Here is a 72,089-nt window from a genome sequence, read left to right as displayed (position 1 = left end):
CTGGCGGGAGGCGCGGCCCCGAGCCAGCAGCCGGAGGGACGCGGCGAGGCCAGGGCAGGGCGGCGGCGGCGGGGGAGACGCGGGCAGCGGGAAGGCGGCGGTGGCGGCGGCGGCGTGGAGGGGGATCGGACCCCCCCGCGGTCGCCGCCGCTCCCTGTCTCCTCCAGCCCACCGCCCACCCAGCGGGCAACCCTCACGCGCACGACGGCCACACGCCGCCCACCCGCCCGGCGCACACAGGGCCCGGGCCCGGGTCCGAGGGCGCGTCGCCAGGGGACACCACCGGCCGGGGAGGCCCGGTGGCGACGCCCAACGCGGCGAGGCCGGTTCGCGGTCCCAGACCGGGGACGGCGTGTGCGCGGGCCGGCCGGGCGGGGCGGGGTCGATCGACGTCGGCGAGGGAGGCGCTGCGGGGGCGGCCCCCGGCACGCCCATCCCCCCGGCCCAGGGGCACATCGCCGGGAAAGCTCCCGGGTGAGGAGGTGGGCCCGCACACCCGCGCACCGCTGGCGGCACGGGACGGGTGCGGGCGGGAGGCGGCACACAACGGCGCGGGGGCCGTCCGCCGGACGGACCCCCGGCCCCACCGCACCAGGCGCGCGACGGGAGGGCCGCACACTCACACGCACACACGGACGCGCGCGACCCCGGCGCCAGACGGCTGGCCCGGCGAAGGCCCTCCCCCGACTCGCAGGGGGGAGGCGCGGGCCGCGGCAGGCGAAGGGCGGCGCGCGGCCCCACCGCGGGGCCGGCGGACCTCTCCCTCCACACCGGGCGGGAAGGAGAGGGGGCTCTGCCTGCGAGCCACGGTCGGTGGCTTGCGCGCAAGGCGAGGGGCAGCGGCTGGGGGATCCGGCACCCCCAAGGCACCCTCGGAGATGACTAGAGAAGACTTTCTTCACCGAAGACGGGCCGTCCCCACCCATCGCCCCCCACGTTGGGCCCCCGCCAGGCGCCCGAGGGCGCCCCGGGGATGGGCGGGGGGGGCCTGCGGTATTGGTAAGCACCAGCGGGGGGGTTAAGGCACAGTGGGCCTCTGCGGCCGGGAACGGAGCCTGCCGCCTCGTGCTCACGGCGGCTCTGCCTCACCCGGGGACGGCGCGTGCTCCCGGCTCCGTGCTGCGTCCACCCTCCACTCGGGCGAGGAGGGAACGGGTGGGGCACCGCAGCGGCGACCGAGGGCCTCGGAAAGTCACGCCTTTTGAGTCGTCCGTTTTTTTTTTTTTCCGTTTCTCTTTTAAAGCTTCTCCGCCTCATCCCGCCTCACCGGAGCCAGGCTCCGGCGAGCGCGCGGGGCCTCGCGGGTACGCGCCGCGCACACCCGAGGCTTGCCTGGGCACCTAAAAGCCCAACACACCCCCCGGTCTCCCTCTGTAGAGGGGTCCGCGCTCTAGGGCGGCCCGCGGGGGGGAGGAGGTACGACAGAGCCTAACAACGGACCGCCGGGGCCCAGCCGCGGCTACGCAGCCTGGGCCCCCACCTCGCAAGGGCGACTTCCCTCGGCACCGGCGGAAGCAACACGCGGGCCCTCCTCCTTCCGCTCTCGCTTGCCTCACGCGGGTCTCGGCAGGCACCGGGGCGGGCACGCACGCGCGCACCCCTCTCTCACCCCCGCCTTCTCGGGATCAGGCACGGCACCCTCCCGCGAGGCGTGCGTGCTCTAAAGGTCTTACCCCGCTCGACCCCCCTTCTTTTTTTTTTTTTTTTCCTCCACATCCTTTCTCTCCCTCTCGGCCGCACTCCTGTTTTTTATTTCTCTCGGCTCGAGGGGCGCACGCCCACACGCGTGAGCGGTGACCGGAAGGGTGGGCTGGGAACGGGGAAACGGCACCGCCACCCGGCCTCAGGCACCTGAGGGACGGCCTGGAGCGTTCCAGGGGCACCGCCAAAGGGCCACTCGAGGCGCACCGGCACCACCTGGGTGGGGCGCGCGGGTGCGCCTGACCAGAGAGCCCCCCCGCCGCGGGGGGCGGGGGAGGGCCCGACGCGAGGCAGAACACCAGGGCCACGAGCAGAGGCTGTCCTGCTCGGTCTCAGGACCCCGCCACCGCCGACGCTGGCCGCGAGGCCGCGAACGAGGGCAGATGAGCGAGGTCGGGCCGGATCCCGTGCCCCTGCCCCTCTGCGCACCACCGGCGGGCGGGGAGGAGGAGCGAGGGGCCCGCGCGCTGAGCGAGAAGAGCGGTCCCATTCGCCACGAATGTCCGTCCCTCGTCTTGGCGCGGCTCGGACCCGGCCCGGGAGAGCACGACAACACCACATCGATCGGGTCAGCCCAGGCACAAGCGAGGAGGAGAAGACCCCCCCGCCAGGGCTGCCAGGAGGCGGGCGAGGACAGCCCCGGAGAGGACCCGCTTTCTGCCTCGCCCGCCCCGGCTGCGGAAAGGTGGCCGCGAGGACCCCTGCACACGGAGAACGCCTGACACGCGAGGCACGTGGGCCTGGGGGAGGGGGGGAGCGGGGCACACTCTGGCGAGCACCGCGGCCACCGCGGGTGCCTGCGACAAGGGGCACGCGGGTCAGAGGGCCCGCGGCGCCCGTGCCACGCCGCCCTCGGGCACTGGAGACCGGGGGGAGGCACCGCGGCTGGACATCTGGACGCGCGAGAGCCGGCGCACGGGCCCCAGGCGGGCGGCTCAAGCGGGGAGGAGCGGGGGAGGGCGTGGGCCGTCGGTGGACCGGCGTCTACGGACCCGTCCAGGTTTCCCATCTGCTCAGCGGGAGTCACCCAGCGAGGAGAGCGTGTCAGCACCAATCTGGTGGCCCAAATCGCCCGTTTTGGGCGAGAGAAAAGCCACGCCCCGCGGCGGGAGGGGCCCGCTCCCCACGGCGAGCCCCCGGAACTGCGGCCCGGCCATCGGTCCGTAGCGCGACCCCATGGCCCCCAGCGCCCCGCCCCCCCCCCCCCCGGAGCTCCCGGGATCCTCTGGTCGACCCGCGGGACGGGGTGACGGAGCTGGCCGGGGCCGCGCGGGCGCCCAGAGCCAGCCGCCTGCGCTGCGGCCAACGCGGGCCGGTCGGGGAACCCTCGGAGGGGGGACTTGGAAAAAATTCTCGGGCGGCGGGGCCCCTCCGAAGGTCCGGGCCCCGCGCGGGTCCGTGGCCGGGCCGGGGCGGGCCGGGGGCGGCAACCTCGGCCCGGGGACCCCCGGAGCGGGACTTTGAAAAAATTCTCCGACGGTCCGGACCCCACGCGGGACCGCGCCCGGGCCCGGGGCGCCCTCCGCGGGCCACCCCGGACCTACGCCGGAGGCCCCGGTGACGACCGGGCCGCGCGAAGGAAGGCGCGCGAACGGCCGGGGCGTGCCTTGTCCCGTTCTTCTGCCTGCGCCGTCTCGGTGCGGCCCGGTTCGGTCCAGCGCCGTCTAAAACACGGCACCCGGGAGCGCGGCGGCGGCGGCGGCGGCGGCGGCGGCGGCGGCGACGGCCACCGCCTCGGCCACATGAAGCTGCGGGCCCAATTCCGGAACGTGGCTCTGGCGCCGGCGCCCCACCGTGGCCGGGACGATCCCGCCGACGCCGCCGGCGTCCCGAGACGTCGCCTCGGCCAGCGCGGCCACAGCGCCTCCCATGTCGCCGGCGCCGGAGCTCCGGAGGAAAACGATGTCAAAGCGGCCGCCAGGTGGCGGCCGACAACCGGCGCGGGCGACAGCGGGACGGATCCGGATCGGCGGCCGGCGAGGGCGCGTCGCCGGGCGGCCGGACACCCGGTCCCGTCCCGGCTCCCCCCCCGCCCCCCTCCCCCGCCTCCCAGCGCCGCCGCCGAACACGTTTCTCGGCGCGGGGCGGCCGGAAGGCGTTGGGGCCGGCCACGGCGCGGGGTCGGTTGGGCCAAGGGGATCCACCCGGCCGGGCCCTTTCCCGCCTCGGCCAGGACGATCCTGCCGACGCCGCCGCCGGCGTCCGGGAACGTCGCCTCGGCCAGCGCGGCCACATCGCCTCCCGCGCGTGTCGCCGGCGCCGGAGCTCCGGGGGAAGACGATATCAAAGCGGCCGCCAGGTGGCGGCCGACAACCGGCGCGGAGTGCAGCGGGACGGATCCGGATCGGCGGCCGGCGAGGGCGCGTCGCCGGGCGGCCGGACGCCCGGCCCCGTCCCGGCTCCCCCCCCGCCCCCCTCCCCCGCCTCCCAGCGCCGCCGCCGAACACGTTTCTCGGCGCGGGGCGGCCGGAAGACGGTGGGGCCGGCCACAGCGCGGGGTCGGTTGGGCCAAGGGGATCCGCCCGGCCGGGCCCTCCTCAGGTTCCGGAGGTGTGAGCAGGCTGTGTGGCTGGCTGCTTCTCCCTGACGGAACAGCAGTGGAACGACGGTACCAGCCCACTGCAGCAGCCGCTCTGGGAATGGTGCCTGAGGGCTCCCCGCGGGGCAGGGCCGGTAAACCCTCTCTGCCCCTGAAAGGTCTCTTCCTGCCGCTGCCCCTCAGTGCGTCGTCTAAGCCCGCCTTCGACGGTCAGGACTCCCCGCTCGTCGCAGACATACTCGTTCGCTTGTGTTTCCGGGTCTTTGTCGTCAAGAGAGCTAGGCGGAAGCGTCAGCCTATTCCACCACCTTGGCCCCATCTCCCAAAGTTCCGATCCAAGGGGGTCCGGCCCAGCCGGGCCATTTCGCCCCTCAGCCAGGAAGATCCCGTCTACCCCGCTGGAGCCCTGGAGCACCATGCCGGCCAGCCGGCGTGTCCCACTCGGGGGGGGCCCTGGGAGGGAGGGAGGGAGGGAGGGAGGGAGGGAGGGAGGACCCCGGGAGGACGCCGGGAGCCAGGCCGGGCTCGAGGAGACGGAGCGAAGGCCCCGGGCCGCCGTGGCCAGCGCGCGCCCGCCGGGACCGCTTCCCATCCCGTCGGCGCCGCAGAGCTCCGGAGGGGGAGACAGAGGCAGAGACAGAGACACAGAGGCAGAGACAGACAGGCAGAGACAGAGGCAGAGACCAGAGAGGCAGAGACAGAGGCAGAGGCAGGCAGAGACAGAAGCAGAGGCAGAGACAGAGGTAGAGACAGAGGCGGAGACAGAGACAGAGACAGACAGACGCAGAGGAAGAGACAGACAGAGGCAGAGACAGAGACAGGCAGAGACAGAGGCAGAGGCAGAGGCAGAGGCAGAGGCAGAGGCAGAGGCAGAGGCAGAGGCAGAGGCAGAGGCAGAGGCAGAGGCAGAGGCAGAGGCAGGCAGAGACAGAAGCAGAGACAGAGGTAGAGACAGGCGGAGACAGAGACAGAGGCAGAGTCAGAGACAGACGCAGAGGCAGAGACAGAGGCAGAGGCAGAGGCAGAGACAGAGACAGGCAGAGACAGAAGCAGAGACAGAGGTAGAGACAGGACGGTGACCGCGACGCCCCCACGCCCGCCTGCCCCCGCGCTCCCGCCCGCACGCAAGCGACCCGGAGGACGCGTCGCACGCGAGACACGGGGGCGCGTGCCCGAACTACATAGGGTCGACCGCACGACTCGCTCCCACCGGCCACGCGCCCGCGCGGCATTCCGATGTGGGCCCACTACGCTCTTACGCGGGAGCGCGACGCGCCGGCGCGCCACCACGCTCACAGTACGCGCGGCTCGCAGGGGCGGGCGATCGCCCCCGCCGGAAGGAGGGAATCCGCACCGCAGCATCCTTCTCTTTCGGTGTCAGGCGGGCCGCTGTCCCGCTAGCTAGATTGGTGGCGGTGGCGGCAGGGTGTCCTGGGAGGGAGGGAGGGAGGGTTAGGGAGGAGGACAGAGAGACGGGGATAGGGGAAGGGGGGAGGGAAAGAGACACCAAGACAGGAGATGGGGAGGGGGAGACATAGAGGGCCTGGTCGACCTGGAGTCCGGGGAGAGGAGGGAGGGTTACCGGGCTGCGGGGGCCGAGAGGTGGGAAGAAAGCAAGAAAAAGGAGTGGGGGGGAGGAAATCCAAAGCCCCCCTGCAGCCGTGCCCTCTCGCCCGTTTCCGCGGCCGTGGGGCGTTGCCTTTGCTCTTCTTCCACTTGCCTCCTAGTTGTCCCCTTAAGCCATGGTCCTCCAGCCCACCTTCCCTGATACGCAGGCCTGCGGAGCATTTGGTTTATTGAGGAGAGACATTTCAAGACTGACCTTTCCTTTATCGTGTGTTGTATTCCCTTTAAAATAGTCTTTTCTACTATCTAGCGAAAACTCCTCTCCCTTTCTTCCTCCCCACTCTAAACCCTCAAAAAATAGTCTGTTTAGGCTATTTCTGAAGTTCTTATAATACTGGTTTCATAACCTCTTCGCCCCTTTACAAATTTACTCAGCATGCCATCCAGATTCCTCAATGTTATGAAATGTCTCACAGATTCGTCATTGATATTTATCAATATTTCCCCTTCTGTGAATGTATACCATAATTTACGCATTCACCCCTTTATGGGCATGTTGGTTTCTTCCATGTTTTTGCTTTTGTAAACACTGCTGCACTGGACAGGGGTGTCCACATCTGTTTGTATAAAGGCTCTTATTTCTCTACGATATATTTCAAGGAGTGGGAGTGCTGCATCTTATGGTTTCTATTTTTACCTTTTTAAAAAAGTGCCCACCGATTTCCCAAGCGGTTGTACCATTTTATATTCCAGAAGTAGTATATAAGTTCCGGATTTTAGGGATCAGATGCTCATCCGAAACGTCATAGCTAAAACTTTTTTCCCAGTTTGCAAAGATTGGTTCATCACGCCAAGTCTTTTTTTGTTGAGAGTTTTTAATTACGTGTTCACTCTCTAATGTAAATACTGTGTTCCTAGAAATTCATCCCTCCAAGTTTTCAAATGTATGATTTCTTTTAATTTCAGTTGGGTCCCTTGTGATATAAAAGCCTATCTCATTTCTTATTCAAGTTACTTGCTTCTTCACAGTTTGGACAACGGTTTATCAATTTGGTTTTTTTGAAAGAGCAACTTTTGGTCTTAACTCTCCCTTGATTTTCTGTTCTCTACTCCATGTAATTCTGCCCTAATACCTGATTTGTTCAGGAGCCTGAGGGTTTCTTCTCTTGCTAAGCTGTACAGAAAATTCTATGATTTTGGCCCTTTTTGTATGTTCACATTTATTGATATAAATTGACTTCAAACACTGCTTTCTGGGTGTTCTGTCCACTGGAAGTTCTGTTGAAATCTAGTATAATTGTGCAGCTTAGTTTCATCGCTAGTACTTTGTTTTACGCGCATCTTTCACCCCGGTCATTGGGTACATAAATGTTAAATATGGTTACGTCCTGGTGTATTGTCCCTTTAATCACTATACACTTTCGTTTCCCTTTGTGGTGGATTTAACTTTAAATCCTATTTTGTCAGAAACTATTTTCTCCCATCCTTTGAGTTTTTGTCTCTAAGGTGTTCGTTACAGGCAGCATATAGATGGATCATATTTCCATATCCATTGCCACCACCTATATTTAGTCCATTTACATTCAGTGTATATTCCTTTCCTCATAGTCGTGGTTGATTCTGTTCCTGGTGCTTTTTTGTATTTATAGTGCTTCATTACCTAAATAGTTACCCGTTTTTTAAAGTTTAAACCTGTTTTTCGCCTTGTCTTCCTCTCCATAGGAAAGATCTGTGACTACATTGCTTAGTCCCTCTTGATTTTAATGTGTTTGTTTTACATAATGACATCACTGCCCATCTTCAGCATTTTTTAATCGGGTTTTTCCTCATTTCCCCATCTGGGTTGACATTTGGTTGTCCTCTGCTCTAGTCTTGGTTCGATTCCTGAAATTCATTTTCTACCCAGAGGCCTCCCTTTAAATATTTCTTGCAGTTTTGGTTTTTACAAACTCCCTAAAATTTACCCTAATACAATTCTAATTTTTCCTTCATATTTGCAGGACAGTTGTGCTGCATATGATTGTTGGGTGGCAATTTTTTTCCTTCAAGTCTTTGTACAAGTCATCCATTCCCTTCTTGCCTGCATGGCTTCTCCTGAGTAGTCCAAGCTTATTTTATTCACCCTCCTTTGTAGGTGACCTTTCACTTATCCCTGTTGTTGTTAGGTGCCATCAAGTCGGTTCTGACTCATAGGGACCCAATGTCCAACAGAACGAAACGCTGCCCCATCCTGGTCCATCCTCACAATCATTACACTTGAGTTGCCTGTTGCAGCCACTCTGTCAACACACCACATTGAGGGTGGTCTTTTCCACTGACCCTGTACTGTACCAAACATGTCCTCCCAGGACTGATCCCTCGTGACAACACATCCAAAGTGCATAAGACAGAGTCTCACTGTCCTTGCTTGTAAGGAGCATTGTGGTTATACTTCTTCCCATACAGATTTAGTTCATTGTTTTTGGCACCCCACCGTATAGTGCGCTCACCAGCACAATTCAAAGGTGTCACACTTCTTTAGTTTTCTTTATTCTCTTACTGTCCAGCTTTCACCTGGATATGATGGGATTGCAAATACCATGGCTTGTGTAAGGGGCACCTCTCGACAATGCAGGAGGGTTGACAGCCCTGCCCCCCGTTTTTGTGAGCAAAGCACATCCCTTGTAAGACTCATGTCCCTATTCCCTAGAGCTCAGGGGTGGGTTCTGTATATAGACCATAGGCACCCAACAGTTTTGGTTGTAAGGACTGGGAGGTGCACGTAATTCCTGGACCCCTGTCGCTCGTGGGAGGGGGACATGCTGGGGCACCAGTTCTTAAGCCCCTCTCGTGTGCAGGTGAGGACGCTGTTTAGTAAGGCAAAGTCACATAGAACATCAAACGCCCACCTCTCCACCACAAAGCTGAAATAGTTGCAGTGTGCCAGGAAAGGCCTATTCTCCTGACATACACCCACGTAAGTCCCAGAAGAGTGATGAAAGTATCCAGGATCCATTTATGCCTGGATAGGAGCCATTTCTGTACTAAGCTCCCTCACTGAGTGGGGCTTTCAAGTTATCTTTACTCCCAAATGGTGAAATTATTTCCTCCCAGGCTGGGAGGATCTCTTTATGTGCTGAGGACGGCCTGAGGCACAGGAATATTGACAGCCTCTACAGGCAACCTTGAGGAAGAGAGGCACAGTAAAAAAAGTACTCCCCTTTTGCCATAAGCCCAGTTTTCTAGTTCCAGAGGTGCAAGTTGGCTGGTGTGGGTGGTTGCTTCTCCCTGAAGAAATGGGGGCAGAACACCCATACCAGCCTGCTGCCACCTCCAAGTCCAGGCATGGAACCTCAGGGCCTTCCAGGATTCAGGCCTGGCGCCTCCTCTCTGTTTCTGAACTGGCTCCATTCCTCTGCCGCTCAGTCTGGTTTCTAACTCTGGCTTTGACGTTCAGGGCTCCTTGCTTGTCATAAATACAATCCTGTCTGTTGTTCCTGGCTCTTGTTCTAAGACAGAACACTGGAAGCTTCTACTAGGCCCTCTTAGCCCTGCGGCTTATCGTTCTGTGACAGTCTTTGTGACTGACATTTCACTCAGTATGTAATGCCTAAAGCTCCACCCCTCTTGTAGCATGTATCAAAGACTACATTCCTACTAGCTCATTAGTACTCCAGTGTAATATGTACATTTCGTTTATCCATTCACTCGTTTGAACATTCGGAGCTACTGGGAATAGCGGTGCGTTGATCATTGGTGGGCAACTATCTCTATCCCTGCTTTCCTAACTTTAGGTTACAAGCATAGGGAGGGAATGTTCGTAGGATAAGTTCCATTTTTATTAGTTCTTTGGAGAACCGCTTTTTCTTTTTCACGACTCAAACATTTCACATTTCCACCTGCAAAGGGTAAGAGTTTCGGTCTCCCCACACACCACTAACTAATTTTCTGCATCATTTTTGGCGAGCTGAAATAGCACCACTGTGGTTTTTGTCCATCTCCTCCTCCTGTCTAATACCCAAAGCCATCTTTACATGTGCTTGTGGGCCAGGGCCACTTAAATATCAGTGGTGTTACCGCCCTTCACGTTTTAGTTTTGTATGGCTTCTCTCAAGTTGAAGTTTTACTTCGTAGTTCCAAAAGTAGACAATTCGTCCCCACGTGTTCGCTCAACATTTTTCACTGTTCCGTAGCTTTTTGGTGAGTGTATTCAATTTCTAGGCAGTTCCAGTTGCTAACCCCATTCTCCTGCATCTGCAGTCCTGGTTTGGTAACCTGCTGAAAATAAGATCAGGTCCCCTAATTATGTCCTGGTTCTTTTTCAGAAATCTTATACCTGGGCTTCAAAAACCTGTCTTTGGACACATTTTCCATTTTTTCTTTACGGTGTTACATACGGATCCTGTTACATTTTTCTACAAGTATCATTTGCCAATACCATTCACCCAAGCCTGCCCGATTCTTCCCATTCGAGCGGACTTCTGCCAGTTTTCAAAAACCAGTCCATGAACGAATGCATTTATTTCCCGTGTTAACCTTGGTCTATGTGTCTGTCATTATAGTTACACCAGACTGTTGATTACAACGGCTTCTGTCAACCACTATCCTGGAGGACAGTTCACTTCCTTAAAAAATCATCTGTGCTCCTCACACACAACCCTTTTCCCTCGCCCTGGCGAACAGTAATCATGTTACTAGTTTTACCCGTCATACCCTGCCTCATACAGTATGAGCATTTCCAGATGTGCGTCACTAACCGTGCATTTATAAGGCTCCTCTCGGTGGCCTTCGAAGTATATACATCATCGCTGAATATCCTTTACATGGATATACGGCACACCACAACATGTAGGACACAGCACACCACACATGACATACGACACGACAGAAAGGAGGGCTTCGTAACAACCGACTTAATGACAAAATTCATTGAAGTTGAGATTTTGCTGGGGTACATGGGACCTAGACTTAAAAGACACGTATCTTGTCTCTCTAGACCCTCGGGGAGGAGAAAAAAACTCATTGCTGTGCTGCACAATCCCAGTCAAAGGCAGCAATTGGGGGAAATAAATGGGTGCACCACCCATAATCCGGGACAGGCACTGGGCCAAAGGTCGGCCCACGAGGCTCCCTGGAGCATTGCTGACTTAACGAAACTTAGCGAAGGCACAGTTCACGCCAACGCCCACCCAGTAACTCAGGTATATCAGCATTAGCGCTTCGTTCCCGTGTTCCCAACAGACTGAGGAAAAGGGCGCCACAGGAGCCATCCCACTCATCACGAAATCCACAACTCCCACATGCGTAGTAGCGTCTGTACACGTTGGGGGTGGAATGCAAAATGAAAGTATCGTGCAAGCTGGGGCTAAGGTAAGGTGCTGAGGGGCGCAAAGACTTGGCCTGACAGGGAACAAGACTACGGAGGGCGGCAGAGGTGCAAAGGAAACACGGGAACGTGGGGGATTCAGAAACCGCCAACCCACACTACAAGGCATGTAAGATCAGGGACATCTCTAGCCTACCTTGAGCGACCCTCGCACGTTTAACGGCCACCCACCGCCCAACAGTCCATAGCACAACCCAGTCCTGGCCCAAAAGCGCAACACCAAGGAGCAAGTCCAATCTCCCTGGGGCACACCCAACGTGTCGAGTGGTTTGGGATGCACGCATACAGTAGTAAGTAAACACAGGGGAAGTTTGGGGCTAGGGAAGCGCTGGGAGAGCACATGCACAGATCCACTCAACTGACCCATAAGCACGTCACCAAGAACACGCCCAAAGTAGGCATCCCGCGCCCGCACACTGCTAGCACGGGTGGCACCAGAAGGGTGTGGGCAGAGAGGTGCAAGACAGCGTGAGGGACTCTTGGACGGGCCACCAGCCACAAACACTGATGAGAAAACTGCACACGCAAGCACATGGACCCACTATCTGACGCCGGCTGCCTGGCCCGGCAAGTTTAGCCCTGAACTCAAAGAATGAGGGACAAGCTCGTACAGAAGTGCGCCACGTGGCGCTAGCACTGAAGCAGCTCCCTTTTCCCAGAGATTAGCTTGGCCTATAACACACAGCCAGCGCCTATGCACAATATGTTTCAGGTGATAGTACACAGGGGTAAAACATTTTCAAAGATACCTAAAACAGCCTTCTCATTGAGGGCGCGTTGCTCTCCCCCACCTCCCACCACATCATACACCACAAGGCGCTCAAGGGCGCCAAACGCAGTAGGGGATTCTGCTGCAGTGATAAGCACGACGTAAGAAAGCCACTCCAAGCGCTCACTGCTATGAACGCAGCCTACAGCCTCACGCACAACAGCCTGCCTGAACAACACTTGCGTGCTCCCCGTTTTCATGCTTGTCCACCCTCAACTTTCGCGAATACCAGATCCCCGCACCTGTAACAATAAATGTAAAAGACACGTTCTTGTCATAGACATGACCATCGTCTGGCTGTTTCGTCTGGCGCGCCTTATGGCCCTACGGGACAGCACAATGACACCTCAACAATGAAATAACGATCGAGCCAATAAGAAAGATACCAAGCAATAAATGCTGGGTATTGGCAAAAAAAGCGCTCGAGAAGGACCGCTTTCAACTCCAGTAGCGAAAACGTCTGCTATAAAAACGGAACAGAAAAAAAAAAAACACATCACACGAAACACTGTGGCCACTTTAGTTAACCACAGAAAAACGCAAGAACTAGACGGCACACGAGGCCCGCATGCCAATATCTTCGCGAATAGATCGTAAAACAGCACCTAGTCATGCAAAAACCAGTGCAACAACATGAAGCCGGTGCTTCAACAAGAACCCAAGGACTGTGTAATCTCGATTGCTTACAACCTTGGAAACGTCTAAACTCGGCAACTTTTTACAGAAACCACTGCGCTGTTGAAGCATACCACCTATAGTTGTGTGATCTAAAACGCTTACTTTTCGTCGTAAGAAACGCCGCGACTCGCAGCAGAAGAAGCCCGCCAACCGCAGCGATCTCCTGGAACTGCGGCATATCCATCGCTGTATAACACGACCCCATCGCCGCCAGCTCCCGAGTTCCCGGGATTCTCTGGGCGACCTGCAGAACAGGGTTACTGAAGTAGCCAAAGCCGCACAGGCGCTGGAGTCGCTGCGTTATGGCCGCCATCGGCCGGCCGCGCTAACGGGAGACAATCCGTGAACCTCTGTAGCGGACTTGGAAAAAATTCTCGGGAGGCTCTCCTCCAGCGGTCCGGGCCCCGGGCACTCTACCCGTATCACCACGGACCTACGCCGGAGGCCCCAGTGACGACCAGGACACATGAAAAGAGGCGCGCGACAGGCTGTGGTATGTGTTGGCCGTTTGTCCGCCTGTGCCCTCTCCATCCCGCCCGTCCCAGTCCGCGCGAACCCGTGGCGGTGGTGAACCAGCACGCACTGGTCGACCCGCCCGAGCGGCAAACTCCAACCTCACCACGACGGCACCAGCGGCCGCCTCCGCAAGGTCCTGCAGGCCCAATCCCGGGACACGGCTCTGGCGCGGGCGCCCCACAGTGGCCGGGACGATCCTGCTGACTCCGCCGGCGCCCTGGAACGTCGTCTCGGCCACCGCGGCCGCATCGCTTCCCATCTATTCGGCGCCGGAGCTCCGGAGCAAAACGATGTAAAAGCGGCGGCCGCCAGGCGGCGGCCGACAACCGGCGCGGGCGGCAGCGGGACGGATCCGGATCGGCGGCCGGCGAGGGAGCATCGCCAGGCGCCCGGACGCCCGTCCTCGTCCCGGCTCCCCCCGCCCCCAGCACCCCCGCCGGACACGTTTCTCGGCGCCGGGCTGTCGGAAAACGGTGTGGCTGGCCACGGCATGGGGTCGTTTCGGCCAAGGGAGTCCGCCCGGCCGGACCCTTTCCCGCCCCGTCCGGGACGCTCCTGCAGACGCCGCATGCGTCCTGGAGCGCTGTGCCGGCCAGCCGGAGCGGCCAGATAGGAATCCCATCTCATTGACTGGCAGCCGGCCGGGGACGCCCTCCCTCCCCAAGCAGGTACGAATCGGCTCCGGGCCTCCCGGGCAGACTTGGAAACCACACAGGGGGCTCTGGAAGAAGGGTCCCGGGAGCCAGGCCGGACTCAGGGAAATTGAACGGAGGCTCTGGTCCGTCGCGGGCAGCTCACGTCCTTCGGGATCTCTTCCCATCTCGGCGCCCCAGAGCTCCGGAGGGGAACGATATGGAAGCGGCCGCCAGGTGACGGCCGACAACCGGAGCGAAGGGCATTGGGGCGGAACCGGGTCCACCTGAGACCCTGCCGGGGCTTGGGGGTGGGGGAGGGACAGACTCCCCTGGGCCGCCGGGAAACCTCTCGGGAGCCTCATGGGGGGTGCGCGCGCGCCCCCGAAAGGGCCGAACGGGTAGGCGCCCAAGGGGATGAGCGTCCACGGGTGGGGGAGGGAGAGCACGTCCCAAGCGTTGAACGGGCAGATGTTCTGTATTCTTTTGACGAACGCAACAAACGAAACGGGATGAGACCACCCCCCCCCCGACGTTTTCTTTTTCATTTTTTTAATTCTTGTGTGGCACAGGCAGACTCGGAAAACGTTTTTCACGGTCGTCCCTGTCACAGCACCAACAGTACACGTAAAACACTTTTAACAGGCAAATTGTGTCCCGAGGGAGGGAGCCGTGTGTTTGCCGGCATCCGTGTTGCAAAAGAAAACCACGACCGCCACCGAGAGCGTTCTTCCTCATTGCTTTTCATCCTCCTACGACGCAGGCGGGCAAACGGGGGCGGGCCGGTCGGGAACGCCTTCCCAAAGCTGGTACGGACCGGCTCCGGGCCTTCTGGTCCCACGGCGAAAACATCTCACCACGGCCCGCGAGGCTCTTGGGAGCGAAGCCGGACTTAGTGATGTCTAGCGGAGGCGCGGCGGCCCGGCCGCGAACGCCCACCCAGAGGCTCTGAAGAGGGTCTGCGTGAGCGCTTGGTTTCCGGGCTCGCGGGCGGACTCGGGAAAACGGCGCCTGGGGCGGGGTGAGGGAGTGGTGTGCCCCGGCTCCGCGAGCATCGCGAGATCTCCGGCAACTCCCGCCTGCGTATGTACATGCGTATGTCACGGAGAGCGGAATGCGGCGGGGGGGGGGCCGGGGGCGGCCGGGGCGGGCCGGAGGCGGAGGTCGTGGGGAACCGCGCGCGTTGGCCCAGGGGATGGGGTGCTGAAGGAGGGCGAGGAGTTGGCAAACTTTCCAGGTGCCCGGTGTGTGTGTGTATGTGCGCTTAGACGGACAGCAAGCCCCCGTCGTCACTCTGTCAAGCGAACAGTCGCCCCTTTGGCCAGATGGAGAAGCTTTTTTCGGCGCCCAAGAGGAGAATCATAACAGAAACCGCAAGGGCACACGCTGGCTGCGCTAGCGCCACCTGCCGACGAGGACCACGTCCGCCGCTCCGCCCCCACCCCCCACCCCCGACTGCCACCCCCACCTCAGCCCGTGGTGAGGTGGGGGTGAGGTGCGTATATATTCAAGCTGGGGGAGAACGGTAAGGTAGAGAGGGCAGTGTTGCCGCTCCCGCGTTGCACGTGTTACCATGCCCCCAAGAGTTTTCTCGAAGGTTAGAAAAGGAAGGTGTACGAAGCTCATGCCGTGTACAGACCTCACTGAAGTATTCCAGGAAACTGACTGTCGTCGTAGAAAGCTTCCAACAGACTGGGTATCTGATAAACCCCTCTCTTTTCAAGATCCATTCTGAAATACTCAGGAAGGGAAGAGTACTATATGCTTGTTTGGCTCGAAAACATCCCAGCAAAGTGTCCACGGGAAGAAGAAACTAGGAAGGCACCAGTTTTAAATCGGAAGATGACTAAAGCTTAGGCGACGGGTACTCGGACTCCTCCGTCTTTGTATATGTTCGCGATTCTCTATGGGGAAAATGTCAAAAAGCAGGTGACAGACGCTTGTGCAGTTATCCCGTGAAGACGTACTAGGAAGAGACTCTAAACGCAGGCTGTCCTTGAGAACAGTTTGTTCGTTTAAAAAAAGTAGAATAAAAAAAAAAGCACGAAAATGGAAACACCCAAGTTTTAACAGTGCTGGGGTGGGGAGTAGGGCATGGTGTTTTTTTTTTTTTTTAATCTTTGCACTGTTGTCGTCGTGTGCCATCCAGTGGGTTGGGACTCGTAGTGACCCTACGGGACAGAGTTGAACTGCCCCATAGGGTTCCTAAAGAGCAGCCTGTGGATTCGAACTGCTGTCGTTTTGGTCAGCAGCTGAGCTCTGAACCGCTGAGCCACCAGGGCTCCATCTTCGCACTAACTCTCCAGTATGAGGTAAGTTAACTTCGCAATACAAGCAGAATGGCTTTTGAAAAGAAAAACCCAGTTTAAAAAATAGACGTATCTTGATTTCAACCCACTCTGATGACAGTAACAAAAAGACATACACGTGTGTGGATATAGATACAGACATACAGATACGCATGTCCGTATGCGGGTTTATACGTGTGTACGCACGTATGCGCATGTGTGCGTACTCCTACGACACCCATATACAGGTATGTATGTCTGCCTCTGTATATATGCATATGTATACATACGTATGTATACGTATACGCAGATACGTACTCACGCATGCAGATACGTATGTGCACATATACACGTGTGCACGTATATCTACATCTGTGTATGTACGTGCGGGTGCATGTATGTGTATATGTGTACGTACACGTAAGCATATATATGTGTATATACATATACATATGTATATAAGCATACCCGTATGTGTACGTGTGTATACATGTACATGTGTACGTGCATGCTTACCTATATATGTATGCATTATATACCTAAGTGTGTACGTGGGTACATATACGTGTATGTATGCACATACATATAGACACATAGATGCATACATAAGTTTACGGACGTATATATGCGTTTACGTACACACACGCATGTGTATATATACGCACACCCACACCTCTACATGTAATCAGTAAAAACTAAAGCAGTGTTGCCACCATGTTTTTAATGATCCTTTGACTCGTGTGCCCGCCTACCCCCTTCTGGCTACCTTACAAGGGAAATTCCAACTTTCAAAACTTGAGGCATGTCATTAACGGATGGGCTGAATGAATATTCATCCAACTTTCCCTTTTTGAAATAGAAGCAGTCTAAACGCAGGCCATCCTTGAGGAAATTGAATGAGATGACGAGAGAGTGCGTCGAAAAGAGGGCGTTGAAAATTCCAGCCACAGGTATTTTCCTTCCACAAGCTGTAAAAAGCATCGCACTGCACGCACCCAACGTTAGGAAGCTGCCTCAAGGGCTGCAATTTCTTACTTCTTTTAGTTGAGACGGGACATCTCCAAGTGTGTTCACAACCCAAAGGTCGTCATAAGAGAATGACAGCACCCTCAGTCCATCAAACACACGCCCCCTTGGAGGGGAGAGGAAACTCTCTTCGATGTCACGAAGACAGTCACGACAGAAACCGGAAGGGCACATACCAGCAGCGCTAGCCAAAGGTAGTAATAAATATTAGGGGAGAAAAGGGATTCATAATGAGGTCAGAGAAGCAATGGGTTGAACAAAGGTAATTTTTTTGTTGTTGTTCTCAGAATCTGTTACTAGGCAGAGGTATTATCACTGCCTTAGTTTTTAGTAGTCCATTATAATCTACAATCATTTCATTATTTAAATTTTCCTTAAATTTGGAGTTTGGCCACAATGTTAATCTCTGAATCATGAATGACAGAGCAGTTATGGCAAATTGTCCACTCTGAGCAAGACGTACCTCAGAGATGAAGATTGCGTGACTCCAGTGGCATTACAGTGATTACACTGATTATTCACTGATTTCTAGTGGCTCTCAGTCATCTACCTACCTAGTTTTTAAAATGGCTAATGATCATAGTTTTGCTGTATATAAATATATATTAGTATTTTTTAAAGTGGGAATCATGATCATTAAGTTGTGAAGACAATTTTGTAAGCTACAATGTTTATAATAGAAAACAGCAAAGTGCACTGCAATTAGAATAGGTAAGTATTGTTTGAGGGAACTTTTGTTTGTTATTTTATCAAAGGCTTTGGATGCGGTTCATAGTCACCCAATTTTAGAGTCTTGAGTTCTGAGAATACTATCCACCAAATCCTGGGAATCAGACATGGAAAAATCTCAATCATTTACTGCCTCAACACCTTCTCCAGTTCATTCTCACTCACCGAACACCAACCAGAGCCACCATCACTCCTCTGACCATCCAACTGCATTCAACGACGCTTTGTCAGGATTCCACTACTTAAAAGTTGCTTTTATTTTGCCAAGTGTTATTTGTATTTATTATGCATCTAACATGTTTCACTGTTTACTGTCATTTTAGTATCTGTTACCTGAAGTGTAGGAAAACTTAATTCATATTTCATATTGTTCAATATCACTGCATAAAGCCCAGAAAAGTATCGACTAATTCACTAATTGTTGGGGTTTGAAATATTTTACATTATTCAGAAATACTTCACAGAAGTCATGTAGGTGGTTTAAGTTGAATTTGAATTATATTTTGAGAAATTGGTTAGGGGTTTTTAATGGCGTGGGAACACATTTTCTCCATTTAAAACAATGGCGATATGTTGTTTTGTTCGCTGCTGCCGTGTCACTTCCAACTCATAGCGACCCTGTGTACAACAGAAGGAAACACTGCTCAGTCCTGCACCATCTTCACAACCTTTACTATGTTTGAACCCACCACTGCAGCCACTAGGTCAATCCATCTCACTGAGGGTCTTCCTCTTTTTCCATGACCCTCTACCTTACCAAGCATGATGTCTTCCTCCAGGGACTGGTCCCTCCTGGTAACGATGTCCAAAGTACGTGACATGAAGTCTTGCCATCTGCACTTCCAAGGTGCACTCTGGATGCACTTCCTCCAAGACAGGCTTGTTTGTTCTCTTGGCAGTCCATAGTATATTCAATATTCTTTGCTAACACCATCATTCAAAGGTATCAATTCTTCAGTCTTGCTTATTCATTGTCCAGCTTTCACATACATATGAGGTGACTGAAAATATCATGGCTTCTGTCAGATGCACCTTAGTCCTCAAAATGACATCTCTGCTTTTCAACACTTTCAAGACGTCTTTTGCAGCAGATTTGCCCAATGGAATATGTTGTTTGATTCCCTGACTGCTGCTTCCGTGGGAGTTGTCAATCCAAGTAAAATGGAGTATAGGATTGAAAATGCAGACATCTGAAAATCCCCTATTCAGCATATTTTCAGGAATGGCATAGGTTCAGATTATGAGGAGTACACGTGCCTGATAAATTTGGTGTTGATTGCTTATTGAAGACAGCAATAATTTCTACCCTTTTAAAAACCAACCCACTGCCGTCGAGTCTTTTAAGTGGTGCTATTTTGGTTCTCATTTTGATAATTTTTTTCCTTTAAATATTAATCAGAAAATACGAATTACATGACTGATTTCTGGTTTTGGAATTTGTTGTACAAAAATCACCTCTCCTTGATTTTATTAAAAACTCAACAATAAAGTAGTTTCTCCCAGAGAAGATCCTGTAAAGTATATTTTTTCTGGTGCCGCAAAATTTATCAACTCTGAATGAAGGCCTTTGTTAACTTTATTACAATCTAAAGGTTTTTATTACAAGATGAATTAACTAGCTTTTGAAAAAGGGAGATGGTAACAAGATGCTTACATCTTTCTACAGCATTCATACAATATTCCTACCATTTAACTTCTCTAATAGCAGGTAATGATGGCAGTAGTGATAATTAAAATGGATAGATACTGTCCAAATGGTGTTCTATGCATTACTTCATTTAATCATGACAATAGCGTAGTGGAATTTTACAGATAAAGAAAAGGAAACACAAAGAGGACAAGTAATTAATCCAGTTTTGCAGTTATAAAGGTGACAGGGAGATAATGCTCAATAAAGGCCATGCCTCACCATTACATTCCAGGCTCATGAAGATTTTTCAAGAACGTTCAAGGGTTCCAGAAGTCATTTCTACATTCATTAATATGTCCCCCCCCAAAAAAAACCACGATGCTGTCGAGTGGATGCTGACTCATACTGATCCTATAGGACAGAGTACAACCTCCCCAAAGGGCTTCCAAGGCTGTAACCTTTATGGAAGCAGACTGCCACATTTTTCTCCTGTGGAGCAGCCAATGGGTCAAAACGTCAACCTTTTGGTTGGCAGCTGGGCACTCAGAGTGCTTAACCACTGCACCACCAGGGCTCCCAGAAGTTACTATAGGCTTTCCAAAAAGAGGCAGATTCCGAGGTGAAGCAAAAGAATGTCCTACATTCATTACTATCACAATATGGGTTCTCTTAATACACCAGAGCAACTGAAGACAGGTGAAGCCTTAGAATAAATCCCATTCAGTGGCTTTCTTAATTATGAAGCCTCAGATGTTTGGTAAGTTGTGAATGACGTATAAAGTCTTTGCCACATTCAACACATGCATAGGGTTTCTCTCCAGTATGGATCCTTTGATGTAGAGTAAGTTCCGATCCCCGACTGAAGGCCTTCCCACATTCCTTACATTCATAGGGCTTCTCCCCGGTATGAGTCTTCTGATGTTCAGTAAGGTGTGAAGCACGAATAAAGGCCTTCCCACACTGCTTACACTCATAGGATTTTTCACCTCTGTGAAGTCTTTGGTGTTCACTAAGTTGGGAGCCATAAGTAAAGGCCTTGTCACATTCTTTACATTGGTAAGGTTTTTCACCTGTATGAATTCTCTGATGATAAAAGTTGTGTGACACGAATAAAGGCCTTCCCACAGACCTGACATTCGTAATGTTTCTCACCATGAATCTTCTGATGTTGAGTAAGATATGCACCAAGAATAAAGGCCTTTCCACATTCCTTACATTCAAAGGGTTTCTCACCCGTATGAATTCTCTGGTGTTCACTAAGTTGTTTGCAACTATTAAAGGCCTTTCCACATCCTTTACATTTGTATGGTTTTTCATTACTATGGATCCTCTGGTGTTGAGTGAGATTAGAATTACAGATGAAGGCTTTTCCACATTCTTTACATTTATAGGGTTTCTCACCTGTATGAACTCTCAGATGGTAAGTTGTAAGCCACGAATAAAGGCCTTGCCACACTCCTTACATTCATAGGGTTTCTCACCTGTATGAATCCTCTGATGCTCATTAAGTTGGGACGCGCATAAAAAAGCCTTCCCACATTCTTTACATCTATAAGGCTTTTCACCAGTATAAACTCTCTGATGATAAGTTAAGTGTGAACCAAGAATAAAGGCCTTTCCGCATTCCTTACACTTGAAGGGTTTTTCGCCACTATGAATTCTCTGAAGGTAAGTAAGTTGAGAGGTAAGAATAAAGGCCTTTCCACAGTCTTTACATTCATAGGGTTTTTCACCACTATGAATTCTCTGATGAAGCGTATACTGTGAACTATAACTAAAGGCTTTTCGACATTTCTTACATTCATAGGGTTTCTCTCCCGTATGAACTCTCTGGTGTTCCATGAGCTGTGAGCCACGAATAAAGGCTTTCCCACATGCTTTACACTGATACGGTTTTTCATTAGTATGAATTTTCTGAGGCTGAATCAGATCAGAACTACGACCGAAGGCCTTTCCACATTCCATACTCTCATATGGTTTCTCGCCAGTCTGAAACCTCTGATGTTGACCACAGCTGGGCTGTTTGCTGAAGGTCTTCCTACACGTCTTCATTTCAGCATGTTTTCCATTATGAGTTTTGTCATGCTGCATAAGGCATGACGGGTAGCCGAAGGCTTGTCTACACTGCTTACATTTGTACATTTTTTCCTCTGTAGAGGATGTGGAATGACTTCGAATGGTCTTTTCTTCACAGGTTTTCACATGCATGAAAAGTGCCCCCTGGTTTCTCTGTTGTCTCTCAAATTGGCCTTTGTACTCCATAATGCCTCCAGGACGATGACACTCAAGGTCAAGACCCAGAGGTTTTCCCACTGTCTCCCACTGGCATGATTCCATTTTATGAGTACTCTTTTCTGGAGATGACTTCTTGGTCTCACAGCTGGATTCAAAGTCTGTAAGATAACAAGAAAATAAATTCCTGTTGTTTCTGTTTTCCAGAAGAAATAGAACTTTTAAGGTAAAACTGGTAGGTGAAATGAAAATAATTTTCGTATGAATAGGATGGCTTAAACAGCTCCTAATTATTTTGTACAAATAGAAAAAAAAAGTCACAAGGAAAGAACAAACAGTGAGAAGAGCTTATAGGGAAGAAAATAATTACAAAATAAATCAGTGTTTTTCAAACTTTGGATGAGAACAAGGAAGCTTGTAAAGCAACAGTTAACACCCAAGAAACAAACAGATGTCTGGCTGGGCATCCAGTCTATCAGCAAATCCTATTAGCTGTACAGTCAAAATTTATCAAAAATCAAACCACCTTGACTACTACCATCCAAGGCCAAGCCACCATGTCTCACTGCAACAGCCTCCTACCTGGCCCAGCTTCGTCTTTGTCCGACAAGCTAGTCACACAGCACCAGAGAAATGCTTTCAAAACCTAATTCGTATCATATTATTCCCCTGCTAAAAATTCGAGAGTTTACCTCATTAGAATAAAATAAAAAATCCTTACTATGGTCCATAAGAACCTACAGAAGCCTGCCTTCAGCCACTCCTCTGACATCACCTGCAACCACTGTCTTACTTCTTCATTTTGCTCCAGTCACAATGGCCTCTGCTGTTCGAACATGCCAAGGATATGCCCCTGTACTTATGGTTCCCTCTTTTTTGGAATGCTCTCCCCCCGGATACCTCCATGGCTTGTTTCCTCACTTCATTTTAGTTTTCTGCTCAAATGTCACATTATCAAAACATGCAATATATTGTATTTGGAGCCCTGGTGGTGGAGTGGTTAACAGCTCAGCTGCTAACCAAAAAGTCAGCAGTGTGAATCCACCAGGCACTCCCTGGAAACTCTACAGGGCAGTTCTACTCTGTCCTATAGGGTTGCTATCAGTAAGAATCAATTCAATAGCAACGGGTTTGGTTTTTTTGGTATATATGGGATCAAACCGAAAACAGCATTTCCATAGATAGGAAACTTAGGAGCCAGTGAGTTTATGTTAATGGGGAATGAAGAGCTTGGAAAAGGAGGTTGAGAACGGCTGCACGACTTGAAGAATGTAATCTGTTATTGAACTGTACATGTAGAAACTGCTGAATTGGTGTATGTTCTGCTGTGTATGTTCTCAACAATAAAAATAAGATATGAAAAACTAATAATTAAAAACAAGTCTAAGACATTTTAAAATTCTACTGATACCTTTGAGAGCTCCTCAAACAGGCTTTCAACACTGGTAAAATTCACTATCCCACTCTAGTTTTTATCACTGGTGTATTTCTTTCTCATTCTAAGTCTCTATAATCAGGTTTTTATCTCACTTACTTCCAAGCCTACTTTGCCAGGGTCACCAATACCCTTTGTCCTAGCACATCCAATAGCCAATTCTTAGCCTTCATCTTTCTTGACCTCTTAGCGGGATCTTTCAGTTGACCACTCCCGCTTTAACTCTATCGCTTGGCTCCCAATACACTGCATTCCCAGTTACTTCCCAGATGGCAGCTTACTCCTTAATTTCCTTTCCTGCAACAGTTTCTCAACTAAATGTTAGAATAGCCCACATTTACTCCTTGTATTTTACTTCTCCATCTAAACCAACTCATTCCATGACCTCATCCAGTCTCATGATACAGAGATTCACCCCATGTCTATCTCTTCAGTCCTGATACCAACCCCACCCCTGTCGGGCTTCCAAACGCTTATATAACGTCTCCACGTGGATATCTGATGCCCATCTCAGATGCGTAACTCTTGATTTATTCTGCAAGCTTCCAAACTCTCACACCTCTATTTCCAGTCTATCAGATGTTATTGCTACTTTTTGACAAGTCACCTCCGATTCATGGCAACCTTATATACACTAAAAAGAAACGTTGCCTGGTCCTGCACCATCTTCACAGTCAGTGGTGTATCTGGGTCCATTGTTGTGACTATGATGTCGATGTATCTCATTTAGGGTTTCCCTCACTTTCACTGGCCCTCTGCTTTACCAAGCATGATATCCTTTTCTAGAGATTGGTCTTTCCTGATGATATATCCAAACTAAGCAAGTGGAAGTCTCACTAACCTTGCTTCTAAGGAACATTCTGGCTGTATTTCTTCTAACACTGATTTGTTTCTCCTTTTGGCAGTCCACAGTATATTCAACATTCTTCGCCAATGCCACAGTTTGAATGCATCAATTCTCCTTCTGTCTTCCTTTTCACCATCCAACTTTTGCATGCGTATGAGGCATTCTCTTATGAAGCACGGGGTTTTCATTGGTTAATTTTTGGAAGTAGACTGCCAAGTCTTTCTTCCTAGTCTTAGTCTGGAAGTTCCACTGAAACATGTCCACCATAGGTGACTCTGCTGGTATCTGAAATACCAATGGCATAGCCTCCACAGTACGACAAACTCACAGATAGGTAGTGGCAATTTATCAGCTTGTCATTGTTAGTTGCCATCAAGTCAGCTCAAACTCATGGCGACCTTACATATAAGAGGATGAAACACACTGTCCTGCACCATCTTTGTGATCGCTGGTATGTTTGAGTCCTAGTGGACTATCCACAAATTCCATTAATTCTACTTTCAAAATAGAACCAGAAACTAATCACTTCTCATTATCTCCCCAAAGAACTAGTCCTCTGACTAGTCTTCCTGGTGCCGTTCTGTAACATGGTGGCATCAGAAGCCACCAAACTTGAGGAGGCGGGGTGAGAATCAAGATCAGCATTAAACTCATTTCTACGAGGTGGAGGTCAGACACAACTCCTCTCTCCAATCGTCTTACCAATTCTGACACCAGCTGGCCCTCCCAAGGCACTCTCTACTTCTCTGCTGGGTTCGCTGATTTGTTACAATGGCTGCACAGAACTCATAGACCATACTCATGATTATGGGGTTTATTTGGGGAGTAACAGGTTACAATTCAGGATCAGAATCAACTTAGAAGTAACAGAAACATGGCAGGAGACAGGATACAGTTTGTCAGTCAGGACAGCTTCCAACCAAGACACCAATCAGCTCCTTCTCAGCCATGCCCACAGGCAGGCTGTGCTTGGGCTTCTGCCACTGGGCCCCACTTGGGCAAGTATTACGACTCTTTCCGCTCCGACATCAAGTGCCCAGAGGCACCCCACTCTGCCAGCAAGCCTCCTGCCTGAAGGTGTTCAGCTCTCTCACGCATGGGTCGGCAAGTCCACTGCGGCTGTCTCACACTGGTCTCCTGGTTCCTGCTGCGAGTGCCATTTTGTGCCGTCTACCGCTGTCTCTATCTCCTGGGTCTAGAAGGTTCTCAGTGCAGGGACCCTGGGTCCAAAGGACACGCTCTGCTCCTTGGCTCTTCTTCTTGATGGTAGTTAGGTCCCCCCTAACCTCTGTAGGATTGGTCGTTTTAAGCCTAAGAGAATGGCAAAACTGACCAAACCCCTAGGTAGGCAACAGTCACCTAGTCTGCACAGTAATCGACCAATACCTGCAAAGGTTTTACACACCTTATTTCCATAGCAAACTGTCCAATATCTTTGCAAATCATCTTGGCAGAACTAAAAACCCAGGGCCAGAAAGGCCATATATAAAGAGAAATCTGTTGCCCTAGACATTCCTGTCCCCATTCTCCACATAGCACCCGGAGTGATCTTTAACCAAAGACCCTTACTCACGTGCACAAACCCCGCCCAGGGCTTCCTCTCATACTGAGAATAAAACCTCACTCTTTGCAATAGCGTACAAGGACTTAAATCATCTGATCTCTGCGTGCTTCTCTAACATCATTTTTACAATTCTCCCTTAGAGAAATCGTGCGCTATACAGACATCACACTCTCGCCACACTGACCTTCTTTCTGATTCTCTAGTAAACAAAGTTCAGCCTTCCCTCAGGGTCTTTGCACTTTTCTTCCCTCTTCCTTAACACACATTCTATTGATTTTTACATGGCTACTTCATCCAAAGCCCACAGCCTTCAGTACGGATTACAGCTCAATATAAAGAAAACAAAAATCCTCACAACTGGACAAATAGCATCAACATGATAAACAGGGAGAAGACTGAAGTTGTCAAGGATTTCATTTCACTTGGATCCACAATCCACAGCTATGGAAGGAGCAGTCAAGAAATCAAAGGATTCATTGCATTGGGCAAATCTGATGCAAAAGAACTCTTTAGAGTGTTAGAAAGCAAAGAGGTCACTTTGAGAACTAAGTGTGCCTGATCCAAGCCCTGGTATTTTCAATTGCTTCATATGCATGTGAAAGCTAAAAAAGAAACCATTGCTCTCGAGGCCATTCTGACTCATAGCGACCCTGTAGGACAGAGTAGAACTGCCCAATAGAGTTTCCAAGGAGCACCTGGTGGATCTGAACTACCGACCTTTGGGTTAGCAGCTGTAGCTCTTAACCACTACGCCACCAGAGTTTCCCATGTGAAAGCCAGACAACGAATAAGAAAAACTCAAAAACTGATGCCTTCGAATTATGGTGTTTGCAAGGAATGTCGAATATACCATGGACTGTAAGAAGAATGAGCAAATCTGTCTTGGAAGAAGTACAGCCAGAATGCTCCTCAGAAACGAGGATGGTGAGACTTCATCTCACATACTTTGGACATGTTATCAGCAGGAACCAATCCCTGGAGAAGGAACTCATGCTTGGTAAAGTAGATGGCCAGTGAAAAAGAGGAAGACCCTCAATGAGATGGTTTGACACAGTGGCCGTAACAATGGGCTCAAACAGAGTAACAACTGTGAGGATGGCACAGGACCAGGCACTGTTTCATTCTGTTGTACGCAGGGTTGCTATGAGTGGGAGCCGACTCAACGGCTCCTAACAACACACAACAACTTCATTCAGGTCTCAGCTCAAATGTTCCTCCCTAAAAACAATCCCTGACTGTCCTAGATAAGAAAACTGTAAGGTTTCAACAAACATTTGCTGGCTGGAGATACATATCCAAGTTTAAATGCAAAAGAGCAATTGGGGAAAAAAATTCAATTCAAAGAAAAGACTGTCTTTGGGGACCAAAGGTTAGTTCCATCATTAAAATAAAAGAGGAATGTAAAAGACAGGAGGAGTGGCTGACGGGAGTTGAGAGGGAGTGTCCTTTGGGATACAGTCTTCCTGCTCTCCTTAGATCTCAGGCCTTGTTTCTTTGTGTGAGGGGAGAGTCACACAAACATCTGAAAAGTGCTACCACCTCACAGACAATCTCTGTTATTACTGGTAGAAGCTCCCCAGTGTGACCAGCCCTTATTCACCTGAGCTTCACCTTCTTGTCATGGCTATCACCACCATCCAGGGATCCTTTCCTTGCTCCAATAAGGAGTATGCATCTGGCTTAGGGGCTGAACATCCAGCTTAAAAAAAAGGAAATGGAACATAGCCATGTTATGGGAGTACCAGATTTAAATCCAGTACACTGGTCAACAGGGAAGAGAGACATTGATAACAAATGATAGAGGAAGGTGTTCAAGTCTGAAGGACGGGGCATACAAAGGTACACAGCAGAGCCGTCCATTTCTACCTATACAACACACACACCTTTCCTGAGGGAACAGAAGTCAGAAATTCACAATGAACGAGGCAGAGAGAATGGGGGACACTCTGAATATTGTGTAAGATGACCTTACCCAGTGACAACAAGTTGCTATAGTTCTCCTGCATCACATCCCTGTACAATTCCCTCTGAGCAGGGCTGAGGTATTCCCACTCCTCCTCAGAGAACTCTATGGCCACATCCCTGAAAGTCACCAACCACTGAAACAACAAATCCATTGATTATTGTCAAAATGTGGTAATGATTTTGAGGTAAAAGGAGAAAAGAAGGAGGGCACTGAAGGAGGGCATGACATAATTCTATTATCTGGAAAGGTCCAGTAATAAAAAGGTCAGATGAGTGCAGTTTTCCATTTAAATGAAATACTGCTAAAACCATGCAGCGCATTAAAGTTTCAAATTCTCAGTAGATATGACTTCTTCCCTTCTCCCTCTAATGAAAAAGAAAACGGATGGAAATTTCACATAATTTTTACTGCACCTCTAGGCTACAAAATAGAATTTGGATATAACGAGATTACTCTGAATGCTCAGATTCATCATTAAATCACAGTATTACATCACTGAATGTTTTTCCTGGCCATTACAAAGTCTGTAATGCACATACGATATTCCCATTTGATGGATGTGATGATCTGCTTGTAAGGATGGCGTAGGGCTGGGCAGTGTTTCCTTCTGTAGTACACAGGGTCACTATGAGTCGGAACAAACTCAACAGCACCTAACCACAACAATAATCTGCTTATTGACAAATTTTTTAATGTCTTTGAGCTCCGAGAGTCTGAAATTCTCAAAAAAGTATGCATCTGGCAGTATGCATCCCACTTTCCATGTGCACAGAGTACGGTAAGCTGATGGGACAGCTTCCTGTGAAGGTGTGCACACACGTCACACAGGACTGGCACATCCTGGCCAACTCCGAGGCGAACCTGACCGCTGGCCATCCTCCCTCATTAGTCCTGCACAAGAGGGGCGTGAAGTCAGAGTAACGGTCCTCCATGGTGTCCAGGTTCGAGCCCCCAGAACCTGTGGCTGTGTTACCTTACATGGCAAAAACAGACCGCAGATGTGATTAAGGGTCTTGAGATGGGGAGGTGGTCCTGGATTATCCAGGTGAGCCCTGAATGTAATCACAGAGGTCATCATAAGTGACAGAGGTAGGCAGGAGACTCAAAGAAGTTGAGGTGATGACGGAATGTCACTGCTGACTTTGAAAATGGACAGGGGGCCACAAGCCAAGTAATGTGGGCAGCTTCTAGGGGCTGGAAAAGGCAAGAAAATAGATTCTCCTCTAGGGCTTCCAGGAGGAATGCGGCCCCACCAACACCTTGATTTTCGCCCTTCAAGATCAATTTCAGACTTCTGACCTCCAGAAGTGTGACATAATACATTTGTGTTGTTTTAAGCCACTAAATTCACGGTCTTTGTTACAGCAGCAACAGGAAGCTAATCCAAGGGGCAAGATCCCTTCCTTCTCAGCATTCAGCACAGGCAATCCTGGGGCTGTGAACATCCGCCTCGTGTCAGACTTAAGTACAATACGTGGTTAGGAGCTAAGCCCCATAAAGTCTATTATATTAAAATTCAAGATGCATACGATGGTTCACAATAACAAACAGGTGCTACTTTCCGACACGCATCAAAACATTATTATTATTATTACTGTATTACGTTACAGATATTTTAGTATATCTAGAAGTGTTTCTTTACTGTTTTCTATGTGTGGCAAGGTACACTATTGTCATGGATTATGTCCCCCAAAAGAAGTATGTATCAACTGGGTTAGGCCATGATTCCCTGTATTCTGTAGTTGTCCTCCATTTTGTGATTGTAATTTTATGCTAAAATTTTATGTTAAAGAGGATTTTTGTTGTTGTTAGGTGCTGTCCAGTCGGTTCCGACTCATAGCGACCCTATGCACAACAGAACGAAACACTGCCTGGTCCTGCGCCATCCTTACAATCGTTGTTATGCTTGAGCTCATTGTTGCGGCCACTGTGTCAATCCACCTTGTTGAGGGTCTTCTTCTTTTCCGCTGACCCTGTATTCTGCCAAGCATGATGTCCTTCTCCACGGACTGATCCCTCCTGACAACATGTCCAAAGTATGTAAGACGCAGTCTCGCCATCCTTGCCTCTAAGGAGCATTCTGGCTGTACTTCTTCCAAGACAGATTTGTTCATTCTTTTGCCAGTCCATGGTATAGTCTATATTCTTCGCCAACACCACAATTCAAAGGCACCAATTCTTCTTTGGTCTTCCTTATTCATTGTCCAGCTTTCACATGCATATGATGTGATTAAAAATACCGTGGCTTGGGTCAGGCGCACCTTAATCTTCAGGGTGACATCCTTGCTCTTCAACACTGAAGAGACCCTTTGCAGCAGATTTACCCAATGCAGTGCGTCTTTTGATTTCTTGACTGCTGCTTCCATGGCTGTTGATTGTGGATCCAAGTCAAATGAAATCCTTGACAGCTTCAATCTTTCTCTGTTTATCATGATGTTGCTCACTGGTCCAGTTGTGAGGATTTTTGTTTTCTTTATGTTGAGGTGTACTCCGTACTGAAGGCTGTGGTCTTTGATCTTCATTAGTAAGTGCTTCAACTCCTCTTCACTTTCAGCAAGCAAGGTTGTGTCATCTGCATAACACAGGTTGTTAATGAGTCTTCCTCTAATCCTGATGCCCCATTCTTCTTCATATAGTCCAGCTTCTCGGATTATTAGTTCAGCATACAGATTAATAAAGAGGATTAGGGTACTGTAATGGATTAACAATGTTTCGCTGCTATTCATAAGGTTCTCGATGGCTAATGCTTTTCAGAAGCAGACTGCTGGGTCCTTCTTCCTAGTCTGTCTTAGTCTGGAAGCTCAGCTGAAACCTGTCCTCCATGGGTAACAATGCTGGTATCTGAATACCGGTGACAGAGCTTCCAGCATCACAGCAACACGCAAGCCCCACAGTATGACAAACAGACAGACATGTGGAGGTGCTGCAACAATGAGCTCAAGCATAACAACGACTGTAAGGATGGCTCAGGACCGGGCAGTGTTTCGTTCTGTTGTGCACAGGGTCGCTATGAGTCGTAACCGACTGGACGGCACCTGACAACAACAACGGATTAAACTGCGTCCCCCCAAAATATGTGTCAGCTTGGTTAGGCCATGTGTGGTTGTCCTCCATTTTGTGATTTTCCTACATGTTATAAATTATAATCTCTACATGTAGTTAAAAGGATTAGGGTGGGATTGTAACACCATCCTTACTCAGGTCATTTCCCTGATCCAACGTAAAGGCAGTTTCCCTGCGGTATGGCCTGCACCACCTTTTATGGGAAGCTAGCATAGAGGGGGTACCTCGTATCACAAAGAAATCAGTGCTGGGAGCAGAGCGTGTCCTTTGGACCCAAGGTCCTTGCACGGAGAAGCTCCTAGTCTGGGGGAAGACTGATGAGAAGGCCGGCAGAGAGAAAGCCTTGCCCTGAAGCTGATGCCCTGAATTTGGACTTCAAGCCTAATACACTGTGAGAGAATAAATTTCTCTTTGTTAAAGCCATCCACTTGTAATATTTCTGTTATAGCAGCACTAGATGACTAAGACAGCTATATACTATATACTAGAAAACACATTTGACTAATTGATATTAGATACAAACCATTCCTAAACTTTACGGCTTATGTACAAATTTGACTTAAAGACAGGTTTAGGAACAGAACTCGTTCATAATCCGGGGAATGTCTCTACTACTTTTCCATGTGATCTTAACAGCCTCATAGAAAATCTTGCCACACTGAGACTGGAAATAGCCGCCGGAAACGCTGTCACTTCCCAGTGGAAAACCCAGGTTTGTAGAGAATAAAGTTTGCCATGTGTCTCATTTAACCACTCATCTCTACCTCAGCAAACCACAGTGCTAACAATCTACACTGGTGTCCAGGAGAAGTGTCTCTGCTCCCTCAGGGGTTCCTGGGAGAATACTGTACATGGAGGAAATATACACTGATTGGCTGAATGAACATCTCAACACTAGGGAGGGAAGAGGTATTTAAAAAAGAAGGGGGTTCTTTCCTACTGTCACTCAAAGTTCTCTTATGAGGGAAAGTTCTCCTAGGAGGCTGAGCAAGGCAGAAAATTCTGGAATAAATTTATCTGGTGTTCACGTCACACAAAATGACTGTACTTCAAGAAGGAGAGAAGAAACAGCAACTCACTTGGGGCATGGTTTTTAGAACTGTCAGAACTGATCAATTTTCCAGGTTCCTCTCCTGGAGACGTGCAGAGTCCAGGGAAGCCAGAGCTGGGGAAGGAAAAAGAACCTATGATATGAGGCTTATCTTAAAGCCCACAAAATGAACAACTCAGAACTACCTTTACTTACCCTCTTTGAGTTTTTTCTTTCATTTTTTAAATTATTTTATTGTGTTTTCAGTGAAAGTTTACATAATTAGGTTTCCACTTAACGATTCCTATATAAATTGTTCAGTGACTTTAGTTACATTTTTCAGAATGAGTCAACATTCTCTTTCACTGCTTTCTGTTTCGTTTCCAGTACTCTAGTTTCCCTGTTCCCTTATCTTCTCATCTTTGCTTTAGAGTAATTGTTGACCTTTTGATCTCCTATGCATTTTTTTTAATTTTAAATTTAGCACCATACTCATGGATAATATCCTTTATATTGTGTGCCACTCTGTTCTTTTGCTAAAATGTGGCCTCAGGGGATAGTTTTAGTTGAAGGTTTCAAGAGTATCTCAAGGAAATAGTCTCAGGGAGTCCTCTGGTCTCAACTGGTCCATCAAGTCTGGACCTTTTTTGTGTGTGATTTAGGTGAAAATTTACAGAGTAAATTAGTTTCTCATTACACAATTAATACACAAATCATTTTGTGACATTGGCTGCCAACCCCGCGATGTGTCAACATTCTCCCATTCTCCACCGCAGGTTCCCTGTTTCCATTCGTCCAGTTTTCCTGTCCCTTCCTGCCTTCTCATCTTTACTTTTTGCCTCTTTTGAGAGAGTTTTGACAAATCTCAGTCCTTCCCCAATTCCACCAGAAGCTAGCAACAGCAGAGAAGATTCAGGCCAGACCTTTCCTCAGTCCCCACAACACTGAACAAGGCCCCAGAGGGGACTACTTACTGATCTCTGCAGTGGGATAGGGGTATACCCAGGGCGCCCTCAGGGGCAGATTCCCCCAGGCCACACACACTAAGTACGGGTGTTTGATGTTTGACACTGCTTTGGCTATTAAACAGGATCCTCACCTACACACGCAAGGGGCCTAAGGACTGGTGATGCCACTCAGGTCACCCAGCCACCTGTGACAGGGGTTCAAGGATAACTGGTACCTCCCAATAAAAGAAGACAACATTAAAAAACAACAAAGAGGGACTTAGAAATGTAGTCATAGATCTTTCATATGGAGAGGAAGACAAGGTGATATAAAGGAATAAAATTTAGGTTCAAACTTAGAAAAATAAGGGTACATATTAAGGTAACCACAAAAGAGACTAACAATCCTACTCATCAAAATAAAATACAAGAAAAAATAGAGACTCAGCAGAAATAAAATCAGCAACAACAAATAAGAGGAAAAGAATATATAAAGATAAGCTACTCAGCACAAAAAATTAAGTGGGAAAAAGAAACTGTCAACAACACACACAAAAAGACATCAAAATGAGGGCACTAAACTCATACCTATCCATAATTACGGTGAATGGAAATGGACTAAATGCACAAATAAAGAGACAGAAAGTGGCAGAACGGATTAAAAAAACATGATCCGTCTATATGCTGCCTACAAGAGACACACCTTAGACTTAGAGACACAAACTAGAACTCAGAGGATGGAAAAAATATATCAAGCAAACAGCAACCAAAACAGAGCAGGAATGGCAATATTCTGACAAAATGAACTTTAAAATCAAATCCACCACAAAGGACAAGGACACTATACAATGATTAAAGGGACAATATACCAGGAGGATATAACCATATTAAATATTTATGCACCCAATGACAGGACTGGAAGATATATGAAGCAAACTCTAACAGCACGGAAAAGTGAGATAGACTACTCCACAATTATAGTAGGAGACTTCGACACACCACATTCGGTGAAGGACAGAACATCCAGGAAGAAGCTCAATAAAGACACGGAAGATTTAAATGCCACAATCAACCAACATGACCTCATAGACCTACAGCAAACAAGTATACTTTCTTTTCTAGTGCACATGGAACATTCTCTAGAATAGACCACATATTAGGTCATAAAGCAAGCCTTAGCAGAATCCAAAACACTGAAATATTACAAAGCATCTTCTCTGACCATAAGGCCATAAAAGTGGAAATCAGTAACAGGAAAAGCAGGGAAAAGAAATCAAATCCTTGGAAACTGAACAATACCCCTGCTCAAAAACGACTGGGTCATAGAAGACATTAAGGATGGAATAAAGAAATGCATAGAATCCAATGAGAATGAAAACACTTCCTATCAGAACCTTTGGGACACAGCGAAAGCAGTGCTCAGAGGTCAATTTATATCAGTAAATGCACACATCCAAAAAAAAGAAAGGGCCAAAATCAAAGAATTATCCCTACAACTTGAAGAAACAGAGCAACAAAAGAAACCGTCAGGCACCAGGAGAAAGCAATAATAAAAACTAGAGCAGAATTAAATGAAATACAGAACAGAAAAACAGTTTAAAGAGTTAACAAGACCAAAAGCTGGTTCTTTGAAAAAATCAACAAAATTGATAAACCATTGGCCAAACTGACAAAAGAAAAAGAGGAGAGGAAGCAAATAACCCGAATAAGAAATGAGATGTGCAATATTACAACAGACCCAACTGAAATTAAAAGAATCGTATCAGATTACTATGAAAAACCGTACTCCAAATTTGAAAACCTAGAAGAAATGTATGAATTTCTAGAAACACACTACCTACCTAAACTAACCCAAACAGAGGTAGAACAAATAAACACACCCATAACAAAAAAAGAAATTGAAAAGGTAATCAAAAAACTCCCAAAAAAAAAAGCCCTGGCCCGGATGGTTTCACCGCAGAGTTCTACCGAACTTTCAGACAAGCATTAACACCACTACTAAAGCTATTTCAGAGCATAGAAAAGGATGGAATACTACTAAAGTCATTCTATGAAGCCAGCATATCCCTCATACCAAAACCAGATAAAGACACCACAAAAAAAGAAAATTATAGACCTAGATCCCTCATGAACTTAGATGCAAAAACCCTCAACAAAATTCTGGCCAATAGAATTCAACAACATACTGAAAAAACAATTCACCATGACCAAGTGGAATTCATACCAGGTGTGCAGGGATGGTGTGACATTAAAAAACAATTAATGCAATCCAGCATATAAATAAAAGAACCACATAATCTTATCAATTGATGCAGGACAGGCATTTGACAAAGTTCAACACCAATTCATGATACAAACTCTCAGCAAAATAGGAATAGAAGGAAAATCCCTCAACATAATAAAGGGCATTTATACAAAGCCAACAGCCAACATCATCCTAAATGGACAGAGTCTGAAAGCATTCCCCTTGAGATCAGGATCCAGACACAAAAAAACCAAACCCACTGCCATCGACTCGATTCTGACTCATAGTGACCCTATAGGACAGAGTAGAACTGCCCCGTAGAGTTTCCAAGGAGCACCTGGCGGATTCGACCCGCGGACCTCTTGGTTAGCAGCCATAGCACTTAACCACTACACCACCAGGGAACCAGACAAGGATGCCCTTTATCACCACTCTCATTCGACATTGTGCTGGCGGTCCTAGCCAGAGCAATTATGCGAGATAAAGAAAGAAAGGGCATCCAGATTGGCAAGGAAGAAGTAAAAGTATCTCTATTTGCAGATGACATGATCTTATACACAGAAAACCGTAAAGAATCCTCAAGAAAACTACTGAAACTAATAGAAGGGTTCAGCAGAGTATCAGAATACAAGATAAACATACAAAAATCAGTTAGATTCCTCTACACCAACAAAGAGAGAGTCAAAGAAGAAATCACTAAATCTACACCATTTACAGTAGGCCCCAAGAAGATAAAATACTTACGAATAAATCGTACCAGAGATGTAAAAGACCTATGCAAAGAAAACTACAAGACACTACTGCAAGAAACCAAAAGAGACCTACATAAGTGGAAAAATATACCTTGCTCATGGATAGGAAGACTTAACATTGTACAAATTTCTATTCTACCAAAAGCGATCTATAGATACAATGCAATTCCGACCCAAATTCCAACATTTTTTAATGAGATGGAGAAACAAATCACCAACTTCACATGGAAGGGAAAGAGCGCTCAGATAAGTAAAGCATTACTGAAAAAGAACAACAAAGTAGGAGGCCTCACTCTATCTGATTTTAGAACCGATTATACCGCCACAGTAATCAAAATACCCTGGTACTGGTACAGCAACAGATGCATAGACCAGTGGAACAGAATTGAGAATCCAGACATAAATCCATCCACATATGACCAGATGATATTTGACAAAGGTCCAAAGGCAGTTAAATGGGGGAAAAGACAGTATCTTTAACAAATGGTGCTGGCATAACTGGATATCCATCTGCAAAAAAATGAAACAAGACCCATACCTCATACCACGCACAAAAACTAACTCAAAATGGATCAAAGACCTAATTATAAATTCTAAAACGATAAATATTACGGAAGAAAAATAGGGACAACACTAGGAGCCCTAATACATGGCATAAACAGTATAAAAAAATTATCAACAATGTACAGACACCAGAAGAGAAGCTAGATAACTGGGAGCTCCTAATTATCAAACACCTATGCTCATCCAAAGACTTCACCAAAAGAGTGAAAAGATTACCAACAGACTGTGAAAAAGTTTTTAGCTATGACTTTCTGATCAGCGTCTAGTCTCTAAAATGTACATGGTACTGCAAAAACTCAACTACAAAAAGACAAATAACTCAATTAAAAAAGGGGGAAAGGATATGAACAGGCACTTCAGTAAAGAAAACATTCAGGTAGCTAAGGTGAGGAAATGCTCACAATCGTTAGCCATTAGAGAAATGCAAATCAAAACTACAATGAGATTCCATCTCACTCCAACAAGGCTGGCATTAATCCAAAAAACACAAAATAGTAAATGTTGGAGAGGCTGTGGAGAGATTGGAACACTTCTACACTGCTGGTGGGAATGTCAAATGGCACAACCACTTTGGAAATCGATTTGGTGCTTCCTTAAACAAAGCTAGAAATACAACTACCATACGATCCAGCAATCCCACTCCTTGAAATATATCCTAGAGAAATAAGAGCCTTTACAGGAACAGATATATGCACCCCCATGTTTATTGCAGCTCTGTTTACAATAGCAAAAAGTGGAAGAAACCAACGTGCCCATCAACGGATGAATGGATAAATTATGGTATATTCACACAATGGAAAACTACACATCGATAAAGAACAATGATGAATCCATGAAACATTTCATAACATGGAGGAATCTGGAAGGCATTATGCTGGGTGAAATTAGTCAGTTGCAAAAGGACAAATATTGTATGAGACCACTATTATAAGAACTGTTTTAACTATTATAGTTTAAACAGAGACAAAAATATTCTTTGATGGTTATAAGAGAGGGGAGGGAGGGAGGGAGGGAGGGAGGAAAGGGGTTTTTCACTAAATTGATAGTGGATAAGAATTATTTTAGGTGAAGGATAAGACAACACACAATACAGGAGAGGTCAGCACAACTGGACTAAACCAGAAAACAAAGAAGTTTTTCATAACATGGAGGAATCTGGAAGGCGTTATGCTGGGTGAAATAAGTCAGTTGCAAAAGGACAAATATCAGACGAGACTACTATTATAAGAACTCGAGAAATAGTTTAAACAGAGGAGAAAACATTCTTTCGTGGTTACGAGAGTGGGGAGGGATGGAGGAAGAGGGTTATTCACTAATTACATAGTAGACAAGAACTATTTTAGGTGAAGGGAAAGACAACACACAATACAGGAGAGGTATGTACAACTGCACTAAACCTAAAGCAAAGAAATTTCCTGAATAAACTGAATGCTTCGATGGCCAGCGAGCAGGAGCGAGGGTTTGGGGTCCATGGTTTCAGAGCACATCTAGGTCAATTGGCATAATAAAATCTATTAGGAAAACATTCTGCATTCCACTTTGGAGAATGGTGTCTGAGGTCTTAAGTGCTAGCAAGCAGCCATCTAAGATACATCAATTGATCTCAATCCACCTGGAGCAAAGAAGAATAATGAACACCAAAGACACAAGGTAATTATGAGCCCAAGAGACAGAAAGGGTCACACATAATCAGAGACTACATCAGCCTGAGACCAGAAGAACTAAATGGTGCCTGGCTACAACTGATGATTGCCCTGACAGGGAACAGAGAAACCCTGAGGGAACAGGAGAGCAGTGGGATGCAGACCTCAAATTCTTGTAAAAAGACCAGACTTAATGATCTGACTGAGACGAGAAGGACCGAGGGAGTCATAGTCCCCAGACCTTCTGTTGGCCCAAGACAGGAACCATTCCCAAAGCCAACTCTTCAGACAGGGATTGAACTGGACTATGGGATGGAAAATGATTCTGGTGAGGAGTGAGCTTCTTGGATCAAGTAGACATATGAGACTATGTCAGCAGCTCCTGTCTGGAGGGGAGATGAGAGGGCAGAGGGGGTCAGAAGCTGGCTGTTCGGACGTGAAAATAGAGAGTGGAGAAGAGTGTGCTGTCTCACTAGCAGGAGAGCAACTGAGAGAGTGTGGCAAGACGTATATAAATTTTTGTATGAGAGACTGACTTGATTTGCAAACTTTCACTTAAAGCATAATAAAAATTAAAAAAACCCAAAAAACTTAGACCAGAAAGGACTGATCTGTCATTGGGTGAGAAGCAGCGGGGCGGTATGGCTGGGGAGTGGAGCTAAACTTGTGAGTCCATCCATCCCTGGAGTACTGTCACCGAGTGGTGCTTCCTCCTCAGGAAGAAGTTGCAGAAGGTAGAAGACATCTTGAAAGTGAAGAAACTTGAGGGAAGAAAGAAAACGGCAACTTACTTCGGGAAAAGTCTTTTCGATGTACAGTATTATTTTCCTCTGTGTGATTCTCTTGCAGAAAAACAGAACTGAGGAAAGAAAAACCACCAGAGGACCTGAGGCCTTTCTCAGAGCCTACAGAACGATTTACGAGCACCTCCTACAACCTCCGAACAGAGGGTTAGCTCTTCCCACAGGGCTCTCAAGGGAGACTGGGGATCCTGTTACGGTGGTCTTTTTCCCGACACTTCCGGGTGTAAATCCCCATTGTCGGGGCTTCTTCAGGGGCGTGGTTCTTGGTGCAGGAAAGTGAAGAAACCGCTGCAGCTAGAACTGCGCGATTCTCAGCCGGCGGGACGCTGTCTTCGGCCCGAGGGGAAGTGCACGGAGACGCTGGGGGACCCGGCAGCCGCGAGCGCCGGCGGCGCAGGGGAGCCCACCACGCGGCCACAGAGACGACTGAGGCGCCGGGCGGGCGGCACGCACCTCGACACCCTGCGCCCCGCCGCTCCGCTGGTCGGAACCCCGGGGTCGGCGCCGGCGAGGGAGCAACGCCGCAAGTCCGCACCGGCAGAGCCTAGTTCCTCAAGAACATGAGCCTGGCGTGCTGCGGCCTCGGAGAAATGGCGTCTGCAGGCCGAGTGGACCAGCTCCTGGCAGCACCGAAACCCGCCGGCACCCCCGCATTTCCAGCACCGGACAAACAGATTCTTTCCGAGTGTTCCGGCGCAGGTGCTGCGCGCCTGCGCGAACGAGTCAGGACGTCCGCTCCCCTGGGGGACGCAGGCGGAACGACGACGTAACGACGTAAGTGTACAGGACGGCGGGGCCGCGGTGGCTGCCAGGACATGTAGTCTTAAGCAAGAAACCGGCCAGCTCCAGCAGAATCCGGGAGCAGCGACAGTGACCGAAACCGAACCTGAGGTCCTCAAGCAGACGTACCCCTGTAGCGCCTCTTCTGGGAGTGTGGATTTCACCCTGCTGTGTTCTGAGTCGACCTATCTCGCTGTACTCAAGTGACTCCCCAGAGGTTCTAGAAACCTCCCCACACACAACGTCAGATTGAGTCTTAATGTGATGCCTTTAGGGAAATGTAGTCCGAGGCCAGAAACGCTGCGGCAGACTGGGAGGCAGGGTCCAGATTTCTCTCAGAGCTCTGGCCTGTACGCAGTGACCTCGAGAGCTGGGTTGCTAAGCAGCTCGAAGGGGTCAGACTGTGTGTGTTTGTGTTTCCCAGTGCCCTCTGCCGTGGTGGAGGTGAGGAAGGGAGGACGGTGGTGTGTGTCAGGCTGTGCTTGAGCCTGTGAGAGGGAATAAGTGGATAAGTGTGATCCATTTCGGATTGTGTTTGGTGGTATGGGAAACGAGGTGAAACTGTGCACCAGAGATTTGTTAATAAGCACAATTAAACCCATGCACACCTTGCCTTAAATTCAGGTGGAATATACTCAAGGTCATAGTTTGGTTCTCAGGGACTTGCTCTGATTTTCTTCAGTTTCAGCTTGAACTTGCAAATGAGCAATTGATGGTCTGTTCCACAGTTGGCCCCTGGCCTTGTTCTGACTGATGATATTGAGCTTTTCCATTGTCTCTTTCCACAGGTGTAGTCAATTTGATTTCTGTGTGTTCCATCTGGCGAGGTCCATGTGTATAGCCACCGTTTATGTTGCTGAAAGAAGGTATTTCCAATGAAGAAGTCAATGGTCTTGAGAAATTCTGTCATTCAGTCTCCGGCATTGTTTCGTCACCAAGGCCATATTTTCCAAATACTGATCCTTCTTCTTAGTTTACAACTTTCGCATTCCAATCGCCAGTAATTATCAATTCATCTTGATTGCATGTTCGATCAATTTCAGACTGCAGTAGCTGATAAAAAATCTTCTATTTCTTCATCTTTGGCCCTAGTGGTTGGTGTGTAAATTAGAATAATAGTCATATTAACTGGTCTTCCTTGTAGGCATATGGATATTATCCTATCACTGACAGCGTTGTACTTCAGGATAGATCTTGAAACATTCTTTTTGAGGATGAATGCAACACCATTCCTCTTCAAGTTGTCATTCCCAGCATAGTAGGCTATGTGATTGTCCAATTCAAAACAGCCAATACCAGTACATTTCAGCTCACTAATGCCTAGAATATTGATGTTTATGCATTGCATTCCATTTTTGACGATTTCCAATTTTCCTAGATTCATACTTCGTACATTCCAGGTTCCAATTATTAATGGATGTTTGCAGCTGTTGTTTCTCATTTTGAGTCCCGCCACATCAGCGAATGAAGGTCCTGAAAGCTTTACTCCATCCACATCATTAAGGTCGACTCTACTTAGAGGAGGCAGCTCTTCCTCAGTCATCTTTTGAGTGCCTTCCAACCTGGGGGGCTCATCTTCCAGCACTATATCGGACAATGTTCTGCTGCTATTCATAAGGTTTTCACTGGCAGAATTTAGCGCATGCTAAAACACTGTGTCTATGGGGAGACTGGGAACACTACATGCATGCTTAGGAAAAAACGGATGCTCATCAAACACCTAAGAAGAACCTATCCTTTCGCCTCAGACTGACCCTGAAGCACAGATCAAAGTTGCAAAGACAGGTTTTTTTTTGTATGTTTGTATTTTTTTTCTTTTCTTCTATTTTTTCTCTTCTTTTTGTTGTCTCTTCTGTTATGTCCATTTTCCTTTTTTTTTTTTTTGTCTTTGTTTAGTGCAAGGAAATATCTTTTGAAATACCACTGTGAACAGGCTGGGGAACAGAGTCCTCAGGTCCATGCACATAGACACCAGTCATTTAAAAAATATGTAGGATGGTTCCTGAAAAAGTAGAACATAGAACTACCATATGACCCAGCAATCCTAGATATATACCCAAAATATTTGAAAGCAGGAATGCCAAGGGAAACCTGTACACCAATGATCATTGCAGCACTTTTCACGGTAGCCAAAAGGTGGAAACAACTGAAATGTCCGACAACAGATGAATGGATAAACAAAATGTGGTATATAAACATAATGGTACATGTCTTGGTCATCTACTGCTACCATAACAGAAATACCATAAGTGGATGGCTTTAACAAAGAGAAATTTATTTCCTCACAATAAAGTTGGCTAAAAGTCCAAATTCAAGACAACAGCTCCAGGAGAGGCTTTCAGTCTCTGTCGGCTCTGGAAGAAGGTCCTTGCCCTCAATCTTCCCCTGGTCGAAGAGCTTCTCTGGTGCAGGGACCCCGGGTCCAGTGGACACACTGTGCTCCTGGTGCTACTTTCTTGGTGGTATGAGGTCCCCAACTCTCTCCTTGTTTCCCTTTATCTCTTGAGAGAGAAAAAGTGGCACAGGCTGCACCAAAGGGAAACTCCCTTTATCTTGGATCGGGGGGTGACCTGAGTGAGGGTGGTGTTATCCAACCCTAACCCTTTTAACATAAAATTACAATCATAAATGGAGGACAACCACTCAATACTGGGAAGCATGGCCTAACCAACTTGATACACACATTTTTCGGGGGACATAATTCAATCCATGACAGTATACTACTCAGCCATAAAGAGAAATGAAGTCCTGATGCATGTTACGATATTATGTTGAGTGAAATAAGTCAGTTCCAAAGGATAAATACTGTATGGTGATGAATCTGTGAAATATTTCATAACACGGAGGAACCTGGAAGGCATTATGCTGAGTGAAATTAGTTGCAAAAGGACAAATATTATATAAGACCACTATTATAAGATCTCGAGAAATAGTTTAAACTGAGAAGAACACATTCTTTTGTGGTTACAAGAGGGGGCAGGGAGGAAAGGTGGGAGGAGGTATTTACCAATTAGATAGCAGATACATACTTTAGGTGAAGGGAAGGACAGCACTCAATACAGAGGAGGTCAGCACAACTGGACTAAACCAAAAGCAAAGAGGTTTTCTGAATAAACTGAATGCTTCCAAGGTCAGCGAAGCAGGGGCAGGGGTTTGGGGACCATGGTTTCAGGGGACATCTAAGTCAATTGGAAAAACAAAATCTATTAAGAAAACCTCCTGCATCCCACTTTGAAGAGTGGCGTCTGGGGATCTTAAAGGCTAGCAAGCGGCCATCTAAGATGCATCAATGAGTTTCAACGCATCTGGATGAAAGGAGAATAAACAACACCAAGGACACAAGGTAATTATGAGCCCGAGACAGAAAGGGCTACATGAACCAGAGACTACATCATCCTGAGACCAGAAGAACTAGATGGTGCCCAGCCACAACTGATAACTACCCTGACAGGGAACACAACAGAGAACCCCTGAGGGCGCAGGGAAACAGTGGGGTGCAGACCCCAAAACCTTGTAAAAAGACCAGACTTAATTGTCTGACTGAGACTACAAAGGCCCCGGCAGTCATGGTCCCCTAACCTTCTGTTGGCCCAGGACAGGAACCATATGTGAAGCCAACTCATCAGACATGGATTGGACTGCACGATGGGTTGGAGACAGATGCTGCTGAGGAGTGAGCTACTTACATCCGGTGGACACTTGAGACTGTGTTGACATCTCCTGTCTGGAGGGGAGATGGGAGGGTACAGAGGGTGAGAAGCTGGCAATATGGTCATGAAAAGAGAGACTAGGACTTCAGTCTAGTTATAGGCCTAGAAGCAACAATGGGTGTTGGGAATGTGTCTGGAGAACATTCAGCAATGTCTTATAAGACATCTGCCTTAAGGGATGATGCCCCAGGCAGTGACTCAGACATCACCCTAGTGGACGACTGAGACAAAGGCTCTTCAGACACAACTGGGTTAATCTCAGCAGATGGGGGTCTGAGGGGCTAATAGTTTTCCTGGGGAGGGTGGTTTGGCAGCCAAACATGGAGTAATCCCTTCAGGCGGGAGCTGCTATTTGGTGATGGCCTTGCTATTCCTCAATGAAACTCATTTTCTTTCACTCCTAATAGAGTGTGGGATTTTGTTCTTCAACAATACAAACAAACAGAAAACATGACCAGAGCCTTTGCAGCAGCAAATTAGCTAGGAGAAGATTATAATGTAATGCTTTCAAATTCTGATTTAAAGTAGAATTCTAACCCAGGCTAAATGTGAGGGCAATCAAGGCATTTCCAGACAAGTAAGTAAGAACTTAAACATCTACTTGCAAGGCATGCACCTTGAGGAAACTGTTGGAGAAAGGAAATCGGCACAAAGGACTGATGAGAAAAAAAAAAAAAAAAGACTGTTTAGGCATAGAAAATAAAAACAGGCATCTGATCTGTCTGTAAAGAGACTAAAGTAACTCTAAGCGCTCAATGTAGTCTTTCACCTTAGGTTTGGCGTTGGCTGTCTAGCAGCTCCAGGTAAGCTTTCCCCCAGGTTCTACCTTCCTTCCCTAGGAACCAACCCATCACCATGAAGGAAATGAGTTGCTTTGCGGATCAGGCTAAAGAATGTGAAGACTTAAGGCGAACTTTTGGTATCAGCCTCCTCAGGTTTCTGACATGCCCAGCAAAGTGAGAGATCATGGAAACTCCTTGTTTCCATTCTCATCTGGAGAGCTAACATTCTGAGCAACGTGATTGTTAACCAACCAGTCTTGAGAATATCCGTCCTGTGGCTGCTTTGTAACCAAGGTGAAACCCCCTTGACCTCCTGTCTTTCAATTGTGTCTTGTAGCCAGTCAATCGACTCACGTAAGCAATAATGACAACGATTGTGCTTTACTTGTCGCGCCTTTGATTGACCTTCGTCACTGTGAACCAACAAGAAAAACTGTAATTTTATTCTCCCCCTTCAGCACTCTGATTACTCCTGATTTGCCTTCTTCCCCTGAGATTCCGGAACGTCAGCCTGAGACTTTGCGATCTCCCACTGCCACGTGTCCGCTGCAATAAATCTCTTTCGATTTTACCTTAAGGGAGCTGGAAAGTCATTTCTCTCCAACATTTTGGCGTAGTTAATCGGCAGGGTTTTTGAAGTTACCCTTCCCCCGGAGACCCGAAGACCTGAAACACGGGACTCTGGCACCCAGGGCCCCTTTGTGTGCCCCTCCCTGCAGCTTTTTCGGACCCTTCTGGCTGTCTGGGGGTAAGTGCTCCCGAAAAGCAAACTGTGCATTTCCCCGTGACTCTGTTGAGAATCTAGCCCCGAACTATTTCGGTGCATTTTTTTTTTTTGTGGAGATTAACCGAAGTCGTTTCTCTGCTCCCGGTTTTTCTTTTTCTCCTTCGCGGTGGAATCAGCCTGTAAGCTTGTTGGAACTTCGCGTTCCACCTTTACTGTCCTCGGAAGCCTGTTACAACGTTGGGTTTCCAACTGCGTTCCCAGACTGCCACCTAGTGGCTTCATCTTGTGAAGTGTGGTCCTGATCATTCTTTCTTTTCTCTTGGCTACTTATCCTTTGAACAGCTGTTTGCTGTGGCGTTTTGGGGTCTCGGATCTGGAAGAGCGCAGGGCAAAGCCCCTGATGCGCTTTTGGCAAACCCTGAAAGTGTTACATTTTCAGTGTGTCCTTTGAACTTTCTGTCTTTTGTTTCCGGATTCCAGTCACAGTTTGAACCCTTTGGAGCTTGACGAGTCTGCCATCTAGTGGACGAAAATTATCATTCTTCGCAGGAACCTTTTTTCCTTTTGTTTTTCTAAGGCTCCATTTTGGCTTAGATCACCTGGTTGCCACTTGGTAGTGCTTCCTAAGATAGGGAACAGCGCTTCTAAAGACCATAAAGCATTCCCTTCTGGGACTCCTGTTTGATATACGGTCAGGAATTATGGCGCCAGTTCAGTTCAGTACCCTCAAAGACGGCCTGCACTTATCAAGGAAAATAGTACTGATCAATGCCTATGTTATGGCAGTTCTGAACTCACTAAGTTAACTTTTCTGTGCAGCAAATTAAAAAAAAAAAAAAAGACCCAAACCTAGTGTCCTCGAGTCAGACTCATAGCGACCGCATAGGATAGAGTAGAACTTCCCCATAGCTTCCAAAGAACACCTGGCGGATTCGAACTGCTGACCTTTCGGTTAGCAGCAGGAGCACTGAACCACTAGGCCACCAAGTTTTCCAAGAGAATAAAACCAATAAAAGCTCCCAGATTAATCGGACCCAATGGAAGGCCTATTTTAATTGTTTTTTGGAAGCTTTCAAATGGCAAAATGACAGCAAATTTCCTTCATTATGCGATGTTGTATCTAGACAAGCAGAACTGATTAAGGAATCGCAAAGATACTGCCTCAGCAGAACTTCCTTATCATGGAAAAGAGGAAGGGGTTCAAGAGGAAAGGACCAAACCTCCAGCTGAAACTAGCCCCATAGCTGAGATGCCTTTTAAGGTGAAATACCCCAAAACTGGAGGCGGACAGCCTGAGGTTACTGGTGCCTCCTGGTCTAAGGCCAAACTTCACACCGTTCTTAGAGTTCCCCAGCCTGTGTGAAGATCCTCAGAAATTTAAGGAAGAATTTAAAATTCTGGCAGAAACTTATGAGTCTGGTCCAGGTGATCTATATAACTTGTTACACATGTTGCTAGGACCTGGGGGTGCTCAAAGGTGGTAGGAAGAAGCTAACTGGAAAGAACCTGAGAAATCATTGTCCATCCAACCAAACGTCCCAGGTACTGATTTGGTAACTCAGACTATACCTCTTACAACAAAATTAACCAAATGTTTTACAAAGATTTTTTCCTATAAGATTGTTTGGGCTAAAGTTCAAGCTTGCAAGCAGGAACAGGGTGAGAATGTTTATCACTACAGACATCGCTTGACCAGACTTTTTATGGAGAATTCAGGCTTGAACCTAGAAGAAGAGGAAAACAGGGTAACTTTTAACACCATTTTTGCAGAAGGATTACAGCTAACTCAGGGTGTAGTCCTTTACAAAAATGGTTTTAGTTAGCTGACTTAGTTAAATGACATCAGTTAAATTTAGAGAATGTGAAAATTTCCCTATTAACCACCGTAGCCTACAATTAGCCAAAACCTTAGAACAGAAACTGAGCTGAAAACAAAGGCTCGACAAAATAAATCTATGTCTTTCCAATTACAACAAGTAGAGTTTCCCAGACGCAATCAGAGATCTAAACTTCAATTTAGGAACAGGTCCAGGGCTCCTGGGTCTGGAGTTCCTGGGGTCCACTATTTTTGTAAGAAGTCTGTACATTTTAAGAAGAACTGTCTTAAATTAAAAAGTAAGTCTGCTGGTATAGGATAGGCACAAAGACCAGTGGAATAGAATTCAGAGTTCAGAAATAAACCCATACACCTATAGCCAGTTGATTTCTGACAAGGGTGCTAAGTCCATTCAAAGGGGAATGAATAGCCTCTTCAATAAACGGTGCTGGGACAACAGGATCCCATATGCCAAAGAATGAAGCTGGACCCATACCTCACACCATATATGAAAATTAACTCAAAATGATTACAGAATTTAAAGAGACATTTCTCCCAAAAGAAATAAAACTCTTAGAAGAAAACAGAGTTAAAACTTCAAAACCTTTTTTTGACAATGAATTCTTTGATACGAAGCCAAAAGCATGAGCATCAACAACAAAAAATAAACTGGACTTCATCAAGTGAATTTTTTTGTTTTTTTTTGTACGTCGAAGGATTTTATCAAGAAAGTGAAGAGATAACCTACAGAATTGAAGAAAAAAAAATGCAAACCAAATATCTGATAGGGGATTCATATCTAAAATATATAAAGAACTCCTACAAATCACCAAAAAAAAGAAAAAAAGAGATGAACAACATGTTATGGGTTCAATTGTGTCCCCCCAAAATGTGTGTCAACTTGGTTAGGCCATGGTTCCCGGTATTGTGTGATTGTCCACCATTTTATCATCCTTGTGATCTTCATATGTGTTGTAAATCTGACCTCTACGATGTTAATTGGAAACCCTGGTGGTGTACTGGTTAAGAGTTGGGACTGCTAACAAAAAGGCTGGCAGTTCTAATCCACTAGGTGATCCTCGGAATCCATATGGGGCAGTTCTACTCTCTCCTATAGGGTTGCTATGAGTTGAAATCTACTCAAGGGCAAGGTTTTTTTTTTTTTTTTTTTTCAATGATGTTAATGTGGAAGGATTAGAGGTAGTTATGTTAATGAGGTAGGACTCAACCTACAAGATTAGATTGTATTTTGAGTGAATCTGTTTTGATATATAACAGGGAGAAGGGAGCAGAGAGACTGGAGGACTTCATTACCACCAAGCAGAAGAGCCAGGAGCATTTGCTTTGAACCAGGGGCCCCTGCACTGAGAAGCTGCTAGATCTGGGGAAGACTGATGACAAGGACCTTCTCCCAGAGCCAACAGAGAGAGAAAGACTTTCCTAGGAGCTGACGCCCTGAATTCAGACTTCTAGTCTCCTAGACTGTGAGAGAATAAATTACTCTTTGTAAAAGCCATCCACGTGTGGTATTTCTGTTATAACAACACTAGATGACTCAAATAAAACATGGGTAAAGAACTTGAATAGACATTTCTCCCAAGAAAAATATACAAATGTCCAATAACCACATGAAAGTATGCTCAATATCTTTTGTCATTGTTGCTGTTGTTGTTAGGTGCCCGTGAGTCAGTCAGTTCCAACTCAGAGTGACCCTACGAACAACAAAAGAAAACACTGCCTGGTCCTATACCATCCTCACAACCACTGTTATGCTTGGACCCATTGTTGCAGCCACTCTGCCAATCCATCTCATTGAGGGTCTTCTTTCTTGCTAATCCTCTACTTTAGCAAGCATGATGTCCTTTTCCAGGGACTGATCCCTCCTGATAACATGTCCAAAGTAAATGAGACTTAGTCTTGCCATCTTAGCCTCCAAGACGCATTCTGGTTGTACTTCTTCCAAGACAGATTTCTTTGTCCTTTTGGCAGTCCATGGTTTATTCGATATTGTTTGCCAAAAGCATAATTGAAAAGTATCAATTCTTCTTTGATCTTCCTTATTAATTGTCCAGCTTTCACATGCATATGAGAAGATTGAAACACAATGGCTTGGGTCACACACACCATAGTCTTCAAGGCAACATCTTTGCTTTTCAACACTTAAAGAGTGTTTTAAGTTTTTTTTTTTTTTTTTTTTTGCATCAGATTTGCCCAGTGCAATCCGACATTTGATTTCTTGACTGCTACTTCCATGGGTGTTGATTGTGAATCCATGTGAAGCGAAATCCTTGACAATTTCAATCTTTTTTTTTTTTTTAATCATGATGTTGCTTATTGGTCCATTTGTGAGGATTTTTGTTTTATGTTGAGGTGTGATCAATCCATACTGAAGGCTGTGGTCTTTGGTCTTCATCAATAAATGCTTCAAGTACTCTTCACTTTCAGCAAGCAAGGTTGTATCATCGGCATAACACAGGTTGTTAGTGAATCTTTCTCTAATACTGATGCCCCGTGTTTGTTCATATACCCCAGATTCTCAGATTATTTGCTCAGCATACATATTGAATAGGTCAGTCGAAAGGATACAACCCTGACGCACACCTTTACTGACTTTAAACCACACAGCATCCCTTTGTTCTGTTCGAATGACTGCCAGTTGCTGTGTGTACAAATTCTTCATGAGCACAATCGACTGTGCCAGAATTTCGCATCTTCGCAAAGTTATCCATAATTTTTTATCACCCACACAGTCGAATGCCTTTGCATAGTCAATAAAACAGAGGTAAACATCTTTCCGGTATTCTCTGCTTTCAGCCAGGATCCATCTGACATCAGCAATGATATCCCTGGTTTCACGTCCTCTTCTGAATCCAGCTTAAATTTCTGGTAGTTCTCTGTGCATATACTGCTACAGCTGATCTTCAGCAAAAATTTACTTGGGTGTGATATTAATGATACCGTTCGATAATTTCTGCATTCTGTTGGATCACCTTTCTTGGGAATAGGCATAAATATGGTCGGCCAGGCAGCTGTCTTCCAAATTTCTTGGCATAGACAAGCGAGCACTTCCAGCACTGAATCTGTTTGTTGAAGCATCTCAGTTGATATTCTGTCCATTCCTGGAGCCTTGTTTTTTGCCAGAGCCTTCAGTGCAGCTTGGACTCTCTCTTGGCTCTGGAGGAAGGTCCTTCTCCTCAATCTTCCCATGGACTGGGAGCTTCTTAGCACAGGAAGCCCAGATCCAAAGCACTATTTCTGCTCCCAGTGCTTCTTTCTTGGTGGCATGAGGTCCCCATTCTCTGCTGGCTTCCCTTTCTTTTTATCTCTTGTAAAAAAGAGAAAAAAGGATAAAAGGTGATGCAGGCCAACTCCAGAGAAACTTCCTTTACACTGGATCACGGATATGACCTTAGTAAGGGTGTTATAATCCCACCCTAATCCTCTTTACCATAAAATTACAATCACAAAGTAGAGGATAACCACAAAATACTGGGAATCATGGCCTAACCAAGTTGACGCATCTTTTGGGTGGACACATTCAACCCATGACATTCTGCCCAATGGTCTCCAAAAATTCATGTCCTTGCTACATGTAAGACACATTCACCCTATCACATCACATCACAGCAAAAGCCCTAAATCAACTCCAAGTCCAAAATCCACAAATTCTTCTTTACCTGTGAAATCTAGAATACAAGTTTGTTTGCTTCCAAAGTACAATGGCAAACCAGGCACAAACTAGATATTTCCATTACAAATGGGAGAAATTGCAGGGAAAGTAGTGATGACAGGAGTAAAGAAAGTCTATAGAATATATTCCATTAGCCCTCAAGGCTGGAAAATAATCCTCTGTTCTCTGAGAGGATTCACACAATGGCCCTGCCCTCCAGACTCCAGGTATTGGTCGCATTCTCTGGATTCTGAGTCGAGGCCCCTGGGCCCTGGGCTTTAGCTCCGACTTTCAGGCCCAGGCAATAAGACTTACCAAAATAAAATTAAAAACATACATAAATGGATGGAAAAGGTATAATATGCAAACACCAAACAAAAGAATGTTCGACTTGCTTTGCTAATACCAAATAACATAGGTTTCAGAGTAAAAGTATATTAGCATAAACAGACGGAGAATAAAAACAATAAAAGGGTTAATTCACCTAGAAAATATAATAACCCTATGGCAGCGGATTTTTTTTCTTTTCTTGGTTTAAAAGTCTATGTCTCTATTACGAGAGATTGAAAATACATTAAAAAAAGAAAACTAACGGGAGGAGGAGCCAAGATGGCGGACTCGACAGACACATCCTTGGCGCCCTCTTTACAACAAAGACCTGAAAAAACAAGTGAAAGAGTATATTTGTAACAAGCTGGGAGCCTTGAGCATCAAAGGCAAGCTTAGACAACAAACTGAGGGGTAGGGGAAGGAAGGGACCTTTCAGAAGCGGAGAGGAGTTGCCGGCCCTGAATCGTGGGGAGCCCTCAGGCACCATTCCCGGAGCAGCGGAGGTGGCAGCGGCGGGCGGGTCCTAGCGTTTGGCCGCAGTCTCCTCGGGGAGAAGCAGCAGCCACACAGCCCACTCACACCTCCAGAACCTGAACAGAAGGGCACTCTCCGCAAAAGCTAAGTACTTGCGGATATTTTACTGAGCCCCCCCACCCCCACGCCAGCTACAGCGGCTGAATCCCTAGGCCTGAGATAGACCCTGGTGAGCACCTGGAGCCGTCCTCCTGGCCTTGGGGAAGGAAAAAAAATGCAACTGGGGGGAAGAGGTAATTTGCTAGCTCCATTAACCGGGGCATCTCAGGACAGAAGCGACTCCCGTCCAGGCATAAACCGTCTGTGGACCTTGAGCACCTTTCCCTTCTTCATGGACCTGTGTGGGCCTATTTCGGGAGAATAGGCCCTTGTTGGCAAAGTCCAAGCATTTCAGCGGTGCCGTGGAGAGGTGGGCGTTTGATGTTTGACATTGCTTTGCCTATTAAACAGGGTCCTCACCTACCCACATCAGGGACCTGAGGACTGGTAGCTCCACTCAGGTCACCCAGCCACCCGCGACAGGGGTCCAAAGATAACTGGTACCTCCCACTCCTTACAACCTGAAACTTTGGGTGCCCATGGTCCGTCTGCAGGACCCACCCACCAGCATGCTCTAGGGAACAGAGATGCGTTTTCCTCAGAGACACTTGGGGGTCAGTTCTTAGTCCCCTGCCTCGTTCAGAGCTTGACCCTCTGCTGCAATCAGATACCGGTATCTACGCCAATCACCCCTGCCCCTCTAAGACTGCAGGACAGAGCCTGTACCACACACTTGATGATCAGCTACCTGGAAACCTGAGCTGAATTCATACAAGAAAACTGAATGGACTCCTAGACTGATATACCTGATAACACATCTAGCCAGCTGGAGACAGGACACCAGAGTTCCAAAGCTGAAAATAATCAAGCTAGCTCACTCAAGCAACCCATAGCGGTATACCAAAACAAAACAAAGCAAGCAGCTACGACACAGGAAGCAAGCATAAACTAAGACAATAACTTATAGATGGCTCGGAGACAACAGTCAATATCAAGTCACGTAAAGAAACAGACCATGATCACCTCAACAGGCTCTCAGAACAAAGAATCCAGGGATCTTCTAGATGAAAGTGCATTCCTGGAATTACCAGATGCAGAATACAAAAGTTTAATATACAGAACACTTTAGGACATCAGGAAGGAAATGAGGTAATACACAGAACGAGCCAAGGAACACACAGATAAAGCAACTGAAGAAATTAGAAAGATTATTCAGGAACATTATGAAAAGTTTTATAAGCTGGAAAAATCCATAGACACACAACAATAAGGAATTCAGAAGATTAACAATAAAATTACAGATTTAGACAACTCCATGGAAAGTCAGAGGAGCAGAATTGAGCAAGTAGAAGCTAAAATTTCTGAACTCGAAGTTAAATCACTTGGCACTAATATATTTGAAGAAAAATCAGATAAAAGAATTGAGAAAAATGAAGAAACCTTAAGAATCATGTATGTGGGACTCTATCAAGAGAAATAAGCTACGAGTGATTGGAGTACCAAAACAGGGAGGGATAACAGAAAATATAGAGAAAATTGCTGAAGATTTGTTGGCAGAAAACTTTCCAGATGTTGTGAAAGATGAGAGGATATCTATCCAAGATGCTCATCGAACTCCACATAAGGTGGATGTTAAAAGAAAGTCACCAAGACATATTATGATCAAACTTGCCAAAACCAAAGATGAAGAGAGAATTATAAGAGCAGTGAGGGATAAACAAAAAGTCACCTACAAAGACAGCCAATAAGAATAACCTCGGACTACTCGGCAGAAACCATGCAGGCAAGAAGGCAATGGGATGACAAATTTAAAAAATGGAAGGAAAAAAATTGCCTGCAAACAATCATATAACCAGCAAAACTGTCTCTTAAATATGAAGGTAAAATAAAGACATTTCCAAATAAACACAAGTTTAGGGAATTCATAAAACCAAACCAAAACTACACGAAACACTAAAGGGAGTTCTTTGGTTAGAAAATCAATAATATCAGGTATCAACCCAAGACTAGAACACTGGGCAGAGCATCCAGAAGTCAACCCAGACAGGGAAATCCCCCCCCCCAAAAAAACAAAGCAAGATTATTTTAAAAAAGCCTAAAACAGGGCAACAGCAATGTTATTATATAAAAGAAGACAGCATTAAAATAATAAAGAGGGATTAAGAAATGTAATCATACACCTTCCATATGAAGAGGAAGGTACAACAATGCAAAGAAGTAAAAGTTAGTCTTAAATTTAGAAAAATAGGGGTAAATAATACGGTAGCCACAAAGGAGACAAACTGTCCTACTCATCAAAATAAAATACAAGGGAAAAATACAGACTCAGCAGAAACAATATCAACAACAACAAATATGAGGAAAGGACAATATAGAAAGATAATCTACTCAGCATATAAAATCAAGTGGGAAAAGAAACTATGAACAACACACAAAAAAAGACATCAAAATGATAGTACTAAATTCATTAAAAAAAAAAAAACCTACCCATAATTACCCTGCATGTAAATGGACTAAATGCACCAATACAGAGACAGACAGTGGCAGGATGGATTGAAAAACAAGATCCGTCTCTATGCTGCCTACAAGAGACATACCTTAGACTTAGAGACACACTTAACATCTACTCAATGGTAAAAAACTGAATTATTTCTGGCAGGAGAGACTCTGAAACCTGCTCTTGAACATACAGTAGCTACAACAAAAGGAAGAAATGATGAAATAAAAGAACTGAACAGAAGATTTCAAAGGGCGGTTTGAGACGACAAAGTATTATAAGGAAACTTGCAAAGACGAAGAGTTAGAAAAGCGCAATAGAAGAACACGTTCGGCATTTCTCAAGGTGAAAGAACTGAAGAAAAAATCAAGTCTCAAGTTCCAATATTGAAGGATTCTATGGGAAAAATATTAAACAATGCAGGAAGCATCGAATGAAGATGGATGGCATACAGAGTCACTGTTTCAAAAAGAAACAGCCAATATCCAAACGTTTCAGGAGGTAGCTAGGCTCAAGAACCTATGGTACCGAAGGAAGAAGTCCAAGCTGCACTGAAGGCACTGGTGAAAAACAAGGCTCCGGGAACTGACAGAGTACCAGCTGAGATGTGTCAATGAACGGATGCAGCACGGGAAGAGCTCGCTGGTCTATGCCAAGGAATTTGGAAGACAGCTGCCTGGCCAACCAACTGGAAGAGATCCACACTTGTGCCCATTCCAAAGAAAGGCGATCCAACAGAATGTAGAAATTGTCCAAAATATCATGAATATCACACACAGGTAAAATTTTGCTGAAGATCATTCAAAAGCAGTTGCAGCAGTATAGTGACGGGGAATTGCCAGAAATTCAAGCCCAGTTCTGAAGAGTGCGTGGAACGAGGGATATCGTTGCTCATGATATCAGATGGATCTTGGCTGAAAGCAGAGAATGCCAAAAAGTCTTTTACCTGTGTTTTATTGACTATGCAAAGGCATTTGACTGTGTGGTTCATAACAAATTATGCACAATCTTGTGAAGAATGGGAATTCCAGAACACTTAATTGTGCTCATGAGGAACCTGTGCTCAGACCAAGAGGCAGTCATTAACATAGAACAAGGGGATACTATGAGGTTTTAAGTTGAGAAAGGTGTATGTTAAGGTTGCATCCTTTCACCATATTTATTCAATCTGTATGGAGGAAATAATTCAAGAAGATAAACTATAAGAAGAAGAAGAAAGCGGGTATCAGGATTGGAAGAAGACTCATTAACAACCTGCAATAGGCAGAGGACACAACTTCTCTTGCTGAAAGTGAAGAGGACGTGAAGCAGTCACTGAAGAAAATCAATGACCACAGCCTTCACTATGAATTACGCCACAACACAAAGAAAACAAAAAATCCTCACATATGGATTAATAAGCAACATCATGGTCGATGGAGAAAAGATTGAAGTTGTCGAGGATGTCTTTATACTTGGACCCACAATCAACGCCCATGGAAGTAGCAGCGAAGAAATCAATGACATATTGCATTGGGCAAATGTACTGCGAAAGCCATCTTTAAAGTGTTAAAAACCAAAAATGTCACTTTAAGGACTAAGGTGCGCCTGACCCAGGCCATGGTATTTTCAATCGCCTCATATGCATGCAAAACCTGGAAAATGAATGAGGAAGACTGGAGAGGAATTGATGCCTTCGAATTAAGGTCTTGGCCAAGAATATTGAATATACCATGGACTGCCACAAGAACGAACAAATCTGTCTTGGAAGAAGTACAGCCAGAATGCTCCTTAGAAGCAAGGATGGTGAGAATTTCTTACGTACTTTGGACATGTTATCAGGAGGCACTGGTCCCTCGAGAAGGACATCTTGCTTGGTAAAGTAAAGGGTTGGTGAAAAGAGAGAGACCTTTAAGAAGATGGGTTGACACGGTGAGTGCAATACTAGTCTCAAAGATAGCAGCCTTTGTGAGGATGGTGCAGGATCGGCAGTGTTTCCATCTATACAAAGGGGCGCCATGAGTCAGAATCCACAGGATAGCACATAACAACAAAAACACAAGTAGATGAGTTGAACTGGGGGAATCATCACCCTGCATCCTTCAAGTCTTTGATGGTGGCAGTTATCTCTATAATTCCTCCAGGAATGCGGTACTGCTTTTGGTTTACTATTTTCCTAGATAGGCAGTTCTAATGGCTTCCCCTTGGCTTTTCCTACCATAATAGCCCTTACTCCACTTGTCTGGAATCCACAAAGGTAGTTCTGCAAGTTGTTGGGTATTCCAATTCCAATTATGTGTTTAGGAACTGGGGAAATCACTACGTGATGGATTCAGGGACCCACTGAATCCACTGTGAAATGAACCAGAGCTACGGCTCCATTAAGAACCTGACTTCCATACAACCGCTTTCTGACTGGTGGGCCACAGTGACATCTAGGGTCTCCTGGATTCAGTGTCAGTTCAGAGGCAGTATCCAGTAATTCTTACACTCGTACAGATCAAGTAACTACTTGATAGACTTCCCATCTATTTCACTCCTAGGGACACCATGACTAAGTAGCCAATGCCATGAGTCCATAGGAGTCAGGCTACTCTCATTACTGCTTTGACTCCACTGTCCATTATGTGAACCACACCTACCTTGTTCTTATCCATTGAGTCACCCGCATGGCCCCTAACACCATGGGGTCCAATCAGCCCCATTGTAGTTTGGTGTCTTAATTCAGTTAGGGCATCTCCCGTTGTGAGATCTGACTTCCATAAAATAACAATCACAGCAGTCTTCAAGGATGCTGGGGCTCCCTTCACAAATTTACTCCTCACCATTGTGGTAAAAGGTGTGTCCTCTGGGCATTCCACGTGTGGGTCTGTGGGTCTAACCCGAGAAATCCACTCTAACATGCCAGTTTCCCTAAGCCTTTGGATACCTTCTTCTACTGTGAAATCAAGGCGGGTCTGGCACTTCAGCTGGGTTTAGTGTGGGCCACCGCTTAATCTGTGCTTCACCGAATCAGTCACATAAACTATTAAATCCTTTCCTAAGCTCTCTAGCTGAAACACTGGATGAAGGATCTGTGCTTAGTGGACCCATATCAATGAACTCAGGCTGATGCAACTTTATGTTCCTTGCACCATTATCCCACACCCATAATAGCAATTCCCACACGTAGTCCCCAGGCTTTTGTTTGTATGTATTAGAAAAGTCAAGCAGTTCTTTTTCTTTTGGAGTGTAGTGTACCTCCCCCTGGATCACATTTTGTGCTTTACCTTTGAGGATAGCAGGGACTTCAGTCTAGTTATAGGCCTAGAAGCAACAATGGGTGTTGGGAATGTGTCTGGAGAACATTCAGCAATGTCTTGTAAGACATCTGCCTTAAGGGATGATGCCCCAGGCAATGACTCAGACATCACCCTAGTGGACGACTGAGACAAAGGCTCTTCAGACACAACTGGGTTAATCTCAGCAGATGGGGGTCTGAGGGGCTAATAGTTTTCCTGGGGAGGGTGGTTTGGCAGCCAAACATGGAGTAATCCCTTCAGGCGGGAGCTGCTATTTGGTGATGGCCTTGCTATTCCTCAATGAAACTCATTTTCTTTCACTCCTAATAGAGTGTGGGATTTTGTTCTTCAACAATACAAACAAACAGAAAACATGACCAGAGCCTTTGCAGCAGCAAATTAGCTAGGAGAAGATTATAATGTAATGCTTTCAAGTTCTGATTTAAAGTAGAATTCTAACCCAGGCTAAATGTGAGGGCAATCAAGGCATTTCCAGACAAGTAAGTAAGTTTTTTAAGTAAGAACTTAAACATCTACTTGCAAGGCATGCACCTTGAGGAAACTGTTGGAGAAAGGAAATCGGCACAAAGGACTGATGAGAAAAAAAAAAAAAAAAAGACTGTTTAGGCATAGAAAATAAAAACAGGCATCTGATCTGTCTGTAAAGAGACTAAAGTAACTCTAAGCGCTCAATGTAGTCTTTCACCTTAGGTTTGGCGTTGGCTGTCTAGCAGCTCCAGGTAAGCTTTCCCCCAGGTTCTACCTTCCTTCCCTAGGAACCAACCCATCACCATGAAGGAAATGAGTTGCTTTGCGGATCAGGCTAAAGAATGTGAAGACTTAAGGCGAACTTTTGGTATCAGCCTCCTCAGGTTTCTGACATGCCCAGCAAAGTGAGAGATCATGGAAACTCCTTGTTTCCATTCTCATCTGGAGAGCTAACATTCTGAGCAACGTGATTGTTAACCAACCAGTCTTGAGAATATCCGTCCTGTGGCTGCTTTGTAACCAAGGTGAAACCCCCTTGACCTCCTGTCTTTCAATTGTGTCTTGTAGCCAGTCAATCGACTCACGTAAGCAATAATGACAACGATTGTGCTTTACTTGTCGCGCCTTTGATTGACCTTCGTCACTGTGAACCAACAAGAAAAACTGTAATTTTATTCTCCCCCTTCAGCACTCTGATTACTCCTGATTTGCCTTCTTCCCCTGAGATTCCGGAACGTCAGCCTGAGACTTTGCGATCTCCCACTGCCACGTGTCCGCTGCAATAAATCTCTTTCGATTTCACCTTAAGGGAGCTGGAAAGTCATTTCTCTCCAACATTTTGGCGTAGTTAATCGGCAGGGTTTTTGAAGTTACCCTTCCCCCGGAGACCCGAAGACCTGAAACACGGGACTCTGGCACCCAGGGCCCCTTTGTGTGCCCCTCCCTGCAGCTTTTTCGGACCCTTCTGGCTGTCTGGGGGTAAGTGCTCCCGAAAAGCAAACTGTGCATTTCCCCGTGACTCTGTTGAGAATCTAGCCCCGAACTATTTCGGTGCATTTTTTTTTTTTGTGGAGATTAACCGAAGTCGTTTCTCTGCTCCCGGTTTTTCTTTTTCTCCTTCGCGGTGGAATCAGCCTGTAAGCTTGTTGGAACTTCGCGTTCCACCTTTACTGTCCTCGGAAGCCTGTTACAACGTTGGGTTTCCAACTGCGTTCCCAGACTGCCACCTAGTGGCTTCATCTTGTGAAGTGTGGTCCTGATCATTCTTTCTTTTCTCTTGGCTACTTATCCTTTGAACAGCTGTTTGCTGTGGCGTTTTGGGGTCTCGGATCTGGAAGAGCGCAGGGCAAAGCCCCTGATGCGCTTTTGGCAAACCCTGAAAGTGTTACATTTTCAGTGTGTCCTTTGAACTTTCTGTCTTTTGTTTCCGGATTCCAGTCACAGTTTGAACCCTTTGGAGCTTGACGAGTCTGCCATCTAGTGGACGAAAATTATCATTCTTCGCAGGAACCTTTTTTCCTTTTGTTTTTCTAAGGCTCCATTTTGGCTTAGATCACCTGGTTGCCACTTGGTAGTGCTTCCTAAGATAGGGAACAGCGCTTCTAAAGACCATAAAGCATTCCCTTCTGGGACTCCTGTTTGATATACGGTCAGGAATTATGGCGCCAGTTCAGTTCAGTACCCTCAAAGACGGCCTGCACTTATCAAGGAAAATAGTACTGATCAATGCCTATGTTATGGCAGTTCTGAACTCACTAAGTTAACTTTTCTGTGCAGCAAATTAAAAAAAAAAAAAAAGACCCAAACCTAGTGTCCTCGAGTCAGACTCATAGCGACCGCATAGGATAGAGTAGAACTTCCCCATAGCTTCCAAAGAACACCTGGCGGATTCGAACTGCTGACCTTTCGGTTAGCAGCAGGAGCACTGAACCACTAGGCCACCAAGTTTTCCAAGAGAATAAAACCAATAAAAGCTCCCAGATTAATCGGACCCAATGGAAGGCCTATTTTAATTGTTTTTTGGAAGCTTTCAAATGGCAAAATGACAGCAAATTTCCTTCATTATGCGATGTTGTATCTAGACAAGCAGAACTGATTAAGGAATCGCAAAGATACTGCCTCAGCAGAACTTCCTTATCATGGAAAAGAGGAAGGGGTTCAAGAGGAAAGGACCAAACCTCCAGCTGAAACTAGCCCCATAGCTGAGATGCCTTTTAAGGTGAAATACCCCAAAACTGGAGGCGGACAGCCTGAGGTTACTGGTGCCTCCTGGTCTAAGGCCAAACTTCACACCGTTCTTAGAGTTCCCCAGCCTGTGTGAAGATCCTCAGAAATTTAAGGAAGAATTTAAAATTCTGGCAGAAACTTATGAGTCTGGTCCAGGTGATCTATATAACTTGTTACACATGTTGCTAGGACCTGGGGGTGCTCAAAGGTGGTAGGAAGAAGCTAACTGGAAAGAACCTGAGAAATCATTGTCCATCCAACCAAACGTCCCAGGTACTGATTTGGTAACTCAGACTATACCTCTTACAACAAAATTAACCAAATGTTTTACAAAGATTTTTTCCTATAAGATTGTTTGGGCTAAAGTTCAAGCTTGCAAGCAGGAACAGGGTGAGAATGTTTATCACTACAGACATCGCTTGACCAGACTTTTTATGGAGAATTCAGGCTTGAACCTAGAAGAAGAGGAAAACAGGGTAACTTTTAACACCATTTTTGCAGAAGGATTACAGCTAACTCAGGGTGTAGTCCTTTACAAAAATGGTTTTAGTTAGCTGACTTAGTTAAATGACATCAGTTAAATTTAGAGAATGTGAAAATTTCCCTATTAACCACCGTAGCCTACAATTAGCCAAAACCTTAGAACAGAAACTGAGCTGAAAACAAAGGCTCGACAAAATAAATCTATGTCTTTCCAATTACAACAAGTAGAGTTTCCCAGACGCAATCAGAGATCTAAACTTCAATTTAGGAACAGGTCCAGGGCTCCTGGGTCTGGAGTTCCTGGGGTCCACTATTTTTGTAAGAAGTCTGTACATTTTAAGAAGAACTGTCTTAAATTAAAAAGTAAGTCTGCTGGTATAGGATAGGCACAAAGACCAGTGGAATAGAATTCAGAGTTCAGAAATAAACCCATACACCTATAGCCAGTTGATTTCTGACAAGGGTGCTAAGTCCATTCAAAGGGGAATGAATAGCCTCTTCAATAAACGGTGCTGGGACAACAGGATCCCATATGCCAAAGAATGAAGCTGGACCCATACCTCACACCATATATGAAAATTAACTCAAAATGATTACAGAATTTAAAGAGACATTTCTCCCAAAAGAAATAAAACTCTTAGAAGAAAACAGAGTTAAAACTTCAAAACCTTTTTTTGACAATGAATTCTTTGATACGAAGCCAAAAGCATGAGCATCAACAACAAAAAATAAACTGGACTTCATCAAGTGAATTTTTTTGTTTTTTTTTGTACGTCGAAGGATTTTATCAAGAAAGTGAAGAGATAACCTACAGAATTGAAGAAAAAAAAATGCAAACCAAATATCTGATAGGGGATTCATATCTAAAATATATAAAGAACTCCTACAAATCACCAAAAAAAAGAAAAAAAGAGATGAACAACATGTTATGGGTTCAATTGTGTCCCCCCAAAATGTGTGTCAACTTGGTTAGGCCATGGTTCCCGGTATTGTGTGATTGTCCACCATTTTATCATCCTTGTGATCTTCATATGTGTTGTAAATCTGACCTCTACGATGTTAATTGGAAACCCTGGTGGTGTACTGGTTAAGAGTTGGGACTGCTAACAAAAAGGCTGGCAGTTCTAATCCACTAGGTGATCCTCGGAATCCATATGGGGCAGTTCTACTCTCTCCTATAGGGTTGCTATGAGTTGAAATCTACTCAAGGGCAAGGTTTTTTTTTTTTTTTTTTTTTCAATGATGTTAATGTGGAAGGATTAGAGGTAGTTATGTTAATGAGGTAGGACTCAACCTACAAGATTAGATTGTATTTTGAGTGAATCTGTTTTGATATATAACAGGGAGAAGGGAGCAGAGAGACTGGAGGACTTCATTACCACCAAGCAGAAGAGCCAGGAGCATTTGCTTTGAACCAGGGGCCCCTGCACTGAGAAGCTGCTAGATCTGGGGAAGACTGATGACAAGGACCTTCTCCCAGAGCCAACAGAGAGAGAAAGACTTTCCTAGGAGCTGACGCCCTGAATTCAGACTTCTAGTCTCCTAGACTGTGAGAGAATAAATTACTCTTTGTAAAAGCCATCCACGTGTGGTATTTCTGTTATAACAACACTAGATGACTCAAATAAAACATGGGTAAAGAACTTGAATAGACATTTCTCCCAAGAAAAATATACAAATGTCCAATAACCACATGAAAGTATGCTCAATATCTTTTGTCATTGTTGCTGTTGTTGTTAGGTGCCCGTGAGTCAGTCAGTTCCAACTCAGAGTGACCCTACGAACAACAAAAGAAAACACTGCCTGGTCCTATACCATCCTCACAACCACTGTTATGCTTGGACCCATTGTTGCAGCCACTCTGCCAATCCATCTCATTGAGGGTCTTCTTTCTTGCTAATCCTCTACTTTAGCAAGCATGATGTCCTTTTCCAGGGACTGATCCCTCCTGATAACATGTCCAAAGTAAATGAGACTTAGTCTTGCCATCTTAGCCTCCAAGACGCATTCTGGTTGTACTTCTTCCAAGACAGATTTCTTTGTCCTTTTGGCAGTCCATGGTTTATTCGATATTGTTTGCCAAAAGCATAATTGAAAAGTATCAATTCTTCTTTGATCTTCCTTATTAATTGTCCAGCTTTCACATGCATATGAGAAGATTGAAACACAATGGCTTGGGTCACACACACCATAGTCTTCAAGGCAACATCTTTGCTTTTCAACACTTAAAGAGTGTTTTAAGTTTTTTTTTTTTTTTTTTTTTTTGCATCAGATTTGCCCAGTGCAATCCGACATTTGATTTCTTGACTGCTACTTCCATGGGTGTTGATTGTGAATCCATGTGAAGCGAAATCCTTGACAATTTCAATCTTTTTTTTTTTTTTAATCATGATGTTGCTTATTGGTCCATTTGTGAGGATTTTTGTTTTATGTTGAGGTGTGATCAATCCATACTGAAGGCTGTGGTCTTTGGTCTTCATCAATAAGTGCTTCAAGTACTCTTCACTTTCAGCAAGCAAGGTTGTATCATCGGCATAACACAGGTTGTTAGTGAATCTTTCTCTAATACTGATGCCCCGTGTTTGTTCATATACCCCAGATTCTCAGATTATTTGCTCAGCATACATATTGAATAGGTCAGTCGAAAGGATACAACCCTGACGCACACCTTTACTGACTTTAAACCACACAGCATCCCTTTGTTCTGTTCGAATGACTGCCAGTTGCTGTGTGTACAAATTCTTCATGAGCACAATCGACTGTGCCAGAATTTCGCATCTTCGCAAAGTTATCCATAATTTTTTATCACCCACACAGTCGAATGCCTTTGCATAGTCAATAAAACAGAGGTAAACATCTTTCCGGTATTCTCTGCTTTCAGCCAGGATCCATCTGACATCAGCAATGATATCCCTGGTTTCACGTCCTCTTCTGAATCCAGCTTAAATTTCTGGTAGTTCTCTGTGCATATACTGCTACAGCTGATCTTCAGCAAAAATTTACTTGGGTGTGATATTAATGATACCGTTCGATAATTTCTGCATTCTGTTGGATCACCTTTCTTGGGAATAGGCATAAATATGGTCGGCCAGGCAGCTGTCTTCCAAATTTCTTGGCATAGACAAGCGAGCACTTCCAGCACTGAATCTGTTTGTTGAAGCATCTCAGTTGATATTCTGTCCATTCCTGGAGCCTTGTTTTTTGCCAGAGCCTTCAGTGCAGCTTGGACTCTCTCTTGGCTCTGGAGGAAGGTCCTTCTCCTCAATCTTCCCATGGACTGGGAGCTTCTTAGCACAGGAAGCCCAGATCCAAAGCACTATTTCTGCTCCCAGTGCTTCTTTCTTGGTGGCATGAGGTCCCCATTCTCTGCTGGCTTCCCTTTCTTTTTATCTCTTGTAAAAAAGAGAAAAAAGGATAAAAGGTGATGCAGGCCAACTCCAGAGAAACTTCCTTTACACTGGATCACGGATATGACCTTAGTAAGGGTGTTATAATCCCACCCTAATCCTCTTTACCATAAAATTACAATCACAAAGTAGAGGATAACCACAAAATACTGGGAATCATGGCCTAACCAAGTTGACGCATCTTTTGGGTGGACACATTCAACCCATGACATTCTGCCCAATGGTCTCCAAAAATTCATGTCCTTGCTACATGTAAGACACATTCACCCTATCACATCACATCACAGCAAAAGCCCTAAATCAACTCCAAGTCCAAAATCCACAAATTCTTCTTTACCTGTGAAATCTAGAATACAAGTTTGTTTGCTTCCAAAGTACAATGGCAAACCAGGCACAAACTAGATATTTCCATTACAAATGGGAGAAATTGCAGGGAAAGTAGTGATGACAGGAGTAAAGAAAGTCTATAGAATATATTCCATTAGCCCTCAAGGCTGGAAAATAATCCTCTGTTCTCTGAGAGGATTCACACAATGGCCCTGCCCTCCAGACTCCAGGTATTGGTCGCATTCTCTGGATTCTGAGTCGAGGCCCCTGGGCCCTGGGCTTTAGCTCCGACTTTCAGGCCCAGGCAATAAGACTTACCAAAATAAAATTAAAAACATACATAAATGGATGGAAAAGGTATAATATGCAAACACCAAACAAAAGAATGTTCGACTTGCTTTGCTAATACCAAATAACATAGGTTTCAGAGTAAAAGTATATTAGCATAAACAGACGGAGAATAAAAACAATAAAAGGGTTAATTCACCTAGAAAATATAATAACCCTATGGCAGCGGATTTTTTTTCTTTTCTTGGTTTAAAAGTCTATGTCTCTATTACGAGAGATTGAAAATACATTAAAAAAAGAAAACTAACGGGAGGAGGAGCCAAGATGGCGGACTCGACAGACACATCCTTGGCGCCCTCTTTACAACAAAGACCTGAAAAAACAAGTGAAAGAGTATATTTGTAACAAGCTGGGAGCCTTGAGCATCAAAGGCAAGCTTAGACAACAAACTGAGGGGTAGGGGAAGGAAGGGACCTTTCAGAAGCGGAGAGGAGTTGCCGGCCCTGAATCGTGGGGAGCCCTCAGGCACCATTCCCGGAGCAGCGGAGGTGGCAGCGGCGGGCGGGTCCTAGCGTTTGGCCGCAGTCTCCTCGGGGAGAAGCAGCAGCCACACAGCCCACTCACACCTCCAGAACCTGAACAGAAGGGCACTCTCCGCAAAAGCTAAGTACTTGCGGATATTTTACTGAGCCCCCCCACCCCCACGCCAGCTACAGCGGCTGAATCCCTAGGCCTGAGATAGACCCTGGTGAGCACCTGGAGCCGTCCTCCTGGCCTTGGGGAAGGAAAAAAAATGCAACTGGGGGGAAGAGGTAATTTGCTAGCTCCATTAACCGGGGCATCTCAGGACAGAAGCGACTCCCGTCCAGGCATAAACCGTCTGTGGACCTTGAGCACCTTTCCCTTCTTCATGGACCTGTGTGGGCCTATTTCGGGAGAATAGGCCCTTGTTGGCAAAGTCCAAGCATTTCAGCGGTGCCGTGGAGAGGTGGGCGTTTGATGTTTGACATTGCTTTGCCTATTAAACAGGGTCCTCACCTACCCACATCAGGGACCTGAGGACTGGTAGCTCCACTCAGGTCACCCAGCCACCCGCGACAGGGGTCCAAAGATAACTGGTACCTCCCACTCCTTACAACCTGAAACTTTGGGTGCCCATGGTCCGTCTGCAGGACCCACCCACCAGCATGCTCTAGGGAACAGAGATGCGTTTTCCTCAGAGACACTTGGGGGTCAGTTCTTAGTCCCCTGCCTCGTTCAGAGCTTGACCCTCTGCTGCAATCAGATACCGGTATCTACGCCAATCACCCCTGCCCCTCTAAGACTGCAGGACAGAGCCTGTACCACACACTTGATGATCAGCTACCTGGAAACCTGAGCTGAATTCATACAAGAAAACTGAATGGACTCCTAGACTGATATACCTGATAACACATCTAGCCAGCTGGAGACAGGACACCAGAGTTCCAAAGCTGAAAATAATCAAGCTAGCTCACTCAAGCAACCCATAGCGGTATACCAAAACAAAACAAAGCAAGCAGCTACGACACAGGAAGCAAGCATAAACTAAGACAATAACTTATAGATGGCTCGGAGACAACAGTCAATATCAAGTCACGTAAAGAAACAGACCATGATCACCTCAACAGGCTCTCAGAACAAAGAATCCAGGGATCTTCTAGATGAAAGTGCATTCCTGGAATTACCAGATGCAGAATACAAAAGTTTAATATACAGAACACTTTAGGACATCAGGAAGGAAATGAGGTAATACACAGAACGAGCCAAGGAACACACAGATAAAGCAACTGAAGAAATTAGAAAGATTATTCAGGAACATTATGAAAAGTTTTATAAGCTGGAAAAATCCATAGACACACAACAATAAGGAATTCAGAAGATTAACAATAAAATTACAGATTTAGACAACTCCATGGAAAGTCAGAGGAGCAGAATTGAGCAAGTAGAAGCTAAAATTTCTGAACTCGAAGTTAAATCACTTGGCACTAATATATTTGAAGAAAAATCAGATAAAAGAATTGAGAAAAATGAAGAAACCTTAAGAATCATGTATGTGGGACTCTATCAAGAGAAATAAGCTACGAGTGATTGGAGTACCAAAACAGGGAGGGATAACAGAAAATATAGAGAAAATTGCTGAAGATTTGTTGGCAGAAAACTTTCCAGATGTTGTGAAAGATGAGAGGATATCTATCCAAGATGCTCATCGAACTCCACATAAGGTGGATGTTAAAAGAAAGTCACCAAGACATATTATGATCAAACTTGCCAAAACCAAAGATGAAGAGAGAATTATAAGAGCAGTGAGGGATAAACAAAAAGTCACCTACAAAGACAGCCAATAAGAATAACCTCGGACTACTCGGCAGAAACCATGCAGGCAAGAAGGCAATGGGATGACAAATTTAAAAAATGGAAGGAAAAAAATTGCCTGCAAACAATCATATAACCAGCAAAACTGTCTCTTAAATATGAAGGTAAAATAAAGACATTTCCAAATAAACACAAGTTTAGGGAATTCATAAAACCAAACCAAAACTACACGAAACACTAAAGGGAGTTCTTTGGTTAGAAAATCAATAATATCAGGTATCAACCCAAGACTAGAACACTGGGCAGAGCATCCAGAAGTCAACCCAGACAGGGAAATCCCCCCCCCAAAAAAAACAAAGCAAGATTATTTTAAAAAAGCCTAAAACAGGGCAACAGCAATGTTATTATATAAAAGAAGACAGCATTAAAATAATAAAGAGGGATTAAGAAATGTAATCATACACCTTCCATATGAAGAGGAAGGTACAACAATGCAAAGAAGTAAAAGTTAGTCTTAAATTTAGAAAAATAGGGGTAAATAATACGGTAGCCACAAAGGAGACAAACTGTCCTACTCATCAAAATAAAATACAAGGGAAAAATACAGACTCAGCAGAAACAATATCAACAACAACAAATATGAGGAAAGGACAATATAGAAAGATAATCTACTCAGCATATAAAATCAAGTGGGAAAAGAAACTATGAACAACACACAAAAAAAGACATCAAAATGATAGTACTAAATTCATTAAAAAAAAAAAAAACCTACCCATAATTACCCTGCATGTAAATGGACTAAATGCACCAATACAGAGACAGACAGTGGCAGGATGGATTGAAAAACAAGATCCGTCTCTATGCTGCCTACAAGAGACATACCTTAGACTTAGAGACACACTTAACATCTACTCAATGGTAAAAAACTGAATTATTTCTGGCAGGAGAGACTCTGAAACCTGCTCTTGAACATACAGTAGCTACAACAAAAGGAAGAAATGATGAAATAAAAGAACTGAACAGAAGATTTCAAAGGGCGGTTTGAGACGACAAAGTATTATAAGGAAACTTGCAAAGACGAAGAGTTAGAAAAGCGCAATAGAAGAACACGTTCGGCATTTCTCAAGGTGAAAGAACTGAAGAAAAAATCAAGTCTCAAGTTCCAATATTGAAGGATTCTATGGGAAAAATATTAAACAATGCAGGAAGCATCGAATGAAGATGGATGGCATACAGAGTCACTGTTTCAAAAAGAAACAGCCAATATCCAAACGTTTCAGGAGGTAGCTAGGCTCAAGAACCTATGGTACCGAAGGAAGAAGTCCAAGCTGCACTGAAGGCACTGGTGAAAAACAAGGCTCCGGGAACTGACAGAGTACCAGCTGAGATGTGTCAATGAACGGATGCAGCACGGGAAGAGCTCGCTGGTCTATGCCAAGGAATTTGGAAGACAGCTGCCTGGCCAACCAACTGGAAGAGATCCACACTTGTGCCCATTCCAAAGAAAGGCGATCCAACAGAATGTAGAAATTGTCCAAAATATCATGAATATCACACACAGGTAAAATTTTGCTGAAGATCATTCAAAAGCAGTTGCAGCAGTATAGTGACGGGGAATTGCCAGAAATTCAAGCCCAGTTCTGAAGAGTGCGTGGAACGAGGGATATCGTTGCTCATGATATCAGATGGATCTTGGCTGAAAGCAGAGAATGCCAAAAAGTCTTTTACCTGTGTTTTATTGACTATGCAAAGGCATTTGACTGTGTGGTTCATAACAAATTATGCACAATCTTGTGAAGAATGGGAATTCCAGAACACTTAATTGTGCTCATGAGGAACCTGTGCTCAGACCAAGAGGCAGTCATTAACATAGAACAAGGGGATACTATGAGGTTTTAAGTTGAGAAAGGTGTATGTTAAGGTTGCATCCTTTCACCATATTTATTCAATCTGTATGGAGGAAATAATTCAAGAAGATAAACTATAAGAAGAAGAAGAAAGCGGGTATCAGGATTGGAAGAAGACTCATTAACAACCTGCAATAGGCAGAGGACACAACTTCTCTTGCTGAAAGTGAAGAGGACGTGAAGCAGTCACTGAAGAAAATCAATGACCACAGCCTTCACTATGAATTACGCCACAACACAAAGAAAACAAAAAATCCTCACATATGGATTAATAAGCAACATCATGGTCGATGGAGAAAAGATTGAAGTTGTCGAGGATGTCTTTATACTTGGACCCACAATCAACGCCCATGGAAGTAGCAGCGAAGAAATCAATGACATATTGCATTGGGCAAATGTACTGCGAAAGCCATCTTTAAAGTGTTAAAAACCAAAAATGTCACTTTAAGGACTAAGGTGCGCCTGACCCAGGCCATGGTATTTTCAATCGCCTCATATGCATGCAAAACCTGGAAAATGAATGAGGAAGACTGGAGAGGAATTGATGCCTTCGAATTAAGGTCTTGGCCAAGAATATTGAATATACCATGGACTGCCACAAGAACGAACAAATCTGTCTTGGAAGAAGTACAGCCAGAATGCTCCTTAGAAGCAAGGATGGTGAGAATTTCTTACGTACTTTGGACATGTTATCAGGAGGCACTGGTCCCTCGAGAAGGACATCTTGCTTGGTAAAGTAAAGGGTTGGTGAAAAGAGAGAGACCTTTAAGAAGATGGGTTGACACGGTGAGTGCAATACTAGTCTCAAAGATAGCAGCCTTTGTGAGGATGGTGCAGGATCGGCAGTGTTTCCATCTATACAAAGGGGCGCCATGAGTCAGAATCCACAGGATAGCACATAACAACAAAAACACAAGTAGATGAGTTGAACTGGGGGAATCATCACCCTGCATCCTTCAAGTCTTTGATGGTGGCAGTTATCTCTATAATTCCTCCAGGAATGCGGTACTGCTTTTGGTTTACTATTTTCCTAGATAGGCAGTTCTAATGGCTTCCCCTTGGCTTTTCCTACCATAATAGCCCTTACTCCACTTGTCTGGAATCCACAAAGGTAGTTCTGCAAGTTGTTGGGTATTCCAATTCCAATTATGTGTTTAGGAACTGGGGAAATCACTACGTGATGGATTCAGGGACCCACTGAATCCACTGTGAAATGAACCAGAGCTACGGCTCCATTAAGAACCTGACTTCCATACAACCGCTTTCTGACTGGTGGGCCACAGTGACATCTAGGGTCTCCTGGATTCAGTGTCAGTTCAGAGGCAGTATCCAGTAATTCTTACACTCGTACAGATCAAGTAACTACTTGATAGACTTCCCATCTATTTCACTCCTAGGGACACCATGACTAAGTAGCCAATGCCATGAGTCCATAGGAGTCAGGCTACTCTCATTACTGCTTTGACTCCACTGTCCATTATGTGAACCACACCTACCTTGTTCTTGTCCATTGAGTCACCCGCATGGCCCCTAACACCATGGGGTCCAATCAGCCCCATTGTAGTTTGGTGTCTTAATTCAGTTAGGGCATCTCCCGTTGTGAGATCTGACTTCCATAAAATAACAATCACAGCAGTCTTCAAGGATGCTGGGGCTCCCTTCACAAATTTACTCCTCACCATTGTGGTAAAAGGTGTGTCCTCTGGGCATTCCACGTGTGGGTCTGTGGGTCTAACCCGAGAAATCCACTCTAACATGCCAGTTTCCCTAAGCCTTTGGATACCTTCTTCTACTGTGAAATCAAGGCGGGTCTGGCACTTCAGCTGGGTTTAGTGTGGGCCACCGCTTAATCTGTGCTTCACCGAATCAGTCACATAAACTATTAAATCCTTTCCTAAGCTCTCTAGCTGAAACACTGGATGAAGGATCTGTGCTTAGTGGACCCATATCAATGAACTCAGGCTGATGCAACTTTATGTTCCTTGCACCATTATCCCACACCCATAATAGCAATTCCCACACGTAGTCCCCAGGCTTTTGTTTGTATGTATTAGAAAAGTCAAGCAGTTCTTTTTCTTTTGGAGTGTAGTGTACCTCCCCCTGGATCACATTTTGTGCTTTACCTTTGAGGATAGCAGGGACTTCAGTCTAGTTATAGGCCTAGAAGCAACAATGGGTGTTGGGAATGTGTCTGGAGAACATTCAGCAATGTCTTGTAAGACATCTGCCTTAAGGGATGCCCCAGGCAATGACTCAGACATCACCCTAGTGGATGACTGAGACAAAGGCTCTTCAGACACAACTGGGTTAATCTCAGCAGATGGGGGTCTGAGGGGCTAATAGTTTTCCTGGGGAGGGTGGTTTAGCAGCCAAACATGGAGTAATCCCTTCAGGCGGGAGCTGCTATTTGGTGATGGCCTTGCTATTCCTCAATGAAACTCATTTTCTTTCACTCCTAATAGAGTGTGGGATTTTGTTCTTCAACAATACAAACAAACAGAAAACATGACCAGAGCCTTTGCAGCAGCAAATTAGCTAGGAGAAGATTATAATGTAATGCTTTCAAATTCTGATTTAAAGTAGAATTCTAACCCAGGCAAAATGTGAGGGCAATCAAGGCATTTCCAGACAAGTAAGTAAGAACTTAAACATCTACTTGCAAGGCATGCACCTTGAGGAAACTGTTGGAGAAAGGAAATCAGCACAAAGGTCTCTGTTCTACTCTACTCTACTCTACACCATTCTGCTCTGCTCTACCCTTTTCTACTCTCTTCTATTGTATTCTTTCCCTTCTCTTCTACTGTGTTCAATTCTACTCCATTCCATCCTACCCTAATCTAATCTATTCTACTGGATTCGATTCCACACATTTCGATGCGATTCGGCTCCAATCGGCTCCTTTCCACTCCATTCATCCCCAATCGGCTCAAATCGGTTCAATTCAGCTCTAATCAGCTCCATCCGGCTCTAGTCAGCTCTAATAGGCTCTATGCAGCTCTATTAGACTCTACTCAACTCTATTATCTCTTTTCGACTCCATTCGACTCCATGCTACACCATTCTACTCCATCCTACTCTATTCTCTATTGTATGCTATTGTACTCTACCCTACTCTAGTCGATTGTAATCGATTTGATTTGAATTGATCAGATTCAATGCAATTCGGTGGGCTTCGACCCGATACGGCACGATTCCACGGGATTCGGCGTGATTCGTATTGATTTCTATCGGTTTACCTCTTTTTGGCTGTATTTGGCTCTATTCGGCAATTGAATCTGCTTCTAAGACAAAGGTTTAGTCTGTCATTAGAATAAGATTCCTGAGTCAGAAACCAAACCTTACGGCTTTTAAGAAAAAACTAAGGTTTTTTAAGATCTTTGCGTTAAATAACTATTGTTTCTTGGTAACTTATGATAAACTCCTGACAAGTTTGAAAGCCACAAAAATTTTCATAAAGAAAAAGTGCTAAAAAAGTTTATTTAATATGACATAAATTACACGGAACATGTTTTTAAAGTCGTAAGAAGTGCCTGATTCTTTCTTTTTGGGTTGTTGCTAACTTGGTTGATTTATCTTTGGAGTTTAACACCATTAAAAGCCAATGGTTTCACTGCACAATTCACATCATTTACCTATGAAGTGATTTTTATTGCTGTTCAGGTATTTAGAGCCTTAACGGTCTTGGTATATTCTTGATATATCCTGACTGCATGGTGTTGTGTCTCAATATTATGCGTTACACCTGAAGTTCTTTAAAAATATGGTTAATGGTTTGTAACTGATTTCTGTCAGGTCTTTCATCATCAAGGATTATGTGTTACCAATTAATCATGGCCATATTAAGTTTTGTCAGCTGCAGATAAGTTTTTACTTACTGATTTCCTGAAAACACTTGACCAAAATATCTAAACTAAAGGGCACTATGGGTTTTATGTGAGAATACTCCTGATGCT

General features: G+C 45.9%; 2 long non-coding RNA genes and 1 pseudogene across 2 annotated transcripts; 2 read left to right on the top strand and 1 right to left on the bottom strand.

Moving 5' to 3' along the window:
• Window positions 1–18,032: 18,032 nt before the first annotated feature.
• Window positions 18,033–34,008, bottom strand: LOC135228132 (zinc finger protein 571-like; annotated as a pseudogene).
• A 5,003-nt stretch (window positions 34,009–39,011) lies between these two features.
• Window positions 39,012–47,861, top strand: LOC135228133 (uncharacterized). The gene is made up of 2 exons (XR_010318472.1): window positions 39,012–44,550; window positions 47,624–47,861. It is a non-coding gene; the product is annotated as an uncharacterized LOC135228133 (long non-coding RNA).
• A 9,384-nt stretch (window positions 47,862–57,245) lies between these two features.
• LOC135228131 (uncharacterized) lies at window positions 57,246–61,454 on the top strand. Its single transcript, XR_010318471.1, has 2 exons — window positions 57,246–58,142; window positions 61,217–61,454. It is a non-coding gene; the product is annotated as an uncharacterized LOC135228131 (long non-coding RNA).
• The last annotated feature ends 10,635 nt before the right edge of the window (window positions 61,455–72,089 follow it).

Source organism: Loxodonta africana, chromosome 18, assembly GCF_030014295.1.
Source record: "Loxodonta africana isolate mLoxAfr1 chromosome 18, mLoxAfr1.hap2, whole genome shotgun sequence".
NCBI lineage: Eukaryota > Metazoa > Chordata > Mammalia > Proboscidea > Elephantidae > Loxodonta > Loxodonta africana.
The sequence above is the reverse complement of the archived record's forward strand: the minus strand, read 5'-3'. Positions and strand labels throughout refer to the sequence as shown.